A 72089-nucleotide genomic window follows, 5' to 3' on the forward strand; every position below is an offset into this window, starting at 1 on the left:
CAAAGAGGAAGAAGATGGAGGTAACACCTTCTACTTCTAAAACTCCCGATCCTAGAGGAGGAGGTAAGAAAAAATTGGGAGCGGGAGGTAGAGGAGGAATTTTAGAAGAAGAAGCTGAACAAGTAAGAATTGAAAGACAAGAAGAAGGAATAGCTGAAGATGAAGAAGTTGATGATAATCAAGAAGTTCATCAAGAAACACAACCCCAAGGAAAACCCAAGAAAGACAAGAAAGGTAAGAAGGTGGAAGAACCCGAGAAAGAGAAGGACGATGATGATCGACGGATCACTGGTTTACACATTCCTGATGAAGATGACGTAATTACACCTCGATCAGATGGTTTGCCTCATGGTCTTCCGGAAGATGGAGGAAATGTGTTGATTGGTTATGCCGATTCTTGGGCGAAGAAAATTTATGAGACTCCTGATCACAACCGTGCAGTCCGAGTATTGAGACACCAGAGGGAAGCGGAATGGAGTCTTGATGAAGAGGTTCCTGAGGTGATTGCTTACGTACAACGCAGTGCTTTATGGCCTATCATCAATTATGGACATAAGGAATATGATAGTGTGTCGGCCTTTGCATTTACCGAGCGCTTTTGTCCAGAAACTTACACATTTCAATTACCTTTTGGAGAGATGGCAATCACTCCTGATGAGGCTAGTAAGATTACAGGCCTTAAAGCAAGGAGTGTAAGTGTGGATGCTGGTTTTTATGACATGAGTTGGGATGAGCTATACAATTTGTACCTGGAATGCCTTAGTTGGGGTTCACAGAAAACTGAGTTGGAGTTTTGTCGATCAGTTAAAGATGTCGATACCGTTTGCATACCAGGTGGCAGAAATAAGAAGAATAAGAAGATCAAGTTGACTAACTTGAAAAAGGAGTTTGAGAACACAAAGGAAAGAGTCACACAAGGTTTGTTGATAATGGATCCCGTCAAAGTGAAGCAAACCGGAACTGCCTACTTGCTTTATACTCTTGGTAGAGACATCTTTCCCGACACTACCGGAAACAAGGTAAATGCTAATTATCTCCAATTGGTAAAGAATCTTGAAACTTGTAACAAGTTTGCTTGGGGAACGGCTACGCTCGCTTACCTGCTGGACCAACTTGCCACCGCGTCTAGGTTGACAAGTACAAACATCGGAGGGAACTTCACTTTGCTCCAGGTAACTTTTGGGAGTTCAGAGTATGGTTCGGCTTATAACCATAAAATCTTTTAAGCCGAAGTTTTTACTTACTTGGTTCGGCTTATAATACTTGATCCATATAAGCCGAACAGTTCTCTGAGTTTGCAAACTTTATTCTTACTTTGATGTTTCCAAGTAAAACTTGTTTCTATCAATTCAATTCCTTTGATTTTTTAATGTGGTTCTTTGGATGTAGGTGTGGATATATGACCATTTCCAAATTTTGAACTTGGCCAAAGTATTTGAGAAAGATGTCAATTATGTTGATACAGAGCCAACTGCAGCACGGTACGCATACGAGGATTCCAAGAAAAGGAACAAAAAGAAGTTGGTGGCAAGTTTGAGAGAGACGTTAGACCGTCTTGGTGTTGTTGATGTCACTTTTCAACCATATGAGAAGGAAGATGAAGAAGATGAAGTTGTTGAAGATGAGGATATGCCGGTAGGTATGTATCATGGGCCATTGTGGTATCCCGGTGGTTATGTTATATACGATCCTAGGCGAGTACTCCGTCAATTAGGATGCGTCGAAAAGGTTCCTTTGTTTGACGAGAAATTCAGGTTGTTACCAAAGAGTGGTAAGGGAACTAAAATCACCACTTCATCTTGGGAACCAAAGTATGATCCTGATCCCACCGTTGAGTTTTGGAATAATTTAGACAATCACACATTAGATGCGTCCAAGTTAACACCTTTACTTGATGATCCATGTGAAGAGGATCCGGGATATATGGATTGGTATAACCAAATTTCTCATCCCTTCATTATCAATAAGAAAAGGAAAAAGATAGCTGATAAGGGGAAGGCGAAGCCAATCAAGATCACCAACAAGTCTACTTCCGAAGATGTTGTCAAGGCTTTCAAGATTATGGTAAGAATGACTTCACTTTATACTATTTTCGTATATTAGTTATGGTAAAAATGTCTTCAACCTCATGGTTATAAGTTGTTGACAAATGAAAAAAATAGGTTTTCGCGGGTAGGGAGATGTTGAAAAAAATGAAGGCCAAACTTGGTTGCAAAACACCAATGACCGTGGAAGAACAAAAATACCTCATCAACAAGTGGGATGCAATCATCAACAAAGGACAAGGACCCGAGGAAACCGAACAAAGGCCTACCACTAAGACGTCTCGACAAGTTGGTGAAGGTACAAGCCAAGGTGGTGCTACCATCCAACCCGGTAATGATGCGTCGGAAGATGAAGACCAAGGTGGAAGAAGAGGTGGTCGTGCGACTAAGAAGAGGGGTCGTGGTTAAATGCCCTTTTATGTACACTTTTATGGTACACTTTTATGGTACACTTTTTCTTAAGTTTTAAGTACACTTTTATGGTGTTGCAAACACCTTTGCTTTTAGGTGCTGAACTTTGTTTTTAATGGTGCTGGGATTGGGTTATGGACACCTTCAATTTCATGTTTTAATGAATAGCTTAACAGTTATGGGACGAATTTATAGAGTTCGGATTATCCTCTAATGTTAGTTACGCGCCGAATCATTTGTCCTTCGGGTTCGGCTTTTTCTATAATTTGAGTTATAAGCCGAGCCTTAAAAATCACTATTGGTGTAACCCAGTATTGGTGTTCCTCAAGCACGATCAGGTTGATGTTCCTCAATTTCATGTTTTAGTGATCAGGTTGATTTTCCATGGGTCCAAGCATGATCTACAAAGAATATCACAAGGTTAAACACTAGAAAGGGAATATAATAACAAGGTTCGGCGCATTCGATAATCACATTATGTGCCGAACTATAAACATTTACAGGTTTCGTCTTATACGATATCCTCAATATGTGCCGAACCACGAACAATATTTTAACCCAAAAATTAACAAATTCATGTTCTGCTCAGACGATAATCATATATGTGCCGAACCTTGAACATAAGAGGTTTCGGCTGATACGATATTCTCCATATGTGCCGAACCAGTAACAATATTTCAACCCAGAAATTAAAAAATTATGTTCGGCACATACGATTTTGGATATGTAAGCCGAATTAGTAATGATTCTATTCCGGGCTATTCAGGATGTTGTTCGGCTTACTATGAAACTTTCATATAAGCCGAACTAGTGTCTAGCAAAAGGGTTGGAATTGGAAATTATAGGTTCGGCGCATGCAGTAAACAGATTCAGTAAGCCGAACCGTTCATCAATTGGTAGATTCGGCTCATAGATGTGAGCCGAACCTCAACCTGTTTCGCCGAACCATGATTCAAAAAACCTAACTTTTGATAATTGAGAGCTATAGAAGTGAGATTAAGTATAGGATATAAGTGTACCTGTGTATTAGAAGCATTGGGTTCCTCATCAATGTCTTCATCATCAGGATTTGGCTCATAAAAATCATCATCTTGAGTTTGTGTTTGAGTTTGAGCTTGAGTTTGAGTGGGTGTAAAATCATTCTCATAATCTAAGAAATCAGCCATTTCTGGATCATTGTTGTACTTGATATGTATTTTCCTAGGTTTTTTAGATGAATGATGACCCTCCTCATCCTCCATTGAATCAAGAATTAGAATTTTCTCACTTTCTCCTTCTCTTTCTCTCCTTCTTAACCAAACCAAAACTTTGATTTTTTTTCCTCAAATTTTTCATCTAAACAACTCTTATAATTCTGAAAATTATTTTAATCACTAAACAAAATATTTAATCACTAATCAAGATTATTAACACTAATACGTAAAGGGCAGATTTGCCATTAAAAAATTTCGGGTTAAGGGGTTATCTGATTTTGCTATTTCACAACCTTTTTTGTCTTCATTCAGTATGCCTTGGAAGATTTTGGTATGCCCAAAATTATAGTTCAATTTTTTCTCCTCTTCAACTGTGCGTGTGCAAATCCTATGATGTGAACTCTATTCCCTGTTTCATTCTTTTCTCCCCAGGCCTGACAGATTGTCGAGCCCATGTAGGTCATGACACGACTTTCATGCCCAACAACTTCCATCCACTATGCCACTACACATGTGTGTCATTCCGAGTCCATGCCTTTGCATTTCTCCGTCAGCAACAAAGAGAATTAGAATTCTCATTTAGCTCCAGTTTTGGCGTCAATGTCCTTGGTCTCCAATTTATTGACATGAGCTTTAACCGCGTGCATCGATGGAATTCCTTTTGGCGCTTTTTTTTCCTTGAATTTTTCCACCAGCAGCAGCCGCCTCTTACTTCTTAGACCTATTTCATCTCTTCAATTTTTATTCATCACTAAAGCAGTCGTGCTTTTCAGACAGAAATTTGCATCACTAAAGCCGACATACTTTTCAGACAGAGATGAAGAAATAAAAGCAAATAATGAGAAATAGTCCACCTCGCATTTGCACCTTTTTGCCTTTTAAGCGACGTTTCTTCTTCTTTTGTTTCAAATGACTCCAAAGTACCTAAGTACTCAAAAACACAACATATGAAACATAATTTACAAAAAAACTTAGTGAAGAAAACATAAATACTAGATATAAAATTAGGTGTTTTAGACACCTATCAGAACTATCTTAATACTTCATTGAAAGATGTGGATCGCAAAATGATTGAATATTCAAATTAACAGCGAGAATTCTCAATTGTGGCAAGAGGAGTACACTGAAACTCCATATATGATTTTTACTTGGGATTTTCTCTCAACTCGAGTCTAAAGGTTAGTAAACAAATGGTCATTAAGGTTACACATACATATTTGAGTATTTGTTTGCTTATTTTACTTGTTTATTTAATTTATTATCTTATGTGAGCGAACTCGAATGTGCGTTTAAAATGACTATTCTTGCCCAAAGGTCGCACACACGTATATGATCATTAAATATTTTTAATTAATTTTTTATTTGTTATTTTACATTATTTTAAGTGGCCTTATTGAGGTGTCAGTCTAGAGCAGTTTTCCCTCTCACACTATGATCGTACTGGTGAAGTTGTAAATGTTAACTCTGGGATGACTAGCATCACAACAAATGATTTCTTCGTCATTTTGTCCGTCTAAGTGTGAAATCGGAATGGTGTTCCGTTTCACATTGAGATCACACAAACTTAAGAAAGGTTAAGGTAGAAATATGAACCAGAAATTAGAAAAGTTGAAGAAAAAGATAGGTAAGGCGGGAAATTGAACAAAAATTAAAAGGTGAAAGTAGAAGATGGTAATTTCTTTTTAAGTTTTTTTTTATTTTGATAGTCGAAACACAAAAGGCTAGTTGATAGAATTTAGATGAAGATATGGGGAGATCCTAATAGTTAGAAGAGACGAAAGGATAAAGAAGATTAGATTGAAAAGAAAAAGAGGATCGAAGACAAATCTCTTGATACCACTTGACGTAGAATGGAAACGTGAAATTTAGAAAATAGAGTGGAAAAGAGGGATAACTAAACCGAGATTAGCTCATGGATTCTTTGAACAATTTTAGTTGTGATCTTAAATTACATAGATATGTCTCCTTTTATAGGAAAATGATCTAACTTTAAGACTAATTAATCTTTTTTTTTTTGTAAGTTAAAAATGCACTAGAACAACTAACTTAGGGAGTTAGAAACTGTTACATCATTAATAGTAGAGCCTTCTAACGTAAACATGTGGTTCTTATCCCTTGCATTAGATTTATCTACTTCTAAGTTTAACAAAATACAAGTGGGAGGACTCTTGTCCCAATTAACTAAATTAACAAAAGACTTTGCTTCTTTGGCAAGTGTATCAACTACTTGATTTGCAAGTCTACGAATGCAAAAAAAAAAACCAAAAAGTTTTTGCATTTGTTGAAATCACATTTAGTTTCATCCATAAGTGATTGGTTCTGTCATTCTATTTGAGATGGTTTCCCATTCAAATAATCAAACATATTTTTGCAATCTCCTTCCACACCGAAATTGGACCATTCATTGTTCAATGCCTATTTCTCTCCTTGCAACAAACCTAAGGCTTCCGCTTCTTCAGGGGTAGATGCTGAGAGAGGACCTGCTCTTCCTTGTTCGAATTCTCCTGCATCATTCCTTAGAATTAAAGAAAATCCTGCAGGCAATATACTTGAAACCCAAGCAGCATCTATATTGAGTTTTAATTGAGTTTTCCTAGGAGGACAATATTTAGGGGTTTCTATTGTGTTTGTTATAACTTGACCCATAGAGCAATTATCTTTATTCCAAAACTCTAAATATCTCATTATTTCAGCTCCTAGCTGAATATTTGTTTTCTGTTTGTTTTCGAAGACTCTATCACATATTTATTTCCATATAAACCATGCTTTGGTCAGAATTGTTTCTAAAGTTATAGATGGTTCTTTTTTTTCCTATCCATTCCTTACATATATTTAAGAAGGTTATAGAGCTATTAAATTGTAGAGTAACATGAGAAGGTTCGATTGCCCACACAGATTGAGCAAAAGGACAAAAGAGAAGCAGATGTTCTATAGTTTCATTTTCATTACATCCAAAGGAACAACTAGGATGAACATCATGCATAAATTTAGACAACTTCAAGTCGGTAGAAATAGCATTTTGTAGACATTTCCAAGCAAAGATTTTTATTCTTTGAGATACATTGAGTTTCCAAATATGAGCCCAAAAAGAATCAGGTTGTCCTAAGTTATAAAGATTTTCAATTCTTTCATTGAGCTTGTCATACATGGACTTGACTATAAATGTACAAAGTTTGTAAGAAGCCACCTAAGAATATCAGATTTACCCTTGACTAATCTGATATTACAAATTTTCCTAGCTATATGAGCATGAAACATTTCAAATATAATTGTAGTATTCCACTTCAATGTCAATGGATCTAAAATATCATTCACAAGTGTTAAGTTAGAGTTAGTAACTGTTTTATAGCTACTAAGATTATTTGCCAACTGTGGCACCCAGTTATCCTCCCAAATATTTACACTATTTCCATCTCATATTTCCCAAATGTTGTTCTATTCACTAGTTCAATTCCTTTACTGATGCATTTCCAGATCCAAGAGCTAGAAGATGGGATTTTTCCCTTAAAAACCGAAGTGTTTTTGAAATATCTATGTTTTAATTGTGTCACCCACAAAGCCTTAGGTTATGTTAATAACCTCCAAGATAATTTAGTAATCATAGCTAAATTGAATTTATGTGCATTTCTAAAGCCTAGTCCTCCTTTTTTCAGGGGTTTACAAAGGCAGGAGTAAGATTTTGGGTAATATCCTCTATGATTAGTTTCTTTTTCCCACCAAAAATATCTTTGCAGATCATCTATTTTCTTTGGTAGAATAAAACATTTCATTTGGTAACTAGCCATACTGGATAGAGTTGTTTTATTAAGGACCATTTTACTGGATTGAGTTAAAGTTTTTCCTATCCATCCTTGAATTATATGCTCCATATATTCCACTATTCTTTCAAATAATTGTATCTTAGCTCTACTAATAAAAAGAGATGTTCCTAGATAAGTGTCCTTTGGGTCAATTTTGATTTATTTTTAGCAGTTTACTAATCATCCTTTGGTTGAAATTTTTTACTAAAGAAAACCCCAGATTTTTCGAAATTTATTAATTGGCATGAAGCTTTACTAAAAGATTCAATTAAGGCAAGAATATTGTGACACTCCTTAAGATCAGCTCTAATGAAAAGAAGGCAATCATCAGCAAAAAAAAAAGATGAGAGGTAGGACTATTTTTTTGAGTGATTTTCACTCCATGGATAATTTTCTCCTCTTCACTAGTTAGAAGAAGTCTAGAGAAGATTTCCATACAAATTATAAACAGATAGGGAGAAAATGGATCTCCTAGCCTAAGACCTCTAGTTGGTTTGAAAAAATCCCCATGACAACCATTGAGTAAGACAGCAATAGTCGAGGAAGAGATGCATTGGTGAATCAGCATGCAAAAGTTAGAATCAAAACCAAAAGCTTTCATTGCATTGATTAAAAAGTCCCAATCAACTCTATCAAATGCCTTAGACATATCAATTTTAATCCCTATTCCAGCATGCTTCACTTTTTTTTTTTAAAAAAAGAGTGAATTATCTTTTGAGCAATAATTATGTTATCTAATATTTGCCTTTTAGAGAGGAATGCTTCTTGAAAGGAGGAGATGAATGTATTTAGTAATGGTTTAATTATATTAGCAACAATTTTAGCTCTAATTTTATACATAGTGTTGCAAAGCCCTATGGGTCTAAAACCACTAGGATCTTTAGGATGCCTACTTTTAAGAATAAGAAAAAGAAAGGTTTTATTGAATTCGGGATGAAGAAATAAAAAAAATGTTGAATTGCAGAGATAACTTGTTCTCCTACTGTTTCCCAATTCATTTTGAAGAAGCTAGCTGGGAAACCATCGGGGCCTGATGATGTATTGTGTTTAATTTTTTTTAATAACTAACCAAATTTCTTCACCAGAAGGAACAGAGTTGAGAATAACATTGTCTTCCAAAGAAATACAAGGGGAAATGTTCTGAAAGAGCAGGGTTATGTAAAGGAGGAGGAGAAGGAGCTGAAAAAAGATTCAAAAAGAAATCTTTCAGGGTATCCTGAATTTCATTTCTTTTAAATTTTGCTTCATTGTTACTTCTTCTAAGGCATTATATATTGTTCCATTTTATTATTTTCAAAGTCTTGGTGTGAATTAATTTAGTATTTTTTTATTCTAAGAGGACCATATTATCACTAGATTGTTGTTTTGTTATAGCTTCTTGAGAATCATAAAACTTTTCTAATTGTGAAAGTTTTTCCTTAATCGTATATTCTTTCTGAAAAATATGTAAAGAAAGATCTAAATTATCTATTTGGTTTAGAACTCTTTTAATCTGCTTAGAAGGTAAACCAAAAATGTTTTTTTTTTCCAAAAGTTAAGATTGATTTGAAGGGATTTAAGATTCAGAGTTAAGGACTCAGTTGGTGTGTCTCTGATAATATGATTCTAGGACTCCTTTATAGTTTCTACACAAGAGCTTTCCTTTTGCCATGTGTCATAAAACTTAAAAGAGTACTCCATTTTTGAAAACTTAGCATCTAAGTTTAAATCTATGGGGATATGATCTGAGCCAACTGCCACTAGATTAGAGAGCTCAGAATTAGGAAATTGTGAGTTCCATCCTAAATTGGCTACTTCTCTGTCTAGTCTTTCTTGGATATTGTTAGCTCCCTCTTTATGATTATTCCAAGTATAATCATATCCTTCAAAGCCTAAGTCTAATATCCCTGCATTATTTAAAATATTATGATAGTAGCTACAATCAGATTTTTTAAATGGTAGCCCTCCATTCTTATCATCTTGACTAAATATCATATTAAGGTCTCCTAATAGAACACAAGGCATTGAGAATTTATCTACTTGTTCAGAGATCTCTGTTAGAAAATCCCAGGCTACGTTTATATTAGGATAGGGACTATCATAGAAGCATGTCAGTAACCATTTTTTTGATTCAGAGTTGGTTTATACTAAAATGTTAATCATGTTGAGATTTCATTGAACCATTTCAAAATAGAATCCATCCACCCAAGCTAAGTCTAGTCCTCCAACCAGACCTATAGGATTTACAATATGGGTATTTGGATAATCTTTAATAAGTCTCTTAACTAAATGTTTCTTAGACTTTGTTTCAGAAAGGAATAAAATTTCTGGTTTGTCATTGGTAATTAACTGGTTTAGATGATTTTGTGTGAAAGGATTTCCACATCCTTGCACATTCCAAGCAATAATTTTCATTATTGTTACTAGGCCACTAGGTATCAGAATTCCTGTATCAAACAAAGAATTAAAATAGCAAAAGTTACCTAGCACTAAAGCAAAGAGAATAATCAAAAAAAGTGAAATTACCAAGAGCAATTAGATAACTGAAAGTAGCAATATAAAGTAATGGGAAAAAATCGATTTTGAGGGTTACCTGGAATTCAATCATTTCCTCAGATTGGGAGTCCAAAATGAAAGGTACTGGTAAAAAATCATCTTCTTCCTGTTTCTGCTCCTTTAGATAAGAGCCATATTGGTCTAATTGCAGTAATTCATCCGAATCCGAAACCAAAATGCGCAATCCCTCAGAAGAAAAGAGAAATTCTGGGATTGCAATGTTAAATGCAGACTTGGGTTGAGTTACTGGAGATGCAAATGATGAATGTAGTGAATGCACAGCATGATGAATGAGACTAATATGAGTTGAATTAATCGATGCAGGGCTAGAACCTACAAAGACTGGAGAGGGTAAGTTCTCCTAAGCATCTTCAGAAGATGAAGAAGAGAATAATAATCTTCTATTAACTAATCTAGGAACCGGAACAGGATTAGCCGAACTACATGTAATAAAAGATGGCTCCTGAAAAGGGACCGGGATGTCTTCAACTGGTTCCATATTACTAATGACTCGATAAGTTTCCGAGTTACCCGATTCGGATCGAGACCCATGCAGAGGAATGAAATTTCCTGGGACGCTAAAGGGGAATGTACGCTTGCCCAGAATAGAAGAAGACGCAAGCGGCATATCCTCATCAAAAGTCATTGGCCCTAAGGCTACGTAATCTCAGTTATCACCAGGGAGAACAGAAACTTGATCTACTTGCACTGGATGCACTTCTCTAAATAAATCATATAACGTCTCTCTATTACCAGGAATATCCAAGAACTTCTCGACAGATTCCATATTTCCATGAGCATCAGTAATATCTTTGGGATTCCAGATTGGGATAGGGGTATTATTAAGCCAAAAAATATCATCTCCTAGATCTGGTGCATGCACAGAAATTTCATAAATATCCTTCAAAGGTCTGTGCTGAAGAATTGCACATTGGTTGATCTTATGACCAAATCGAGCACAATGGGTATAAAATTTTGATGGAAGATTATGATAACTAAATATCAGTTATCTCGCAGGGTAGTGATCAACCTTAACCAGCAACTTTAAAACTAGGGGTTTTTCAATGTTAACCCACACTAAGACTCTATGTTGACAATCAAAGTTCCCAGTTCCGTTACAAACTTGACTAACCACCCCCACTCTGCAAGCTATTAAACCTAGTCTCTCCCCTATTTTGTGTTCACGTCTACAGTTTGAAATACTAGCCCAAAGAGGTATTTTTTTGACATCTTCAGTATAAATTTGCATGCCACGAGTAGCAGTTGTAGCCTAGAGAACATTACCGTAAGGATACCAAAGCCCATTCAATGCAATCCATTTCAGGTCTTCCGTCGTACGAAAAGTTATGACAAATAAGTTAGGATCAGTTTCTCTTATTTGAAAACAGATATTAAGACCCCAGAAGTGACGAAGAACTCCTCTTATATCTTCTACCGAATAGAACTCTGTCGAGAAAATACTAGCTAAAATACTATTCTCTTTGATCCCATAGTCTCTCATCAATGCAGGAGAAACTTGTAGAACACCTACATTTGTGTAGTTAGCATAACGTTATGCGACAGACAATCCACTAAGATGTCCGTATAAATTATAGTTGTTCATATTAAATGCAAAGAAGATATATATGGATGAACTAAAAGGATATTAAGATCAAAGAGAAAGAAAGGAAGGACATATCCAAAGAAAAGAAAAAACATAGAAGATAGGAGGGTTGATGAGAAATCTAATAATTTAACGACTTATAAATAAAATCCAACTCATCTTTCTCGAGAAATTAACCTTAAAAAAATCGACATGATCTATTTTAGCTTAAATCTCATCCAACAAGAACTCGACAACCAAATTAGATAAGGAGAGAGTCAAATAGAAATTTTGAAATTAATAAATGCATAAACCAGGATAAGTGGTAGATTTTCCAGCAATGTCAGAAGCAAATCCATCAAGAAAACACTCAGCCATAGAGAGTTAATGCATACTGCAAATGCTAGAAATCTATGACCGCTCAAGCAGAGGAAACGGATTAGCTAAAAGGCTAGCTGAAAGAGATATTAAATATAATTAAATGATGGATTAACAATACTAGAAACTAAACCAGATACCAGAAACTAAACAAAAATATTATCAAACCTAGGGACGAATATTCAAAAATTATGGGTGCATGCATCACTTCAATGCTCAGTATCCACTAAACAAAAGAATTCTGCCCAAACGACGAGCACAAGAAGATTAGACGTTTGAATTTCAAAGAGAAAATGTAAAGAAATTGGAAAAACATTAATACTTAGAGAAACCCAAGGGATCAAATAATGGTATAAAAGGTCTCACTCTGGTACCACCACAAAATTTTAAGATAAAAGCATGGCTTGTAATCACTTCAGAATACCAATTGGTGTTCAGATTTCATCCACTAAGGTTATTGGATGCAAGGAGGGCCAATTACATAGAATTCAGTATTATCGATGTGCCATATGCCATCGGGAAACCTTTGTGTACCCTGCTCAAGCAAAAAAGTTAGCTTTATGTAACTGAAGCCCAGAAGAGAAGGCAAGATTGGGATCTCAGGCTATCAAATATCTGTAAACTAGGTTAGCTATCGGAGTTCCGGTAATTGCTAACTACTTTCTGTTGGAGTATCCTCCGGGTATAGACTATGTTTATGTTCATGAAAAATTGGCCATTTATCAACAAGAAAGAGTCGGAGAGATCATAATGGTTGATGAATCCGATGAAGAAGAGTAAAGAATCTTAGATGAACAAAGAAGCCTTAGCAAGAGGAAGGCAGTATCTTTTATCTATTTAGGATTCTACTAAGAAGAAGGAAAAGAAAGAAGTTTGCAGCAGATTTCTATGTCTCGTTATTTCGAAGTTTCTTAATTAGTTTAGGTACTAGTATTTAATCTTGTGGTGTGGTCTTGTTATGTATCTATTTTAAGTTATGATGTTTTAGTAAAATTAAATTAAGTTTATCTTTTTTTAGAAGAAACTGAAATTTTCAAAGTTCCATAGAAACCCCAAGAAGGGAATATAAACAGAGCCCAAAGGAACATTCCAAACAAACAGAGATTGATCAAGAAATCAAGGGTACAATCAGAAAACATGAAAATAAACCTAAGCAAAACTTGGAAGGTAATACCATGACCTACCTATGATAATAACCTTATGACTATTACTCAGCGAATGAATGAAAACCATGTCCTACAATGAATGCATTATGATGTATGATGCACAAAAGTAAAACTTCATAACTCATGTTACAAATTAAGATTGGATTCGGATTTCCTTGCTGATATAAAAGACCAAATGAAATGAGGACTAGATTTGGAAGAAGATTAATGATTTTTACCCCTTTCTTGAATCCCCATCTGGCTCAGGTTTGAATTACAGACATGGGAAACTACTCAGGAAAATAAGAAAGTGAAAGAAAAATGGATGAAGAACAGGATGAAGAAAACTAGCCGTTGAAGGCAGGAGAGAGGGCAAAGCGATTTCGACTAATTTTAAGACTAATAAACCTAACTTGGAAAATAAGTAATTCTAAAAATAAATAATTTCTCAAAATAAATAAATTCTAAAAATAATAAATAATTAAAATAATGATAGTAAAATAAAAATATGATTCATATATCAATAGATGTCCTGCATCACTAAGCCAGTTGAGGGCCTAGTTAATATTGTGGCCTATGTTTATGTCTCTGAGATTTTTCGTGAAGGTACTAGAGGTTGGGATGTGCACTTGACTAATGTTATGTTACAGATTCTGCTATTAGAATATTAGCAATGCAGGTGCTAGAAATAGGAACTGGTTTCCTTGTTTGGTTACTAGATAGGATAGGTCGATTCTCTACTAGAAGTTTTTACAATATTTTTGAGTGGCATGTCTAACTTTATTGTAGGTACTATCGCTATTCCTACACAAGTGTGGAAATTTCTTTGGAGGGGTAAGCTACCACATAAAATTAAGTTGTTTGTATTGTATTAAGGACATAGTTCCAACTAGGAATAATATTTCTAAACACAAAAATGATATCGAAGTGCATTGTAGTCTCAATAATCATCTCATTGGAGGGGTGATGCTTCAAATGTTATGGTCGCCGTCTTAGAAGACTGCATGGACATTTCTTGGAGTATTCTCTCGGAAATACTGAAGATCAAAGATGCTGCTAGTTTTTTTGTTGTCGTTAAATTTCAACATGTTCCTGAAAATGCAAACTACTTGGCTCATTCATTATGCCAGTATGCAATGCATGATAATGTAAATAATTGGTGGTATGCAGAATCTTCACCCCTTTGTATTTCTTCAAACCTCAATCTTTCCAAGGTAGTTTAATAAACGGGATCGTTTTGAGCCATTTCCCCCTTCAAAAAAAGAATAAGAAGTAATCATCTCATTGAGACTTGTGATTATTTCTTTATTGAATGTCCTTATGCTAGATCTGTTTGGTTGTGAGTATCATGTTGGCAACAATTTAGTACAACATGGTTCTTTTAGAAACTGGGTGATAACATGGTTTTCTGCAAGTAATAATTTGGATGTCAATTCAGGAGTTTCTAGGCATATGATATTACTCAATTATTTATGGTGACTACTTGGTTTTCTGCAAGTAACAAAGATGCTTTAAAGTTTTTCATAATATCAATCCCAATAGATTAATGTCTTTAGATAGTATTCACATACTTGATTTTTATAGTATTAATCCTACTACACTGCGGATGCAAGGATGGAAACCTCCATACAATAATTATCTAAAGATTAGTTTTTATGCCTATTTCCTGTTTGAAACTGTACAAGGTGAAACATGACTAATTTTGAAAGACTTTGCAGGTACCTGCATTGGTGCTCAATGAAAATACTCTAATGGAGGAATGACTACAGGATCTTGAAGTGAAATATCTAGAGCATTTAGGTGTGAAAGAAGTTGTTAATCGGGCTATTTCAAAGAAGCTTTGTAAAATCATTTTTGAGTCAGACAGCGAGGTCTTAATGAAATCTATTCATGGACAAACTTTCTATGTTCATTGGATGAATCAGTTTGGGATCCCAGTTATTAGGTTTCTATTAAGAAAAATCAGTCACCAGAAGTATATTTATGTTGAGAGAGAAGTTCATGGAGTAGCAAATAAACTAGCCAAAAGAGCAAGAACTCTTAAGGATGATTTTGAGTTTTTGAATGGTTTACCTCAGGATACTCAAGATCGGGTTAATCAGGATTGTCATGTAAACTCCATCTTGAATTTAAAAAAAAATTCTTTTTGAATCAATTTTTGTTTTGTTTTGAATGACTCACACGTTTTTTTTACATTTTCTTCAGAGACAGAGAAAAATAAAATGAAGAAACGAAATCCTAATCCTAGTCTCCAAGACAATTATCAGAGTGAGTCATACACCTCTTTTCACCCCCCCCCCCTAATTCTTGAGTCAAAACCACCTTGTTTTGGTCAAAACCACTAAATATCTTATAATACCACCTTCCTTCATCTCAATTTTCCTATTCAGATCCACCTTTCTCCCAGACTTTCCCCCTTTCGTCTTATTTATTTCTAATTTTGTTCCTATGCCCGTTATACCTCTATTAATTATGTGTTTTTTGTGAGGTCTCCTATGTTTCCCGTAACTCAGTGAAAAAAAAGTTATGTTCTTCTACTATCTTTTGGTACCATTTTTGCTAAGCTTTTCTATCTTTGCTGCTTTTTGTGTTACCATTTTCTTTTAAGTTTCAACCTTTGAGTTTTGAAAAGAAGATAAGCAAAAGGATTTCTGTGATTTAGAGGTTTTGCTCCCCCTGTATAGGTGGATATGTTTTTTTCTTTAGAGTTTTATCCCTTCTCTTATGTTTCTCTCATGGAGATAGATTAGATCTGTCAGTTGTTAAATCAACTGGAGTGAAATCTTAACACTAAAAAAACCCTTTATTAATCAGGTTCTTGGAATTATTTCACTTAATGATCAAGAAGATCGAGCTATGGCCTCAAGTAATATAAGTAACGGAGATGATACTTTGGTTGATGAAGGTTTAGCATCTCCTCCTGCTTGTGTTTTTGAAGATTCAGATAGGCGTAATAGTTTCCCGGTGACTGATATCATCCTCTCCGGTGACCTTCATCTAACTTCAGTCGACAAAGGCTCTGACCACGTCACTCTGAATACGTATTCCATTGATTTTAAATTTTATGACGAGAAGGAACGAATTACAGTGACGATAGTAAGGCTATTGAGACTGGAATTCCAGGTAACTTCAAGTTTGATGTTTCCGGCGAAAGCAACTACACCGGCATAACAAAAGGAACAGAGGGTTATAACAGCTTACCGGCAGATGAAGTTGGGGATTCAGGTGACCTAATTTTAGGTCAAATCTCTTCTTTTGACTTAAGTCTTACTCATGGACTAAATGTGAACAATGGGCTTGTTGTTAACTTTGTAGCCAGTTGGTGTTACTTATACATGTGGGATTTATTGGGCCTACCCTGTCTTATGAAGAAAAGAAGTAAAAATCCAAGGAAAGTTGTTATACCGATACTGAATCCCCTGATGAGGTTTGGTAACAGCTTAAAAGTATCAGGAGATTTAGTTGTTGGTCAAGCCAAGTTCTGATCTGTCACGGGTCAACGGTACTCCCAAGGCAAAGGCTGGTATGGTAAAAGTCAAAGGTTGGGTAAAATCAAGATTTTGTCTAGCCAAGTCAATCCTTAACCTACTTGCAGAACTTCATGTCGTCAAAATCTTCAAGTACAGTTAGATCCTTAGCAAGTCTCAGGTATTTCATACCCCTTTATGGTCCTCTCTACACAACTGATACTAAGGTTTGTAGACAGATTAAACTTGATCTTTATTTGTTCTCGCCTGACTGGAGGGGTTTATCTCTTTTATTTCTCAAGAAGCGTGTTAGTACCTGTATGATTACCTTGATGGGTGAGATTGCTTTGGAATTCCATTATCCAGGATATACTTTGAGTATTTTCCTTAACACTAGTGTTAATCTGCTTTTGCCTTTAAACTGTTGGAGAAGTAGCTGTCTAGGTAGGAACTCTAAGGATGGTTGTGTTTTTATGGTGATTATAGAGCTTACTATTATTCTACAGTTGGGAAAACAATAGCCTATAGACAGATAAGGCTTGATGTTTACCCATTTTATCGAGAATTGAAGGGATTTAATACCTTGGATCTTAGTAATTACAATACCAGTTGTTTGAATATGCCTCTGAGATATAGATATGGTGTGCACTCTTGTGGGGATGATAAAGTAAATGACCAGCATGATGATGATTATTGTGTCCTGGATCAAATTGTAAGACATGATCTCGCAATTATGTGTACCTTCAGAGCTTTCCACAAGCTAGAAATCATAAAGATTAATACTTCAAGGCAGATCAAACTAGATTTATATTTGTTCTCTAGGGGATTGAATGGTTTATCTTCTTTGTTCTTTTTGAGTGTGAAACTGATTATTTGACATCTTCTGAAGATGAGGTTACTTGTTGGGATCTATTCTCCATGGGTGATTATAGTTTTAGGAACTGTAGTCAGTCTACACCTTTGGGGATTTGGGCTTGAAATTCTCATATTTGGCATGGATATGAGGAGCTTTTTATTACTAGGTATATTTGGTCTTGTTGGATGTGTATATGGATTCTTTTTGCTTCCTGGCGGTATTTGAAGGGTCTTTTAGCTATGTTCTTTCCTTTCAATCAGTCTGGTGTCTTAAACACTTGTGATTGTTTACAAGACTTCAGTTTGCACTTCTATTTGATATACCTCGAAATCAGACTTTAAGCCATTTTACTCCTTCGGCGAGGGCTTGGGAAGTAAGTACATATATCTGTTACGAGTGTAGGATGCATTATGTTGATGATCACAAGGGGATTGCTTGAATGAGGAATGAGTATGGGTTTGATGTTCTCCTTGGTTTCTTTCTTAGCTATTTGTTCTGTGCTAATTTCAATATTGTGGTTCTATCATCAATTTCTCTTGGGGATGATTATGTTGCTGATGTTTATGTTCTTAGCTGCAATTCTTCGGATTTACAACATTATTATTACTATCATTCTTCTGATGATAAGCGTGACACTATTCCTTTAATCCAGAACTCCTCAGAGGGATTGGGAGCGGTATGTTGTGCGTCGTTTCCTCTGTGGTGTGCAAGTTCATGTTACCCTCAAGTAGGCCCGACATTTACCTATCTTATTAGAAGTATCGCGTGGTTTGGTTTTCTCTCCTACGGTTGGTTTGTAGTGCTGAAAACTTGTTTGGTCGTGGATGAAACCCGTTCCTTTGATGATGTTCTCTTTTGTTCAGTAGCATTCTGGAGCAGTAGTATTTATCTTTTTATTTCCCTTTATTGTATTTGATATTTACTTATATTCTTCTTGCCTTTTCGATTACCTATTTGTACCAGTCTTGTTCTCCTGTTTGGCTATCCCCAACAGTTAAGGTAGACTGTTTGCATGTTTGCCTTTTCAAACAGGTATGTGGTGTTGGTGATTCTTTTTTACGCATTGAGGATACTGCCCCCCACTCTATAAGATCTTTGGCAATCAAATACTTTGATGCTGTGAAGAAGAACATACCTATGCAGTTCAACATGTCGAAGCATGATTCAGCCGTCTGGAAGATTAATAGATTCAATCATGCGCAAGACTTCTTGCTGGCGATGCCTATTGACGGGCTTAATCAGACAATTGGTGCTAGGCAGTTTCGTGTTGTTCTTCAGTATAGGCTCGGAATTCCCCTCTTTGAAAATGGAGACTTGTGCTCTATTTGTGGTGCTGGGATGGATATCTTTGGGGATCATGCATTGCATTGCAAGCACGGGGTCGGGATCAAATACAGGCATGACCTAATGCGTGACACCTTTGCGGACATTTTTTATCGTGCGAGTCTTCCTGCCAGAAAGGAAGTAGATTTGGGACTCCTTTCGGATGACGGGTCGGCTTTACTCCCAGCGGATATCCTTGTGTATGGTTGGGATAATGGCCATGATATGTGCTTGGATGTCACGGTGGTTTCCCCCTTCACTGGCGCTTGGGAACGTAATTTTGATCTTGGTCGGGCTATGGATAATGCGGTGGCGAAGAAGAGGGCCAAGTATTTGGAGAAATGCAAGGGTCGGAAGCCGGGGTTTGGAGTTCTTGCCTTCACAACCTTAGGTGGGTTGGGGAGTGATACCGAGGAGTTCCTGAATAGGTTGCGAAACTATATGGCTAGTCATGATGAGAATGTCTTTATCGGGAATTTTCTCTTTCATAGGATAGATGTGGTTCTCAATAAAGGGAATGGAGCACAGCTTGTTGCCAGTCTTCCATCCAATAATTGTAAACTCGTTGTTGTTGATGATGATTAATAAACTTGTTTTCTTTTAAAAAAATATCCTAATCCTAGTTCTTTTTTATTTCATAAACACGTGTTAACTTCCTATGGTTTTAATCTTAAGCTGTCGATTAACATACGTGTGGACGGTAACAAATGATTTTAATCTTTAGCCATTGATTGAGCCGACGCGTCGATTATGGAAGATTTATATCTACATTTCAAGATCAATGGGTAAATTTTTAATTGCGCCAACCATTTTCTCATCTCGTGTGATTAGAAATGACTAAGTAAACGAGTTTTTACTGAAATGGTGGATCCGGACGAAATTCCTAACTGTATGGTATTAAATATATTATAAAAAGAAATCATGACATTTCTAAGCCGACGCGTGATGCTAGACACACCGAAATTTCACATTTTGTTTTATTCTGAAGGGAATCGTACGATCCCAACCTAGCGTTCTTAGTACTGAGATTGGTAAGGGCAGAAGTGATTCCACCACCCCTCTCACACGGTGTAAACTTCGATTTTATTTTTGGGTGTGTTAATTATTTCCGCATTCTTAAAGGCCTTTCCCCCATGTGCTTTTTAAAAATTCCCTAAAAAGCTAGAAAAAGATGTTTAAGTAGTTGAACATCTGCCTCCTAATCTCCTTGAAAGCTAAAAAAAGATGCTCAAGTGGCTTTCAAGATGCTCAAGTGGTTGAACATCTGCTTCCTAATCTTGACAGTTGGAAACTCTTTCATTTGAATGAGTGTGGGACGGAGACGGTTGGACACTCTTTCATCTGAATGAGTGTGCGACCGAGTTTGAGTGTAAAGTGGATGTCTCCATTACCCATAGTGGCACCTAATTTGATCAAATTTGATTAAACTGTCTCCATTACCCGTAATACACCTAATTTGATCAAATCTGATTAAACTACTTCATTCTGAATGAGAACTCTCACTCCAATGCCCCCTGCTCTTAGAAGAGAAGTTTTGATTTCCATCCAGGAAGGTGGAGTAGAGTTTTTGCTCAAGTGGCAAAAACAAACATGTTAGACACGGTAAAAAATAGCCGACTGATTAAAATTTAAAATCAGAGCTTGTTACATAGAAAGAATGTATTTTACAGAACCACTGTCAATTTAATGCATTCGGATCATGGAGGAAAAGAGTTACTATTATCAAACCAACAATATCATTTAGTTTGTCGTCATCATCATCTCAATTTGTCGTCATCATCATCTCCCAGACACTTTGATAGCAAACATGCGCAACTTCTCTACCAAACTTAAATGTCAATGTGTATTAGCCAGCATGAAACAAGGAAACCCTAATTCAATGGCTTCCCATCTAATGAACCCATGAAGCAGGGGGTCCCTTCACTATATATGCCAGGCTATATCTGTCATAGTGCATGCGGCTGTGATTCGGAAGGGAATAGATTAATCAGAAACCGGTGAATCATCTCAAAGCTGGTGAATGTGATGACAGCAGCTGGGGTAGTCCGTAATAGATTGGTCGCACACCCACGATAAAATCCAGGGATACCCTCTTGCTGAAATACCTTCCTAGTGCAGTCAAGCACACCAGAGTATCGCTTCTCAGAATGCTGCCCCTGTTCTTGAAGTCTTGAGCGCACAACCTGTGAATGAAGTACAAAAAAATGAAAAACCGAGTTATACTTCAGCTTAATTTTGGTAAAACAAATAGTTGCACATGATATAAACACGTTGTCATCTAGAATTTACACCTCGTGTGGATATGTCAAAGTTGATGCTGCTACTTTGGAGACTGATGAGGCAACGGCAACATCCCGTGCACAGAGTGTATCAGGGGTAGTGTTATCTGATATCATCGAGTAAATACAGTAAAGATCCCCGAAGTGAGATTTTTTTAAAAAAAGTAGAGAAAAGAGTACCTCGTTTGGCCAGGTATATTTTTATCTTTTCATATGCTGGGAACTGGATGGCAACATGGCTAACACCAGCCAATGCAGGTACAAGACCACTGTTATACGCAAATAAAAGCAATAAACTTAACAGTTAGAATTAGTTTCTCATTCCAGACCAGACAGTTACAAGGATTAATCGATACACCACCTGTATAATCCACGAATCCCTTCCTTGTGAGCTATTATTCTTAAAGCTGACAGTGTACTCGTATATGGCACCACCCCAACTCTCATTCCTTGAGTCTGAAACAGAGACATGAACCTTTACCATAAGAAAATAAGCAATTCAACTATTACGAACATAATTCTTAGAAATATGGCACAGCCAGAACAAGCATTTTCCATAACAAATCTGATATACAAGGAAAAAGATAGATTCGTAAGCAAGATAAAGTACAACAACATCATCATCACTTCTGGCATACTTGGAATCTTGTCTTGACAACCCAAAGAGGATTAGTGGCAATGGTGGTTGCAGCTCCAGCACCAGCAGCAGCTAATATGTTCGATCCTACTGAGAGTTGATGGTACCCAACTACACAAACATGACAAATTCAAGAATTAGTGATTAGAAAGGTAAAGGGTAGTTAGTTTCAACTGATGACGTCTACGAAACACTTCATTTAACTTACCGTCTTCATATAATAAACTTTTAAGCTGGTCATATATCGTGAAGTAAACCTGAAACCAAGAAAGAAAGGATTCAGGTTTCACACAGAATTAATGATGTGTTTGATCCACCACCACCAATCAAATATCTAACAGAGGTCCAGTATTAACTCGTCAAAGATGATAACACTCACTGCCCAATTTGGAAGTAATGCCAAGACAGTTGGAGAAAGTCCACGGTACATCCCACGGATTCCCTCCTTTCGGAATATCTTTTCCAAACTCCCAACAATTAAACTACCTGAATTTCATTCCAACTCTTAATATACTCATATGAATTTGAACTCTCAAACTAAAGATTCAGCCAAAACAAAATAAAAAAAATCTTGTTCAAAATCAAATCAACAATACAAGTCAAAATCAGAGTACCTCTAATACTACCATCACCAACAAGCTTGCAGGGAATACCAATAACTTGAAACCTTGTCTTAATAACATCTAAAGGACAAACAAAAGTGGCAGCAATAACACCTACAATGACAATTGGAGAAATGAAGAAATTAAAGAAATTTATAAACAAATTAAAGAAATGAAATTTACAAAAACTGAAATCAAGAATTTGGAGAATTGATTACCAGCTGAAGCACCGGCAGCAGCATTACATAACATGATTTTAGTACTAGGACCACCATGAGACGATGATTCTTGCCCACCACCAGTCATCTTTCAATTTGAGGGTTTAATGTGAATTCTAGGGTTTCCTCTCTTGAGAGAGATATTTCAGAGAACAACCAGAGTCGCATGGCAATCCAAAAAGGTATCTTTGAGAAATGAAATTCAAATTAATCGAGGACTCAAAATCAACAAAATGAATTCATAAATTAGGGTTTTCGTTAACAGAGACTGATGAAATCTCCATTAACGTTTCTATTTTGAGGAAGTAATTTCACAGTAACGCGATCAGATGAGGAAAATAATCGCCGTTTTTCCCATTTTAATATCAAACAGAAAGTCTGATCGTGAATCGTGACATCACGAATTATTCATCGTTTCTCGAGTTATGAAACTTTTGTTGTTACACGCATTCCGATGCGTAGGATTATTTCTGCCAGAGTTGCGTACGGCTGTGTGTTGCCGTTGGGAGACCATGTCATTTAACTTGTACAACTCGAGGTGTAGGCTATCATCATCAGAGGAGGACTATGACTTTCAAAAGAAAAGGAAAAAAAATATGATGAGATAAGCCTTCCATTAGTATTCCATGCCCCACGAGAAAAAAGTTAGATGAAACAATTGATTCTGCCACTCATTTCACAAAAAAGGTAGAAGATTCTGCCACTGATCGGTCCTTCACCTATCGAATTTGCATTCAACGGGTGTTCAAAAACACACTTTCATGTGTCGAACCTGGAAAATACTGTAACCGGATCCTGTGTTGGGCTGTTAGCATTTACTGATACCAATACCATCCGAGGAGGGATGACTCGGGTGCATATAACAAAGTGACCATCTAGATACCGCTAACCAACAGATCATGGAGTATTGACTCATTTTTTATCTGCCAGCTTTCTTTCTTTCCTGCATGCTCAGATAACAGGTAACTACTACTAATATGCAGATATTCGTTAGTTGGGAAGGATACCATATTTCGTCATCTATAAAACAATCATAGAACAGGTAAATTATGATTTCATATCTGAACAACAGAAATATGCGGATATAAATGTTGTTACAAGGATATAATTATTAGAATACAAATACAGGGAGTAGATCTGAGAGAAGGATGGAGACAAATAAATTTTTATCTAACCTGTGTTGTATTGTATGTTACATATAATAAGATGACATGCCAACCATTAGCCATCCCTAATTTGGGAAACTTCGTGATTAGGTGGTAACGGGGTTGTGCTAGGTTTTGAGTTTAGCGCCCTATCAGCTTTACAGTCCATGCACCACCTAAATACAGACCCAAGAGGGGACCAGCTAACAACATCTGTGTTAGAGGATCAGTTGATGGGGTCAGAATTGCAGCTGCTACCACGGCACCAACCACAACATACCTCCAAATTGACAGCATCTGATCTCCTGACACCAAACCAACTTGCCCAAGAAGGAGTTGTATGACAGGAACCTGCAAAATGGAACACAAGGGTGAATTTTTTAAGAAAGAAAAAACATCTTGAAAACCTGTCGTAAGTTAGACTAAAACATCTGATGTTGTTTTCTAAGACTGCATTTAGGTGGAGCTTCCATTCAAACAGCCAACACAAGGTGAGAAAAGGGAACCTTGAATTCACATCTGTGGGTGTTATAAAAAGAATCCTTCACAGAATATCAATCACAGTATCCTACTAAACATTGTATGCCCCACTTTGTGTATATTCTGTCATCCATATAATCCTGAATATGACTAATTACTGCATCAAAAAATGTAGTATGCTTCTATAAAGAATTATTAATACCTGGAAAGACAATCCTGTACTAAACATGAGCACCAATACAAACTCAAAGTATTGGTCGATGGACCACAGGGATTCCACCACTCCTTCAGCATAGCTAACGAAGAAATTCAAGGCTGCAGGAGTTAGGACAGCGTAGGAGAAGGCGATGCCCGTGTAGAAAAGTATCGAGGAGCCAAACACAATGGGTCCGAGGAACCTTCTCTCGGATCTAGTCAGACCAGGGAGAACAAACGCTATTATCTCATAGAGAATAACAGGGCTTCCAATAAGAAGTCCACAATAGCCAGATACCTATCACACAGTAGAGAAAAATAATCAAGCTTCTCTTAAAACTACAAGTCTGCAATATTAAAAAAATATTTAACTAACACATTCAAGTATAATCAAGGAAGCGAGGACCTTAAACTTTGAGATAGAAGCGAACCCACAATTGAGTACCAACTGAAAGTTGTGGACTTATGCAAAATTGAGAAGTTGAAGATAAAGAGGTTAAGTGCCAAAAACAGAGAATTCCCATAGAAGAAGGAAATAAAATAGATAGATAACAGAAACAATGGTTGACTTTGTATGCATCGTAGGGTTTCAGGAGCCAGACAACACAAATTATAGATAACCAATTGTCTCCTACATTTTGGTTGGGATAAGGAAAGCTAACCACATCAACAAGGCTTCCGTTCTTACTGTTATATTGTTTGAGATCAGTAAAGGAAAGTTAAACACCTAGAAGCAGCAATTCAAATGGAAAAATAGAAAAGAAAAAGGTAACTTAGTACTAATCACTAATCAGATCGAAATCTGACTCGCCTAACCACTTCTGAACCCAAAAATACTGATGGTGAAAAAGAAAAACATTTTCCTTTCCTTTTGATTTGTAAATAATTTGGCAAAAACAGTTTTTAGTATTTTTTTCCCCAAAATTACTACTTACTGGGGTGCTGAAACAAGTAGATAAGGGAATTTGGAACTCATATTATAAGTGCGTAAAGCAAATGAAATAATGATACAGAGAAAGTTCTGGTTTTAACCTTCAAAGTCGTAAAGAAAAACTCTCCAGGAGCAAGTTGCAGAAAGCGAACACCCTGAGTCATTACAGGAGCTTCGAGAATCCTTATCAAATCTTTGGAAAATGCGAAGCATCCTAACATAGCACCCCCAACTGCCAAAACAGAAACAAATAACCTCTGGCGCAACTCCTCTAGATGGTCGAATATGCTCATTTCTTGATCATCGGGTAGTAGATCTTTATCAGGATACAGAAAATTATAAATAGGGCTGCCTTCTTTATCTTGGTTGGCGTTTTGCAATATCCCGCCCTCTGAATTATCTGACAATTCCAACAGAAGATAAAGTCAAATAAATGACATGTCTATTTTTTCACGAACGGATTGATGCAGGGTGCTTCTTTATGAATGTTTTCTATTTAAGAATATTTTACTAGTTTCTATTCTAAGGGGGTGCTTCAGTCCTTAGTTTTGTTTTTCTTTTCCTAGGGGTTTCTTTCTAGTATATTAGTTACTATCATGTCCTTGCAAAGGCAGACTTTTATAATATTTTTCTTAAAACTTATAATATATAGATGAATGCTGGTTTGAACCTAAACTCAATACATCTACTTTCTCAAAGTTCAACTTCATGTTCTATCTGCTTGTATCTGTTTGACTGTGTTGTTCAATTCTTTTAACTTCCAAAAAACCCATCACAGATGCTCAGTTAAACAACTGGTTGATATCACTATCTCTCTTTTGGACCTCAAACTAATAAAGCTCAAAGACTCAAAATTGACTGAACTAACAAGCAAGGTCTTTATTCAGGGGAAATTGAACTATTTCTATAAGAATTCCTTATGACGGCAGATATTCAATGAAGTGAACAGTACAAAAATCAGGACAGCTTATGGTGGGATCAACATACACCCCCCTGATCAAAGAACGACAATCAATAACAACTGCTGAAAGTGAGTACGGTTAAATGTGTGCCATCAAAAGCTACCTCAGATATTACATATTTTCACTTGAAAATGTAAGTTCACTTTGAGAGATAAGCTTAAAAATTCATGCATTCTGCTAGTTGTCCATTCTGTCTGCTAAGTAAGTACTGAGTACTATCAATCATTTATCCAAGTCTTGTCCTCATATAAGAGCAAGTTGTTGCAACAAACTCTTTGACTTCTATAAAATATAATCCACACTCCAACCCTCACACAATAGCTAGCTCAATTCCCTCAAGATGCTGCTGTCACTGCTAGCACAAACACTCAAACTACTATCACTATGTGGGCATTTCGGAAGTCTAGATGCTCCTGCGTCTACAACAAGTTAAAGCAGATTTCTTCAAACTTTCAGCAGTTGATGGGTTTTGATAATTAACCTAACTCCAGTTCACACTAAGCCATAACCAATACAATTCTGCAGTATCCCCACTTGTGCATAAAAACAAGTTCAATTTTCTGCTGAAGCATTTATGTATCCTGCTTCTAATGTAGTAAGTATTGGACAACTTACTAAAAGTATTGGGCAACTCATCTGTGACTCCGGGGATAACAATAAGTACTTCGGAAGCTCAGCAAGCTCCATACTGGTTAGGGATATATGTCAAGCTGAAGTAAGGCTCTCTTACATCTCAACCACATCTTCCAGATGCTTTCATGTATTATTTTAGTGTAATCCTAATCAACCTTTTCATGTTAAGTATCTAATGAAAAATGAAGCACACAATATCTGAACTGAAATTTCGAAAAAAAAAAAAAACATCTTTATGACATTTAAAGTCACAATTGACATTAAAAGAAGTTATTATACTACGAATTTAATCTTTGAGTTCGAATTACCTGTTCTTTCTTCAATAACTGAACCATTGCTGCCGCCCAACGGTTCCAGCTGCTTCTCTTTTAAGTCGTCGACCGCTGAACAACGAAATCGTCGAATAGATTTCTTATTAGACCCAAATCTAATACTGTTGTAACAATTATTGTCTGAACAATGAATCCCCAGTAATCTTCTCTTTGTTCGGTCAATTTGAAGAGAATTTAGTAATTGTGGTTGTTGTCTTCTTGCAACCAGATCGAAACGGCCGCCGGAGCAGCGGGATTGCAAATGAGAGATTACGGCACTAGTGCTTGCCGCCATTTTTCTCTGCTGCTACTGGCCCTTCAACTTAACTCGATCTATCTACTACTGCTTGAAATTTCAGGGAGGGACGGACGGGAGGTGGATGGTTGGATACCAAAATTATCTGGATTAACCTTCCTTGAACTCTCGATTGTTTACCTTAGATATTTTCAAATGCTCTCTGATTTTTGAAAATACCGAAAAGACCTTCTGAGAACACCAACGACCCACGGTACTGTACTGGCTATCTTATGTTGAGACCTATTTTGAGTCATACTAGATTTTTTTGAAGTATACTAGATAATGCCACCCTTATATAATTAGTGTAAATGATTATGATTAGAATTGATTATGAATTTTAAGGATTGATTAAACATTAAATTATTAGTGGTGAATTAGTAGAAAAATCAAATTTATGTGAGAGAGTTGAGATTTTTGAGAGGAAGAAGAAGAAGTGAAGAAAAAAAGTTTGGGTTTTGACTTTTGAGATTTTAGTGATTAGAAGTGACCAAAATGTGTGATTCAAATCAGAGGTAAACTTCTATCGAGGTTTAATTTCCTTTTATAAGTTGAATCTGCCAAAAAATTGAACTTTTAAAACCCAGATCTGCTGACCAGATGAACAGTTCGACTGATAACTTTTGAGCCGAACCTCTGTTTTTTTGAAATTATACCTAGGTTCGGCTGATAACTTGTCAGCCGAACCTAGGTATAATTTCAAAAAAACAGAGGTTCGGCTCAAAAGTTATCAGCCGAACTTCACTCAGAAACTGAATCATCCACTAGGTTCGGCTTGAAAAATTGAGGTTCGGCTGGAAAATTGAGGTTCGGCTGAAAATATTGTAAAGTCGCATTAGCCGAACATAGTGTTTCTCTAAATCATACACTAAGTTCGGCTCAAAATTGATACTGCAAGATCAGCCGAACTGATCTTCTGAAAACCCTAATTTCATCTTTGAAATCATATTCTACCGATCAAACAAAATAAAATCAATCAAAAACAAGATGGGTTTGTTACGCATACATTCTAAAATACATCTCAGAGCAATTGATATTTGGATTTCGCATTCCAACATCGCTCACTTCGATTCGTGTTTCCTTTGTTTGATTAATTTCTTTATTGAATTGGAGTCCTAGATGTTTAAGTTTAAAGTTTATTTTGATTTTTAATTTTAGGTTTTTGAGGATAAGGGAACTATGACAAATTGAAATTATTTAGGGATATATAGGTAATTACACTACCTTTAGACACCCCTTATAAAGTATGCTCTCCAATAAGTGAAGGTTGTTAGAGCACTGCTCGGTCGAACTCGCATGCGTTGCTATCTCAAGCATGTTTGTCAATGTTAGTGATCAATACTATAAGTCTTGATTTCTAGTCTACTATAGTTAAGTCTCGGACTAGGATAGTAACTGTAGTTGAGCTCAAGAACTTCATGGAAATCATCATACAAGACGAAAAGCTACTCAAGGAACTGGTGGAACTTCATCGACTAAAAGGTATGTGGAGACTTGAACTTATCTATCACTCAAAAGTCTATCTACTTTATCTCCTATTTTGAGACAAAATTCGTTTTGCTATATAGACTTTGATTATACACATTTGCTATTTCGAGCCGATTTTATCTCGCTTATCTATTTCTCGAAATATGTGTTGATAAGCTTTCGCTTTGGCCAGGTTCATCTTTACCTAGTGACGAAACTCATGTTATGTTTCAATCACTTTGAAAATTGCTTTGACGAAAAATAGTTTGTGAATAACAACTATATATTAACGTCCTCTAAGAATGTTTCAATGATTGAAATGAGAGTTTAGATTATGTAACCATTTTTGGATATAAGCATTGTGTGGAAACACATATATGTATAAGTCATTTTTTCCTTGAACCGAAGTATGCATACTTTGTTGATCAGGAAAACCGGAACGAGAGCCGTGAACTCAGTCCGCGAACTGGCGGAAGTTCTCATCCCGAGAATATCTGCTGGAGTTTGTGAACTCCTTCCGGGAACTTAAGTCCGCAAACTAAGTCTACGAACTTAAGTTGGTTATATCTAAAGACGTTTTTTGTGAACTTATATTTATATCAACTAAGGAATGCAAAATGCAAACTGTGGCTATAAAGTTCTTGAATCGATTCAAGTGAATCAAATCGATTTTTCTTCGATTGTATCTTGTGTAGTTACATAAGATTTATACAATTGAACAACTCTCCAACTAGTTCATTTGAGTCATTTGAACTAATTATGGTGAAGAAGAATATGGTTGATATGAAAGTTCTCATATGGCTAACCATTTGGTTAATTATTGTTAAACCAACAAAGGTACATGTTTGGGTACGGTTATTGTTAGAGCATTGCTCGGTCGAACTCGCATGCGTTGCTATCTCAAGCATGTTTGTCAATGTTAGTGATCAAAACTATAAGTCTTGATTTATAGCCTACATAGCTAAAGGTCTCGGACTAGGATAGAAAGTGTAGTTGAGCTCAAGAACTCCATGGAAATCATCATATAAGACGAAGGACTACTAAAGAAACTGGTGGATCTTCATGGACTAAAAGGTATGTGGAGACTTGAACTTATCTGTCACTCAAAAGTCTATCTATTCTATCTCCTACTCTTGAGACAAAAGTCATTTTGATATATAGACTTTCATTATGCACATTTCCTATTTCGATCCGATTTATCTCGTCTATCTATTTCTCGAAATATGTGTTGGTAAGCTTTCTATTTAGCCGAATTCATCTTTACCTAGTGACAAAAGTCATGTTATGTTTCAATCACTTTGAAAATTTCTCTGACGAAAAATGGTCAGTGAATAACGGCTATATCCGTCCTCTGAGAATGCTTCAATGATTGAAATGAGAGTTTAGATTACATAACCATTGGTAGGATATAAGCATTGTTGTGGAAACACATATATGTATAAGTACTTATTCCTTGAACCAAAGTTTGCGAACTTTGTTGATCAAGAGAAATGGAAGTGGCGTGAGCCAAGTCCGCGAACTAAGTCCGCGAACTGGCGGAAGTTCTTGACCCGAGAATTTCTGCTGGAGTTTGTGAACTCATTTCATGAGCTTAAGTCCGCGAACCCAGTCCTCGAATTTGAGTAGGTTATATCTAAAACCGGTTTTTCTTGAACTCATGTTTATTTAAACTAAGAAATGTTTTTGCAAACCGTGGCTATAAAGTTCATGAACTGATTCTAGTGAATCAAACCATTTTTGCTTTGATTGTGTCTTGTGTAGTTACATGAGATCTAAGAGCAATTCCTATGGGATGAACAAACTCAGAGTTTGTTCATTTTGCTCCCACTATGGAATGAACAAACCAAGAAAATGGATGTTCAAATGAACAGATCTGTTCATTTGAACATCGAGTCTCAACAACAGACGCGTGTCTATTTTAATGGCGCGCGCTATTCCTAATAAAGCTGGCGTCAACAACAATGACGCCCACATTGGAAGAAGAAACGCCCAGTGTTTTTCTCTCTCCAAAACCCTTTTAAGATATTTGGGGTTTATTTTTAATATTTATTTTTATTAGTTAAATATTTCGTGGGACCCAACTCTTAATAATTTATATAAATAAAATCACTAGTGGAACCCAACTCTTATTAGTTTATATTAATAAAATCACTAGTGGAGCCCAATTTGTTCATTTTGCTTTGTTTCCCATAATGGAGAATTCAGTTTGTTCATCCACGTGGATTAAAAAATGTTTGAGTTTGTTCATTCACATAGGAATTGCTCTAAGCAATTGAACAACTCTCTAACTAGTTCATTTGAGTCATCTGAACTAATTATGGTGAAGAAGAATATGGTTGATATGAAAGTAATCATATGGATAATCATTTGGTTAACTATTGTTGAACCAACAAAGGTTAATGTTTGGGAACGGTTCGTAAACCCAAAATTGGACATTTCATTTGTGTGTAACAAGCTAAGTTTTCGATCTAACGGTTGAGAAATATTAGCTTGAATCTAATCAGGTTTTCATCTAACGGTGAATATTGAATACTTTATTACTAAGCTAACATTGATTTCAAACCCTGATTTGAAAACTATATAAGGGAGAACTCTAGCAACTGGGAAACCTAATCCCCACACCTTACGTGTGATACTAGTTGCATAGCTAGAGTCGACACTTTAACCTTTGGTTTCTTCTTCTAAAACCAGGTTAACGACTTAAAGACTTCATTGGGATTGTGACGCCAGACCGATACTAATGTTCTTGTAGTTGTGTGATCTGATCTTGTTGTTCTTATCGTACGAGTACAATTGAAATAATTGTCTTGATATTTTATATCTCCGATAGGCAAGATAGAAAAATAATCACAAACACTCTGTCTCATCGTTTGTGATTCCACAATATCTTTTTTTGCTGCATCGATTAAGATTGTTGTGAGGTGATCAATATTACTAGGTTGTTCTTCGGGAATATAAGACCAGTTTATTGATTGGTTCCTGTTCACCTTGATTTATCAAAAGACGGAACAAAACTCGTAGGTATATTAGTGGGAGACGAATTTATCTATTACCGTAGACTTTTCTGTGTGATACAGATTTGTTTATTAAAGTCTTCGACTTTGGGTCGTAGCAACTCTTAGTTGTGGGTGAGATCAGCTAAGGGAATCAAGTACTTAGAATCCTGCTGGGATCAGAGGCGTAGAAGCATAACTGTACCTTGGATCAGTGTGAGATTGATTGGGGTTCAACTACAGTCCAGACCAAAGTTACTTTGTAGTTGTCTAGTGTCTGTAGCGGCTTAATACAGTGTGTGTTCAATCTGGACTAGGTCCCGGGGTTTTCTGCATTTGCGGTTTCCTCGTTAACAAAATTCTGATGTCTGTTTTATTTCTATTCCGCATTATATTTTTTTATATAATTGAAATATCACAGGTTGTGCGTTTGAATCAATCAATTGGAAAATCCGACCTTTGGTTGTTGATTCAAATTTATTGATCCTTGAACATTGGTCTCTGGTACTGTTCAAGTGATTTTTCTTGTATTCAATTAGACTCACAGATTTCTATTTTCTTGAGTAAGAATTGAATCAAGAAAGAGAGATATAACTCTTTGATATATTTTATTAAGATTGAGTCTATTTGATTCTCTTAAAAGTATATTGGAGTTAGTCCATACAGATTGCTAACCGAAATATTGGGTGTGGTTATTGTACCCCCATTTTTTCAAAGGTGGACTGGGTTTGAGAAGACTTAAAATAATAAATAAAGCTTTGCTGATGAAACTCTTTTGGAAAATACAAAATGGATCAGAGGAATGGGCAAAGTTTTACAAGGCAAAATTTACAAATAAGAAGGGAGAGTGGATTGGATATTATAGGAAATCATTAGTATGGCCAGGTCTTAATGGGTAATGAATGACTTAAATGAATCAACAAGATGGTTGGTTAGTGATGGTACTTCAATTTCAATTTGGAGGGATAAGTGGGTATTGGATACTTCACTAGAAGAATTATACCCTGGTAATAAATATATTCAACAGTTCCCAGATATGAAAGTTTCTGATATATTGTTAGGAGGTGACTGGGTAATTCCTAGTGAAATACTGGAAATGATTGATATAAAAGATTTGTCATTAGCAGAAGGAGGTGTCGATAAAAAGATATGGAAAAGTACTATCTCAGGTGAATTATCAGTGGCTTCAGCAGTATAATGCATCAGAAAAAAATTCTTTAAACTGCATTGGACAAAAAAGGTATGGAATGCTTCAGTCTACCCCCAGTGTTTCTAGTATAATATGAAATCTAGCTAGAGGAATTTGCTCCACAGATGAGAACATGAAAAAAAAAACTTTAATATAGCATCTAGATGTTCCTTATGTAAACATGATGAGGAATATTTAGAACATATTCTGTGGAAATGTTCCTTTAGTGTGATGGTATGGGATTGGATAAGTAATATTCAATAAACCTATATCATTTGAAGATACGATAAAAATGACAAAAGGTAAGAGTCCAGCAGTTAAAGAAATATGGAGAATTGCCTCTTTCAGCTCAATAAAGGAGATATGGTTCATGAGAAATAGATGTGTATTTGATAATGCTAATGCTAGCATGGAGTATATTGAAGAAAAAAAGGTAATACAATTTACAGAAGCAAGTGAAATTAGATTGAATGCTTACATGTGGAATACAACCTATGACTTGCAGATTCTGAAAAACTTTAATCTCAAAAGTAAAAAAAGTTAAACACATGAGAATCATGGAGATTTCCAACTTCCAAATCAGAATAAACTTCTTATATGTTGTGATGGTGCATCAAAAGGGAACCCATGCATTTCAGGCTATGGATTTATAGGAAGAAACAGTGGTGGAGAGTTTGTTATTGCAGTGACAGGAAGACTTGGTATTTCTACAAACTTCTGTGCAGAAATTATAGCAGTCATAAGTGCAGGTGAATGGGCAGTGAGTAAAGGATTTCATCAACTCAATTTTAGAACAGACTCAATATCAGTGATGAATTGTTTTCAAGCAGGAAGAATCCCATGGTATGCAGTAAGTAGGTGGAGAAAAATATGTTCAAAAATCACTTGCTGGAAAATGATTCATAGCTACAGAGAAGTAAACTTCTCTGCAGACAAGCTGGCAAATAAAGGTGCTACTTTAAGACAAGGAGAAAAAATATTTTTTTGAAGATAAAACTTCCTTCTTGATTGCAATGGAAAATCCTGGCCAAATCTATTATAGGTTCTACTAGATAGTACAGCCTATAAAATAGAAAAGGTTTTTTTCTCTTTTCCTTTTGTTTTGTTGATTTTGATTTAAGTCCGTAGTAAGTTTTTGTATTCATTGGTAAACTTTTGGTTAATAAAATTTCTTATTACTGAGCAAAAGAAATAAAAAGTTGGAGAAGATTTATTCATTGAGTTTTGTTGTTGTTGGAGATATCTTTATTGAAACTGCGTTAGAGAAGATTTACTAGTTAGTATTTGAACTTTTGATTATTTATTTAATGTTTATTTGTTTTTTGTTTTCGTTTTCTGTTTGATTTTTAATTAGTCTTTGGATGTTTGTTTTTGATCGATCTTTGATTTTTTGTTTGATCCGTTGTTTGTTTGATTTGATATAATGAATTGCTTTTTGGTTTTCTATGTTCATGATTTAGTAAGATTTTTAGGTTTCCGGTTTGATTTTTTGTTTTAGGTTTTTGATCTTGTTAGAGCAACCACAGTCACGATCAAATTTGGGTACTAAACCCAAATGTGGTCTTAAAGAGTGCCGCAGTGGTGAGGAGTAAACCCAAATTTGGTCGCCAAATTTAGGGTTTGAGACCAAATATGGTCGTCTGTCCAGACTAAAGAAGATATAGTGGGACGAAAGTATTAGGAGCGTATGAAACCAGGCGTAAGTTTAATCACCGTATGCAATCAGGCGAGCATATAAACACCGTATGAGTCAGGCGCATGTATAAACTCCGCCCCTTCAAACGCATCTAATACATCCGCCCAATATCAGGCGTAGTTTTATTGTTCGTCTGGATGAAACGTAACTTTAAGTTACGTATGAGATGGGCGTTGATTATACGTGCGTCTGGATGAAACGCAACTTTAAGTTACGTATGAGATGGGTAGAAGAATAGTGTGCGCCTGATACCAGTTTTAATTTTCGTTGATTATATGCACCCAGTTAACTTCCTCTTTCACCATGGCTGTGGTTGCTCTAAGCAGTTACGCCCCCCATCCATATCAACATCATAAACTACCCGCTTTGAGGAGGAAGCAAGAAACGAATATGCAGTGCTCAAATCATTTACTTCTCACGGACATTTTTGATTTTTTTCTTTGGCTACCCAGACGCACCTTCTATGTCCGCCTGAGTCATACGCACTTTCTATCTCCGTATGTATCAGACGCACATAACATCTCCGTCCCAGTAGACGCACTTTCCATCGCCGTCCCATGTTAGGCGTGAACTATACTTGCGCCTCAATCAGGCGCACGTAATACCTCCGTTTCGTTCAGACGCATATTATAAAGACGCTCGGTCAAGAAACGTGAGTATAAGTTCCGTCTCGCACCAAGCGTTCGTATAAGTTACGCTTCACCAAATTTTGGTCGTCCCCCATTGCGCTTGAACACCCAGAATACCAAATTTTTTTGGCTTTTAGTCTGGCTTTTGATATTTGGTCCGTCTCATGACTGTGGTTGCTCTTATAGGTTTGATTTTAATATTAATTAGAAGAATGGATATTGAAATCTTTATACGTTAATTGGAATATTTGTTATTTGTAGATGTTTTATTGGTTAGCCTTGTATTTTCTCATCAATATACAACATACTTGGTGGGTATTGATGTTGGATTTTAAGGATTTTTGTAGATGTATATATAGTTGTACCCCGTTGTCATGCCTCATTTATATATGACACGTTTTATGGGCATGGGTGTTGGATTTATTAGATTTTTACAGATATGTACACCATTGTACCATCTCATGAATATATACACCATTGTCCTGTCTCATTGATATATGGCGTGTTTTATGGGTATGGATGTTGGATTTTCTAGGTTTTCGTATATGTGTTGTATAAGTAATATTATACACAAAACTTACACCGACTCCTGACAGGTACACTTGACTGAGTTATGAAAAAACGGTTAAACATACGTGTTGTCCCATGAATAGTCACAAATAGGTATGTAAGTATGAACAATATCTGTGATAGTTGGGAAAATTACAACTAGTGTCGGGTTGCCGTTGCTCCAAAAAGAGAGTATGTTAAGCAGCTTGGAAAGATAGTAGCCATACAAGAGGCAGGAAATGTTTGTATTTGCAGCATGATTGGATTTAAAATTAAAAAAAAATCTAGTGTTAGTTAGCATGCTATGGGGAAACAATCCATGGATAACGAGTCCTATGGGAAGTTTTTGCTGGATAATCGTAGCGATCATTCATTTTTCAAGAGAGGTGGTTGTGTGGTGATGTGAGTATTCAATTGGTTAATGTTTTCTACAGATAAGTGTCAAATAATGCAGTTTTCTTCATTTTTTTTTAATTTACTTTCCCTCTTCTCAGAATTCAAGTCAACTTGTAACTCGAGTTTTTTAATCCCATCTTAACCATATATCACTTTCATATTTTCCATGAATCACCATCAAAACCAAAAACACAAACTAGTCTTCTTCCTTTTTTTCTCGTTTAGAAAACTAACCCAAACACTTCTTATAACGTGTATACTTTCCTTTTTTCTCACATTCGAGTACTGTTGTAGTTTTGAAAGTGGTAGTAAAAGTTCGTTGTTCGGACTTGTAAAGATTTAAAAATAAAAATATATACAAAAAATATTAACAATATGGGCAAGAGTACTGGGACTAATGATTCGGTCAATCTTCATAAAATACGGCTCAATGAATTATTCTCGACAATAATCGCTCAAAACATAAGTTATATGGACTCTTATTTTGCCAAAGTAGATTCTCAAAAAATTGATTGTAAATGTTAAGCATGGAACATCAAATCACCTAAGCTAAGCATGACCCACCTAATCAAATAACACCCAATTTAATCAAATCATATTTCAATTAATTTTTAATGCAAAAGTATTAAAAAGAATTAATTACATTACCCATGTATGAAGCTCGGCCTCCTCCGTCGTCCCAGTGTTGGGGTTTAACTCATCATAGTAAAAATGCTCTCAAAATAATTTATTATGGCTCAAAAATGGTTTACAAATGATGAGAAGAAGAGAAAATGGTGTAAAACTGTAATCTGAGACGCACAAAAAGCGTCACAGAATGAACGATAAAAGACAAGTGCTGCTGCTGTTTAGACTGCACTGCGACCCACGGCTATGCGTCCTAGACACTGTTCATAAACGACTGTCCTTGTGACTCCGTTCTTCGTGTTCTTGGTGTTCTTCATCATCAGCAGCAGCAGCAACAGAGTTTCATCAACTCTTGATTTCTGCTTCTCTGGACCTCCTCTCGACTCCAAACTCTCTACCCCTCTTCCCGATGACCGATACTTGTATTTATAGTGTTTTGGAGCAAGAAATCCGACCGTTGATTGCGTATATTTTCTCTTTAATTCGATTATTCTTTGCTGCCCAAAAATGAGAATACTTACCATTTATAGAATTTCCACACGTTAACTCGCTCCCAAAACGCTCCAAATTAGTTTCTTCATGCCTCAGAAGCTTTCCCGCACCTCCACATCACTCCATGCACAGCAGAAACACACTTGAGCTCGTGTTCAGTGTGTGTTGCTCTGTTTTGATTTTGGTGAATCGAACCGAGAATTCCAGCCTAAATTGATCGATTATGACACCCATACTGTGTTCCTTAAGCTATATCACATCTTCCTACCAAGTTTGAGCTATTGAATCGCACCACAACACCTTCATTTTGTCGATTGAAATTCTGCCAGTTGATGAACCAATTTTCCCGCCAATTTTATTTTTTCAAATCGTGAAGAAGGTGTCCCCTTAGCAAACAGTGGTGTCCCCTTAGTAATTAGGTTACCCCTTATCCAAAAGCGAGAGTCCGAATAACACTTGTCCTCCGGGTGCCAAAATCAACTTTTCGAGCCGAATTTTCCAAAAATGTTTATTTCCTAAAAATACATAAAAACACAATATTAGTACAAAAATAGAGTTCCAACAATACGGACATTGAGGATAAATTAGACACAAAAATGTGTCTATCAAATACCCCCAAACTTATTATTTGCTAGTCCTCGAGCAAAACTAAAAAATAAAACCGAGTTAATCTCGGGTGGGTTTAACAGAGGTGTACCCACAAAAACCATGACTTCTAATTGGTCACAAGTATCCAAAGAGCTATGAATACATACATATTCTCAACCTATCTCCAAGTAAATAGAATGCCAGAGAAATTAAAGGTGTCAGCTCTAAAGCTGACTGAATAAAAGGGGAGACACATCCGCATGACTGCTAGATAAAGAGATATCCGCTATACAGCTAGATAAACATTGTAAGATGCGTCCGCTGCTTTACAGCTGGATAAGATTAGGAGAGAGATAAAGATGAGAGGGACATCTGCTACACAGCTGGACTAATTACGTGTGATGAGTTAAACCAGTGCTAGAAAGATCTTGTGCCAGATTGAAAGCAGACTAACAAAGCAACCAAAATGCATCTTTCTTCGACTCTCTCACAGTGCTCAGTAGAAATAACGTCTTCTTCGGTCTTCAACTGTTGATGATAAACTATCGAACCTCATAGAACCTTGACAATTAACTCTTCACTTCGATTTCTTGCTTGACTTATAAATTTGTTCTTCCCTATGGCCTTATTGAACAAAAAGAACGTAATGATGTTTCTTTTTTTTTCTTTTTTTTTTCATTTTTCATTTTTTTCATTTTTTTTTTTTTTACAAGACAAAAATTTACATGGCCATGAGAGAAGGACTTTAGAACTTGGATCTTCACAACTTGTGATGTCTTGATATCATGAACTTCAACAACTTATATCATTTTCTCTTGTACTTCTTGTAACTAAGTCTTCAACTTTGATTTTTGAATTATTATTTTCTATTGTTGCTTCTAAACCTTAAACGTCTTCAACTTTTTCATAAATTTTGATGTCACTCCGCTTGTTGATGATGATAAGTTTCTACTGAGAGAGAGTCGTAATCCAGTAACTAAGACTACATTGTGAGGTTGCTCTGTCTTTCTGGCATTTCCTTCTGACCTACTTGCCTTTCCATCATGGATGGTTAGGTCCATCACGGTTACCCTCTAAAAGGAACAAGTTCTCTCCTGAATTTCAAGGATCTCAATGTCTTTTTCTCTAATGTCTCAATAGGTTGTTATCTCTAGCATTCCAATTTCTATCTTTTCGGTGAGAAACAGTATGTAAACTTAGCTAACCGGGTACTATGTGATGCTAGAAGTTTCAAAGATGCGACTAAAATGTTTCTCCCATACCCCCAAACTTAAATCTAACATTGTCCTCAATGTTCTAAAGATGAAACTAAAAGCATGAACAAGGAGAAACTGTTACCATTCGAAGCAAAAATAGTTAAGGAAGGATATTACCGTGTTGCATGAGATTGGGTTACCTCCCAAGAAGTGCTAAGTTTAAAGTCTTCAGCCAGACGTAGGAAAGGTTTAGTCAACTCGAACCGTATAACAGTAGCCGGAATAACTGTGGGTCTTTAAAACCAAAAAGAGCTGACAAAAGGAAACTGCAGTGAACCAACGAAATGAACAACACTAGCATGCCCTTACCTAGTTTCCTGATAACTATTTCTAATTGTGGTTCAGGTTCAGGTTCTATGAAAGGGTCTAAATAGAATATTTTCATTAGCTGCGTTTCTTCATAGGTTGGATCCAAATTATTAGGTCCTAGAGTATGGAAAAACTCAAATATGATCTTAGAAGCGCACAATAATAACCTAAATAACTGAGGATCCTCTAAGTCAATAAGATTTGACTTACATAATTGACCAAAATGAGAGTAGTGGTCAATCTTAAGCAAATGTGTCGATTCTAATTTCCTAAAGCATTTAGGTTTAGTCTCACAACTTAATATTCGACACATTTGGAATATAAATGTTCCCACAGTTGGAAGAAAACTATTTGGTGGGAAAACAAAGTCAATCTGGGGATCATAGCCTGGGCAAACGACATCAACCAGAGGATGGGTTTCTAACGACTGAACTCCTTCATGGACATCATTAGGCTCGGGAAAACGAGTATGAAGGTAATCTTGTAAAATGGTCGAGGCACAGATATCAAGTCCTAAGTGTGGGGACTTTATGAGAGTTAAAGGTAAGGCACTAGGGAAGTGATAATCACCCCCAAACTTAGAGTTTTCAGTGTCTCTAGAGAGACCTCTAATTATTTCTTGAATTTCCGTATCTTCAGAGTCCTTAAAATATTCAAGAGATTCTTCTAAGTTATTATCAGGTAGTGCATCTTTACTCATCTCTACGGGTCTATCTTCTTCTTCCAAGACTATTGTTTCTAAGTCGCTAGACTCTAAAACAGTATTTTCGAAATGAACCCGTTCCTCTAAGCCACTATCGGCTTCGTAATCAAAAGGAAAAACTACATCGTCTAAAACGGTGGTATCCGTAATCAAATCCTCGTCCTTTTGAATAGGTGAATAATCATAAAAATTATTTGGATTTGAACTAGAAATAATATAATCACTATACAGCTCAATTAGATTACTAGACTCCTGATCACTATGCCTACATATTTCAGATTCTTCATTACTGCTATCCTCATCATCATAGTACGAAGATGATTGAACCTTATCTAAATAAGTAATGTATTTTATTCTAACCTCGTCCTCTAAATTAGGCAAATATTCACTATTTACATCAAGGGTAAAATTGGAAACACTATTTTGGAAATTTAGATCTTTTAGAGAAGTTCTATTCTGGGTCTCTAACAAAAGCTTTTGGGCCGACTCACATGAATTTCTGACGTAATCTAGGAAATCAGGTAAAGAAAGTTCACTCATTGCATTATTTTCGTCCATAACTAAGTTATTCATTTCGGCGAACTTACGTGCTGTCTCAGCTAACTTACGTGTCGAGTCAAGTAAAGAGGAATTAGCAGAATTTTTCTCGTATAACTGATGGTTGTGAGGATAGTGATTGGGCTCACCATGATATGAACCATAACCTTGAAAAGTTTGGCGTTCCCAACCACTATTCCCACCATGGTAATAAAACTGATGATGTCCATATTCAAATTCAGGTCGATATTCATTGTATTGGCTTCTATCATACCAGCTCGACATTCTTAATTGTAAGGGAATTCTACACAATCACAAACAAGGCTGACTCGTCCAAATCAAACCTATAAAATCTAGCAAACGATAAGCATGATGGCTCCACTTAGATTGTTTCTAGACTTGCTTCTATCTCTCGAAGGGGAATTCGTTATAATTTAAGCAAACCCCTCTGGAATCAATCCGAGTCAAAGTAAGTTGAATTGAGGAGAGGGAAGCTCAGTGGAGCTTTGATACCCAAGGCCTCACCGCTATCACAAGTCGGCGCAATCACGCATTCAACTCACAGAAACCATTATGAACTTCAAGGTGTGCTTAAGAAAGTAACCAATATCCTTCGAAAAAATTTCCTAATAAGCGCGTTACCCTATCGGTCTCGTTCTAGTCAAGTTTTAAGCTTGGGTTCGCATTAGGTTTCGTTTTCCTAAGGCGGGCAAGAAGGGAGCGGTGATGAAATCCGAACCCTTATCTTGTATTGGCCAGGCCTTGCCCTTTACTAGGAATTTAAAAACAGTCCAAATTCGTCCTCAATCAATGAATCACCTTAAGGAATACAGTAAACCCGCTGACAGGAGATTCGCGAGTGTTTCGATGGACTTACCTCCCGTACCATACGGGGGATGAACCGTTGAAGTCGACTCGGGCCACGACTCCTATGTCATGTACGAACCCGAGGGGCCGAGACGATATAGTAATCGTCGTCCTTCCCTGCACACAGTTTATATAAATTTTTTTTTGTTTAATAATACCCTTTCGTAGGGTTAAAAAAAGAAATAAAGTCCAATTGTTTAAATTCCAAAGTCCAAAATAAATAAAAAAATTATAGTTTTCCTCACACACTCTAAAAAAAAATTAAAAATTAAAAATTAAATCCTAAAATTGTCCTTTTTTCTTCTCTTTTCGCTTTTCGCTTTAAGCTTTTTCCTCTCCAAGTACTTAGTGCTCCATTTCGAACCTGTAAATCAAAGATAAAAGACAAAGTAAAAAGGAACAAATAAAAAAAAAATAAACCTAAAAAAAAATAAAAATAAATCTATATACAAGTCCGCGTCGGCGGCGCCATTTTGTTGTAGTTTTGAAAGTGGTAGTAAAAGTTCGTTGCTCGGACTTGTAAAGATTTAAAAATAAAAATATATACAAAAAATATTAACAATATGGGAAAGAGTACTGGGACTAATGATTCGGCCAATCTTCATAAAATAGGGCTCAATGAATTATTCTCGACAATAATCGCTCAAAACATAAGTTATATGGACTCTTATTTTGCCAAAGTAGATTCTCAAAAAATTGATTGTAAATGTTAAGCATGGAACATCAAATCACCTAAGCTAAGCATGACCCATCTAATCAAATAACACCCAATTTAATCAAATCATATTTCAATTAATTTTTAATGCAAAAGTATTAAAAAGAATTAATTACATTACCCATGTATGAAGCTCGGCCTCCTCCGTCGTCCCAGTGTTGGGGTTTAACTCATCATAGTAAAAATGCTCTCAAAATAATTTATTATGGCTCAAAAATGGTTTACAAATGATGAGAAGAAGAGAAAATGGTGTAAAACTGTAATCTGAGACGCACAAAAAGCGTCACAGAATGAACGATAAAAGACAAGTGCTGCTGCTGTTTAGACTGCACTGCGACCCACGGCTATGCGTCCTAGACACTGTTCATAAACGACTGTCCTTGTGACTCCGTTCTTCGTGTTCTTGGTGTTCTTCATCAGCAGCAGCAGCAACAACAGAGTTTCATCAACTCTTGATTTCTGCTTCTCTGGACCTCCTCTCGACTCCAAACTCTCTACCCCTCTTCCCGATGACCGATACTTGTATTTATAGTGTTTTGGAGCAAGAAATCCGACCATTGATTGCGTATATTTTCTCTTTAATTCGATTATTCTTTGCTGCCCAAAAATGAGAATACTTACCATTTATAGAATTTCCACGCGTTAACTCGCTCCCAAAACGCTCCAAATTAGTTTCTTCATGCCTCAGAAGCTTTCCCGCACCTCCACATCACTCCATGCACAGCAGAAACACACTTGAGCTCGTGTTCAGTGTGTGTTGCTCTGTTTTGATTTTGGTGAATCGAACCGAGAATTCCAGCCTAAATTGATCGATTATGACACCCATACTGTGTTCCTTAAGCTATATCACATCTTCCTACCAAGTTTGAGCCATTGAATCGCACCACAACACCTTCATTTTGTCGATTGAAATTCTGCCAGTTGATGAACCAATTTTCCCGCCAATTTTATTTTTTCAAATCGTGAAGAAGGTGTCCCCTTAGCAAACAGTGGTGTCCCCTTAGTAATTAGGTTACCCCTTATCCAAAAGCGAGAGTCCGAATAACACTTGTCCTCCGGGTGCCAAAATCAACTTTTCGAGCCGAATTTTCCAAAAATGTTTATTTCCTAAAAATACATAAAAACACAATATTAGTACAAAAATAGAGTTCCAACAATACGGACATTGAGGATAAATTAGACACAAAAATGTGTCTATCAAATACCCCCAAACTTATTATTTGCTAGTCCTCGAGCAAAACTAAAAAATAAAACCGAGTTAATCTCGGGTGGGTTTAACAGAGGTGTACCCACAAAAACCATGACTTCTAATTGGTCACAAGTATCCAAAGAGCTATGAAGACATACATATTCTCAACCTATCTCCAAGTAACTATAATGCCAGAGAAATTAAAGGTGCCAGCTCTAAAGCTGACTGAAGAAAAGGGGAGACACATCCGCACGACTGCTAGATAAAGAGATATCCGCTATACAGCTAGATAAACATTGTAAGATGCGTCCGCTGCTTTACAGCTGGATAAGATTAGGAGAGAGATAAAGATGAGAGGGACATCTGCTACACAGCTGGACTAATTACGTGTGATGAGTTAAACCAGTGCTAGAAAGATCTTGTGCCAGATTGAAAGCAGACTTGTAACGATTCAAGTCCGGGAATATTGTTTCCGTACCTAGTATGCAAATGGTTTTACATGAGAATGTTCGGGAACCTTGTTTATGTACCTAGTATGCGAACGATTTTACTTGAGTTGGGTCCGGGACGGCTGTTTGTGAACCAGGTTTGTGAACGACTTGACAGGCCAAGGTCCGGAGCTGATGTTCGCGTACCTGGTTGGCGAACACAGTGGTTAAGTTCTAGAATCTGTCATGTATGATTCTCATACTCATGAACTAATAGATTTATGATATAAAGAATGCAATCTTTGCAAATCGTGGCTTAATGTTCATGAATTGATTCTTGTATAAGTACTTTGTACGATTACGAATCAAAACGATTTCGATTCAATTTGTTCATATATATTTCTATGAGATAGTGAACAATTGAACAACTCTATTTGAATCCCAATTAGATTCATTTGATTATCTTTCATGAATGATTGATCTTCATATTTGATCTATAAGTGTTAGATGAATACGGCTAAGATAAAAGTTTTCATATGGCTAACTTCGGTTAACTATTATTGAGCCAACTCAATATACGCGTTTAGGTACGGTAACCCATATCTAAATGAAGGTATATTCATTTATGTGTAACAAGCTAAGACCATATAACGGTGGATATTGATTGCTTTATTTTTAAGCAGACTTAGCTTGAATCTTAAATCAGGTTTTCATCTAACGGTGAATATTGAATGCTTTGTTACTAAGCTATCTTAGATTTGATTGAAAACAACCCTAATTTAAAATAATATATAAGGGAGAACTCTAGCAATGGAAAAACCTAATCCCCATACTTGTGTGTGTTCCTAGTTGTGTACTAGAGTCGATTCTTTTAACCTAGGTTTTTCCTAAAACCATTATAGGTTAACGACTTGAAGACTTCATTGGGATTCGTGAAGCAAGATCCTTTTTTTTCCTGTAGTTGCGTATTCTGATCTTACTTGTTCTATCGTATTGAGTTTTATGTTCTCTAAGATTTAATCGAAATTTATCTCCAATTGGTAAGATATAAAAAGTAATCACAACAGTTTTTCGTCTCAAACTCTTGTGATTCCCCAATAACTTTTTCTGTTATTCAGTTGGGTTATTGTGAGGTGATTGCAATTTCTAGGCCGCTCTTCGGGAGTATAAGACCGTATTATCAATTGGTTCATGTACACCTTGATTTTATCAAAAGACAGAACAAAAACCGAATAAATAATAGACATACATGTGGGAGACAGATTTGTTTACAAGTCTTCGACTTTGGGTCGTAGCAACTCTTAGTTGTGGGTGAGATCATCTAAGGAAATCAAATGCGCAGAATCCGGCGTGGTTCTAGAGGTATAACACGACTGTACCTTAATCGGTGTGAGACTTGGTTAAGGATCAACTACATTCCAGTCCAAAGTTAACTTGTAGTACTCTAGAGTCTATAGCGGCATAACACAGTGTGGTGTTCAAATATGGACTAGGTCCCGGGGTTTTTCTGCATTTGGAGAACACGCCGTGTCCGCTGGATATATGAGCATGACGCGAGTAAGATAAATTTTCGAACTCCTCTCGGAAATTTTTATTATACTGTAATGTCATTTGGTTAATGCCGGTGCAAAGTATCAACGTGCTATGACGGCAATCTTCCACGACATGATGCATAATAAAGTTGAAGACTACGTGGATGATATAGTAGTCAAATCAAAAGTTCGGGCGGCCCACACATGAGTTTTATGATAAGTGTTCGAAAGGTGACTGCTGAGGAAATCAAAGTGTACCCATCCAAGACCCAAGCTATCCTCAAGATGCTGCCTCCACGAACTGTGAAAGAACTCCAAAGCTTCATGGGCAAGGTGAACTACAGTTTTATACCTGGTTTAGCCCAGCTTGTTGCTCCACTCACCCCCTTGCTGACGAAAAGGAGCAAGTTTCTTCTGGACCGCACTACAACAGGAAGCGTTTCGAAAGATTCAACGAATATTGTCATCTCCAAATCATCATAAAGGGTTCGCCTATTATGTCAGCCCGGACGAGAGCGAGCCCGGTACATCTTCAGATATACTGGAGCCGACACCTCAAGGGATCACCCTCAAGAAGATAGGGCATCATCATGTCGAGAAAGAATCCGCAGCTTGGGCGAATCACTCTGTCATACTTAAGAGGAATGCTTCAGCGAAACAGCGAACATCCAAATGATTATGTCAAGAGGTCCCGAATCCAGGCACTGGAGGGTCACGATCCCAATGTGACTGGACAAAAAGTGGTGTAATTGTGCATCAATAAGATGGTACATGTCTGTCGTGCTTTGTCGAAGAACCTGCGCTTTCAGACATCCTCTGAACTCCGTGAAGCTACTAAACGCGCACTTACGACAGCACCTGCCCTTCTAGAAATAACAAGCAATGAAGATCCTCATGATGTTCGTGGAAGCATACATCTCACTAACAGGCAATACAACCTTCAGCCTTCTGTAAGCAGTTTCGTTGAAGCATCAAGAGGAAAACCACCGAGATACAACATCTTGCGCGTCCAAAATCGCCAAATCCAACTCCAGTACCACATGCACGACTGCCACAATGATGAAACAACGTCCAAGATATTCCATATCTGTATCGACGGCGGAAACATCAATGAGAGACGCTTTCGGAATTTCGTCCCCTGTAGAAGAAGTAGTTGCGCTACCAAAGGAGTGTGACTGGGGACTGCTTAGCACTGCCCATCTCAAAGATGGTGAATTTAGAGAGGTGCAAGCACGCTATCATTATGATTCCAAGATGTCCAAAGACGAGAATATACTTAAGAGAGCATACGTATTGTCAAAGACCAGTGATGTTCCTGGACGTCTATGAAACGCAATGCAGATGTAAAGACGGCCTCATGAACCCAACATAACAACATATATCAAGTCGAAGGCTCAGTAGATACTCGTGGGCAGGGGAATGTCTCCCTATTTTTCATTCCATGAGGCAACATCAAGGAAGCTATCGGTTCCATCATTAGCTTTTCCCTCTAATAACGAGACAAGCTCTACCACTATATGAAGACTGCCAATCCTGAGCTTCACCATAGAAATAACCACTAGGTACAGAGGTAATCCGAACTTCTGCATATTTTATTTTCCCATGGAGAAGTAATAGAGTCACGGAGGCGAGATGGCGATATCTTTATTATGGTAAACCAAGAAGCATGTAATTCGCAAGGGGAAGTCAAACTGAAGAAGAAGCCGCATCAACACTCTCTCAGGAAGAAGGCGCTTCAGCTCTCTCAAGAAGAAGGTGCTTCAGCTCTCTCCATAAGAATGTGTTTCGACTCTCTCCAGAAGAAAGCGCTTCAACTCTCTCCAGAAGAAGGCATTTCAGCTCTCTCGTCATAAGAAGATGCTTCAACACTCTCTCTAGGAGCCTCCTCCAGAAGCTGCTTCAACGCTCTCTCCAGGAGCCGCCTCCAAAAGCTGCTTCAACGCTCTCTTCAGGAGACGCCTCCAGAAGATGCTTAAACGCTCTCTCCAGGAGCCTCCTCCAGAAGATGCTTGAACGCTCTCTCCAGGAGCCGCCTCCAAAAGCTGCTTCAACGCTCTCTCCGGGACCCGCTTCGATGTTCGCTCCGGAAGCTGCTTCAACGCTCTCTTAAGGAGACGCCTACAGAAGATGCTTCAACGCTCTCTCTGGGACCTGCTTCGACGTTCGCTCCGGAAGATGCTTCAACGCTCTCTTCAGGAGCCGCCTCCAAAAGCTGCTTCAACGCTCTCTCCGGGACCCGCTTCGACGTTCGCTCCGGAAGCTGCTTCAACGCTCTCTTCAGGAGCCGCCTCCAGAAGCTGCTTCAACGCTCTCTCCGGGACCCGCTTCGACTTTCGCTCCAAAAGCTGCTTCAACGCTCTCTTCAGGAGCCGCCACCAGAAGCTGCTTCAACGCTCTCTCCGGGACTCGCTTCGATGTTCGCTCCAGAAGCTGCTTCAACGCTCTCTTCAGGAGCCGCCTCCTGAAGCTGCTTCAAAACGCTTTCTGGAAGCTACTTCAACGTTCTCTTTGGGAGCTGCTTCAACATCTTTTTCAGAAATTGCTTCAGCATCCTTTTAAGGATATTACTCATGATAGGGATCGTCCTCATCGGAGTCGAGGATTACGACATTGTCATGAATAGTTTGAGAATCCAACCAACCATATGCCTAATCTACATGGGGACAACCGACATCATGCTAGGGGAACGCTCGCCTGGACGCCTCTTGAACATGACATGCTCCAAGGACAGGATGACCCGTCTCTCTTGGTAACATCTAACTTTGTCTCATAAGTTTTATCTTTATTTATCACCATCTAATGAGTACCCCGCAATAGTGCAACTATTACGTGCTAGGAAGGGGACTTAATGTTGATGGCGGATTTTAGTTCAGGGATAAAATTGTAAAACCAAAAATAATATGCTGACATCCTGCAAAGGATAAAGCCATTTGATAAGCAATGAGCGCAGAAAACCTCTCGCTTTATTTACTTAAAGCAATTCAATAAATACATAAAATTCACCCAGAATGGTGCATGTAGCAACAATCCCAAATATTTTGTGAATTGTTTAGCATTATTAATCAATGCATGATTAACCTAGTATTTCGTATGTTGTTCCTCGTCGAACTCTCATGTTTGGCATGACATGACGACTGAGTGTTCACTCTCAGCAGAGTAGCATGAATCTCCAAGTGTCAAATTCGAGACATGCATGGAATACCCGTACAGGCTACATCTCTCTCTAACAAAGATAATCTCACATCGACGTGCTTATATTATCCCGATTGAGCATGCTTAATTTCCTTAAAGGAAATCCAGATTATCCAAATCAGTCTCAAAAACAATCGCGGCCACACAAGTTGGTCACGCAATTTAACAAGCCTAGACAAACCCTGGAAAGAGTAGGCGAGCATCGTGATGACCACCGGCGGTCCCACTTATGCCCTAGCCGGTCGAACATCACACGAACTCCTCCCAGCACGTCAAACGTCAGCCCTAAAATAGGGTGGTTGCACTGCTTTGGAAGAAGCTCGACGAGCTTAGACTGTTCAAAGCAGTCTTAAAGTCATCACGACCGTCTAACTTCACCATCCTGGTTGGACGTCTTAGATCATCCCGCGAATGGTCATTGAAACGCCAACGCCCACATTGGCGGGCCCACTCTGTACCCACTTGATCGGTTTTCTCACGACCTAGCCCTAGAGAAATGAACGCTTTCTCGAAGTGAGGATGGCGTGATGCTTAAAGGGTCGTGGAAACTCCACTAGCATCTTAAACCGATCACAACCATCCAACTTCGCATGCATGTTTGGATGGCTTAGATCGCGCTTAGGACCATCGGGCAGGTACACACATGATCACTGTTGGCCCAATATGGGCCCCACAAGGTCGACCTCCCCAAAGAAGGAGCATAGCCTGCCAAACCGTTTGGCCGAAGTCATGCGTGCGTGACTGCTTCAAAACCCTAATTAGGGTTTGCGGCATTGCATAACTGCCGCAGTTTGATCACGACCATCCATCTTCGCCAGCTTGGATGGAGGGTGTAGATATAGATTAAGGAGGTCCAGAGAGTATCAACGTGATAACCATGGGCCCACCTATACGTGTGACCGATCGGCCTAGGCCAACCATGGCCGAGGGCCTCGAAACGCACGCCAAATAGTGGCATGACGTGCAACTTTCAAATCCTTTGCGGCAATGGATTTCTGCCGCAAACCGATCTCAACCACTCGCCTTTGCCGGTCAAATTGAGTGGCCTAGATCTCACCTTCGTGAGACGAGACAATATGGACATGTACACCGGCAGGCCGTCTACATGCAGGCCTGGTCAGTCCCACCAAAAATGACGTCCATGCTTGAATTCGATCGAGGAAAAGAGTGATGCTTGCGCACCTCTTAAAAACCCTAAAATTCCATCAACGGTCGCAAATGAGAGTCGCAAACCTCTCGTCCGTCCAAATTCGCTAGCTTTGTCGGACAGCCTAGGTTAAAAGCTAGACAACCAGTGAGGCACCTCGATGATCACCGTCCGCCACTCTTTCACAGGAAGTGATCGGCTAGAGCATGTCTCACCCATGCAGCCTCTAAACGATCACTTGAAGATGGTTGGACGTGATGCTATTTTAAGACGCTTGCTCCACGACTTATTCGGACAAGCTTTAAAACATCGATGCCTCATACATGTTGATTGTTTACAATGCATTACATGCATCGAACATACACGATATTTCATAAACATCGATTTCTTAAATAACTTAGTTATTTAACTTAGCATCGTATTCTACTCTCTGTGGGTCCCACGATCCACTCATTCGAGACATCAAGTATGTCACAAACTGGGGGATACTTACTGGGGTATTGGTCTGGCAGTTTACAGCGTGCAATGCGCCATCACAAGAACGTGTCAGGAGGCATGGACGGTTAACGATGATGGGAAAATGGAAAAAAGACGTGATCGTGCAATCACCTACACGACCCCACTACTCCATTACTCAACTTCCTCCACTTCCTATGAGATGAGGGTTTTGCGCTCAATGACTTGTATAAATAGGTCCTTCGCCTATTTCCAAAACATAAGACACACATACAGAAAAAACCAAGTGTTGTCACAGTATCCAGAAAACACCCAAAACTGATAGCTTACATTGTGCAAGCCAGTTCAACATTCTGATACAAGTCATAAATAGCCAACACCTTCACAATCTCAATACCTTATTCGCTTCCCTCCCTAAGATCAACCCCATCTCCTTCACTTTGTGACCGAAGCAAGTCTGGAACGGCCATTTCTTGGATTAGGCCAGAATTGTATAGATTGATATCTCGAATCAAAAGTACTCTCATGCAGTGCATTTGTTTAGGGTTTAGATTCGTTTCTCATCCACACACACCCAAATTTACCAAAACCAGTAGAAACAGTTTTCACCCATAAACATTTAAATCAAGTTTTCACCTAACAATGAATGTTGAATGCTTTGTTACTAAAAAATCTTAGCTTTGATTGAGAGCAACCCTGATTTGAAAGACTATATAAGGGAGAACTCTAGCAGTGGAAAAACCTAATCCCCACACTTCTGTGTGTTCCTAGTTGTGTATTAGGGTCGATTCTCTTTTAACCTAGGTTTTTCCTAAAACCATTATAGGTTAACGACTTGAAGACTTCATTGGGATTATTTAAGCCAGATTCAACTATTTTCTCTGTAGTTGCGTATTTTGTTCTTACTTGTTCTATCTTATTGAGTTGTATCTTCTCTAATATTTACTCGATATTTATATCTGATAGGTAAGATATAATAATCACAACAGTTCTCTGTCTCAGACTCTTGTGATTCCGCAATAAATTTTTCTGTTAATCAGTTGGGTTATTGGGAGGTGATTGAAATTTCTAGGCTGCTCTTCGGGAGTAGAATACTGGATTATCAATTGGTTCATGTTCACCTTGATTTTATCAAAAGACAGAAAAAAAAAACCGAATAAAGAATAGATACATCTGTGGGAGACAGATTTGTTTATAAGTCTTCGACTTTGAGTCGTAGCAACTCTTAGTTGTGGGTGAGATCAGCTAAGAGAATCAAATGCACATAATCCGGCGTGTTTCTAGAGGCATAAGGAACGCGACTGTACCTTAATCGGTGTGAGACTTGGTTAGGAATCAACTACATTCCAGTCCGAAGTTAACTTGTAGTAGGCTAGAGTCTGTAGAGGCTTAATACAGTATGGTGTTCAAATCTGGACTAGGTCCCGGGTTTTTCTGCATTTGCGGTTTCCTCGTTAACAAAATTTCTGGTGTCTGTGTGATTTCTTTTCCACATTATATTTTTATATAATTGAAATATCACAGTTTGTGCGTAGTTCAATCAGTTGATAAATCCGACCTTGTTTGTTGGATAGAACTTGGTTGACACTTGGGCATTGGTCTTTAATACGTCCAAGTTATTTCTCATATCAATCAGGTTCTTCGATTTCTATCTGTTTGATTTGCTGATTGTATTGAGAAAGAGATATAAACTCTTTGATTCAATTCTTGATTGAGTCTCGCTTTTAAGTTGCTTCTCTCTGAATCATATTGAAGTTTAGTCCATACAGATTGCAAACGAATTATTGGGTGTGGTTGTTATACCCCCGTTTTTTCATTAACTACCCAAATCTGTTAGATCAAATCAACATAATTATTTCCTAGGAATTTGTATGTCCTTCTGATCAACATAATTAAGGCATTTCCAAATAGATTTCTATCAATTACGGTAATGTGATTATATTGTGACATTTTATTAAATTATTATTAGTTTAATATCTTATATTTGAGCCATTGGCTCACACAGTATTAAATTAATTTTTTTTTCATGAAGAAGTTCCCACCGCAATAACTTTTTATTGGTTTCTCATGCATAACCTTTGCATTGCACCACTGCAAAGTCTTGGTGCACCCTATCAAAAAAAATAAATAATAATAATACAATTGTGACATATTATCGAAGAGACTACATCTATCTTTGTTCCACAAGGCAGGGAGAGGCTCTTTAGAGACTCGACTGAAAGGAGTCTAGAAAACTGATAATGAATGACACATCCCTTCAATGCGTTTAAGAGTAAGGGCAACTCCTATGGTATTGAGGTAAAAGACATCCATAACTTAAAGAGCATCCACATGTATGTGGACCCTCAGCGATTAGTGGAGCCAAAACCTAGCATGAGAAAAAAAATTAAAAGGTTAGTCGATCCTATTTGTAATAGTTACGATATTTCAACAACAAAAAAACTCCAATAGTCAAAAAAGTTAAATCAACAACGTATATAACAGTCGCTAAGTCGATCACAAACTGTCGTTGATTATATTAAACTGCGGATACATTAGGAACAAAAATATTAGCCCCTAATTACATTGATTGAACAAACACAAAATCCGACCCAGTGATTTATTGGACTGATGAAAAAAACATTTTGAGGGTAAAATACCCGATCGCCATGTGTAAGCATCGGAGGAGGCGGTTGCAAGATAAAAAGATGAATGAGATACATGATGATATGTTTACAGTGATACGAAAATTGTAGAGATTTGGTTTTAAGACTTAATAATAAAAAATACTAAAATTAGAAAAAATATACAAAAGATGGTAACAAGGTTGACAAATATTGGGACTTAGGATTCCATCAATTTTCATATTCATGTGGTTCTAATATTAATTCTAAACAATTTTAAGTTATTCAATAAGAAATTTGACTCTAATTCTTTGCCTAAGGTATATTTTTTAATTATTTTTTTTTGAGCAGAAGGAAATTTCATTGAAATAAAAAGAGTATTACAGACCAACCAGAGACCATAACACTCTCAACAGACTCAGAAAAACTGAAAACAGGAAGACTGACTGAAACTAGACAGACTCTGGAGCAGAATTATTGCCTTCTTTACTGAGTATTTCACTGATGATGTCAGGAGGTGATTCCCCCCACCAAGACTGCAATCTTATACTCCTTATCGCATGTTTTGCAAGCAAGTCTGCTGCATGGATGCGACCCCTTCTTTCACAAGACACTACACACTGACTCAATCCACTAAAGATTTGTTGACACTCTAAAATTAGACTATGATCTTCCCATGGAACACCAACTAAATTACCATTACAACCATTTATGACATAAACATTATCACCTTCAACTATGACTCTTTGAACATTATGATCTTTAATCCACTGTAGAGCTTTAAAGAGAATCATAGCTTCAGCTTGCATCATGTCCCTGGCTACTGTTGAGAAGTCCATTGACCCCATGAATCCTCCTGTAAAATTGCGAATTATTAGATCAAATCCATCTTTAAAAAATTCAGAAATCATAGAGGCATCAATATTAATTTTAATCCAATCTCTAGGTGGTCTTTGCCGATTTTCTTTTTTCCTGACAGTTATTTTTCTTATGCTATCCAAGTTGTAATGTTATCCTTGATGTAAGACCTAATTTTCTGGATTACTTCTCTAGGTTGATAGATTTTTTTTTGAAAGACTCTATCACATCTGATTTTCCACAAGTGCCACAGAGTGCAAGCAACTGTGTTAGCTAGATCAGGATTGGTAGCTTCTAAAGAGTTTCTGTTAGAGAACCAGGAATTTATCCATTGCTGAAGTGACTTGCTGCTATTCTTTGAGTGGTGAAGAGCTGAGGACATTCCAAACCAAATCACATCAGCAAATTCACAGTTTAGTAGAAGATGAGAGCTTTTTTCTTCTTCTTTGTTACACATAGGACAGGAACCGTTGACATCTCTTATGTAGGTGCCTAATTTCTTGTTAACTGGCAAGACATCAAGGCTGCACTTCCATAAGAATTGTTGTAATTTATATGGAATATTCATATGCCACAGCTTCATCCAATTTTGATCTGTCATGTTATGTGTTGTTGGTAGTTGATTTTTGTTGATGCTCAGCTCCTTATAAACAGATTTAGTAGTGAAGTTGCCACATCTATTAAGAGACCATTTTAGCTTGTATCGACCCTCTTTTGGTATTCTAATAGATCTTATCTTTTGAACCAGATTTTGATTGAAAATTTGATTAAGAAGGTTCACATTCCAGTTCTTTGAATCTTCATCCATGAGATCAGCCACATTTAGTTCTTCACTTACTTGTATCTGAGTATCTTGAGAATTAAGAACATCAGGTGTCTTATCTTGTTTACTTATCCAATTGTGTTTGAACACTTTAGTTGATCTGCCATCACCAATTTCCCATATGTAATGCTGCTTAACAATTTTGAGACCATGTTGAATGATGTTCCAAACCCAAGAGATGTAGCTTTTTGAGATATCATCACCAAAGGATCTTTGTTTGGGAAGTATAAATCCTTAAGCAATTATACCCATTTTTCTTTTGGATTACTTACCATCCTCCAAGCTAACTTAGTAAGCATTGCTAAGTTGTACTTCTTTAAATCTTTGAACCTCAGACCTCCACACCTCTTTGGTTTACTCATAGAAATCCAAGACGTTTGGCACAAGTACTTCTTCTTCTTCTTCTTATTCACGATGTTTATGCTTAGAGTTAGTTCTTTTAATATGCCATGCTTAAGATTCACAATTAATATTTTAAGCATAATAATTAATTAAGAAAAATTATAAATCAATTTAATGTAAAAATCATATAAATAATTAATTAGATTTACCACAAGGATGAAATTTGGCTCCCTCCATCGTCCCAATGATGGGGTTTAGCTCATAATATTGAAACACTCTCAAATTATTTATTCATGGCTCAAACGGTGTTTATAAAGAAGAAAATAAGATAAATAATGAAAACATAGAATCTGCAACGTTTATAAGCGTTGCAGAACTCATTGTTAAAATGAACGTAAAAAAAAAAATTGTCGCAAAAGCTATTAGACTTTCACTGGAACAACAGTCTTAACATCGAGAATAGGCGACGGTTAAAGAACGACAATGTTCAATTGTTCGTTCTTCATGTTCTTCTTCTTCTATGCAACAACCGAAAAATATGTTGTGAAACTCTTGTTTATTCTTCCCCAATCACTCGATAATCCTATATTCAACTCCAAACACCCTTTTAAATAGATCTAAGGTTCTCCAAGTCTCGCAATAAATTCCAAATATCTTCTTTCCATTTATTTTTTTTGCAGCAACACGGGAATAATTTGTTGTTTTTCCTCCTTTCAGCTTGCAATATACACCTTACAAACAAATCCAATATGGAGTAGAACTCGTCCAAGGAGGAAATCTACGTGTGATTTCAACAAACAAACTTAACAGAGTGCCGAATATATTTCAAACTCTGTTTTCTTTTTATCTTCATCCCTTTTTTATCGAATCCAGCCACTACCTTCCCTGTTTCAATCGAACATGCCCAAACCAGTCCAAATCCTCATAAAAATCAATGTGAATCTCGTCCAAATATTCCACAGAAAAGTATTATGTAACTGCATTTCCAAACAATATTTTTCAGCCAATTTTTAAAAGAAGAAGGTGGAGTCCCCCTATTCGGTACGGGGTCCCTTTAGCAATTTCCCTGGGGGTACCTATAGTAATTTTGGGTGCCTTTTAGTCATTTTTGGAGTGCTTTTACAACTTTTTTTTGGAGACTTTAGCAATTTTCTCCAGGTTTGCAAAAGATTATTTTTTGAGCCAATTTTTCCATAAGAGTTTATTTCTTCAAAACACCTACAAATACACAAAATAACAAAATAAGCACAAAAATATGTACTAACAAAATAGACAAATGATCAACTCAAGCACAATTATATGTCTATTAATACACCGGAGAAGGGCCCAAAAGGTGATTACACCAGAACCAATATATCTATCGCTTAGCCTCATGAAGGACACGTGTAAAGTCAGTCAAATCATCTGATGGTCAAGTTCAAAAAGATAACAATGCATTAAATGAGAAAGCAGAAGAAATGCGATATAACTATAGAGGAATGTAGATCGTGTCACAGACTCGGATGAAGGGAGATCAAAGAAGCTACCCGACGAAGGGACGACACGATATATCTCGAAGAGGAGCGACAGAGAGCTCGTCCGAGCATGAGAAGGCGTATTGCATAAACAACACCGAGAAACGCCGCTCACAAAGTTTATTTTCCTATAAATACTAGTCAATAGGATAGAGATAGGTTCTTTTAGATACTTATTTACTAAGGATTAAAGTTTGAGCTTTGAGCTCGAGTAAGGAGAAATACTTGTAATCTTGAGAAAAGGGTAAGACCTTAAGAAATATTAATAAATATGATATCTTACCACCGTGAATATAGGTCTTCATGGCCGAACAATGTTGCATAGCATATAATTTACATCTATGTTTGTTCACATCTTTGTTTTATTACACTTTATTAGTCATTAAATTTATATGGGTGGGGTATGCAGAAAATATGCAACTACAAAAATATTGTTGTATCCGTTCAGCCTATGACCGGATGGACTATCTAGAATGACCCCCTCAAATTTGAAGGATAGCATGTGGACCTCACAAAGATGTGGATGATAAATTCATCAATGACAACATTTTTTCGTACATAAAATGTGGACGATTTTTTGTTCTATAGAAGTTTTCCTAACGCGGACTTGGCAAGGGTATTATTCAGACACATTATCACTTATGTGCACAAAGAAAGGATTCATCAACTAGCAAATTTTCCACAAAAATAGTCCTGCTGGACTTTCCTTGTCAAGGTTTTAATGAAAAAATGTTTGCATATTTAATGTTGCTTTAAATTTTACATGCATGCTTATGTATTTTAAGTTTCGAGTCTTTAAGTTTTCATGGTATGTTCGTAATGACTTATACCTTATGGTCATCAAAGGGAGTGTTATAAACTTAAATAGTATTTTAAAACTCTTGTAGGACTATACAAACTAATAAGAATTCTTTCTTCTCCTTGTCTCTATTTCATATCCCTTTCTTTATCCATAACAAATCAAATAATATTACCGACGCCGTATTATTATTATTCTAGTGTTATTTACTGAGTGAGCTTAACTAGTTTTGTATTGTTCAAACCTTTTTTTAAGCAAAAAAAAGGAAAAAAAAACTCTTTTCGTTCTAACGATAAGCTTTATTCTACTTTGCAAATGATTAATGCGCTGAAATACGATGTTTATTCTTGAGCATTAGTGTTCGAGGATTTTCAACATGTTTGTTTGCATCTGATTCGATGTATGAACCTGAGTCAACCCCTGACTCGACGCGAGTAAGATGTCAGGCCGTCTGTTTTTTTTTTTTAGAGTTAGATCTAAACTTACTGTTATCTAACTCAGACCTAATCCCCGACTGGGACCTGTTTGAATCAGGAAACAAAATATCCCTGGCTTATGGGACCAAGTCACAAACTCTCAAAAAACAAACAAATAGAATCGGATCCAGATGAGTCCAAATCCAGAAAGAAAGAAAGAAAAAGGGTAAGTCGGACAAGTCAGTTCCATCAAAAAAACAATACTTATTTATATTTTGTATAAACAACTGATGGATTTTCTTTCAAACCTCCTTAAGTTTGCTGGCTAGTTTGGAAAAAAATGATGCCGCAATGTGAGATCACTTTTGAAACTATCATATTACACACCGTTGGATTTAATAAATATGAAGTCATCAGACTGCGGTTAATTTTAGGTTTAACCATAGTTACTATTTTCTATTTTGAGCAGGTAAACAATTGAGGAGATTTCCAACAAAAATTAACGAGGGTATTAAACACTTTGTATATCTTATCAACTTTAAGTTCATATCTCTCTTTAGATACCTCTGATATCGGCTTGCCGGCAAAACCAGGATTGATTAATCTAAAATAAATATTAATGAGAATTCCTATTTGTTAAAGGACGTTGTGAAGAAGAGTTATGAATGAACTAAATTAACAACGATATAACTGCTTTACATTTTGAATACTTGGTCTGTCAAGGCTTGACGGGAGATAATGAAAAAGCGGGGGTTTAACAACACCACCCAATATTTCGCTTAGCAATCTGTATGGACTAACTCCGAAATACTGTGCTAGAGAATCAACTAGACAGTTAGATTCAATCTAGATAAAAAGTATCTCAAGGAGTTAATATCTCAATCTCTCGATTTAATCTTACTCAAGCAAACTGCGAGTCTCGATTAAAGAGAAATGACTTGGACGGTACCAAAGACCAATGTCTAAGGATCAATCAATATCAATCAACAACCAAAGGTCGGATTTCCAGTTGATGATCACAAACGCACAACCTGTATTATTTCAATTATATAACAAATATAATGCAGAAAAAAAATAACACAGACATCAGAAAAAATTTTAACGAGGAAACCGCAAAAACAAAAAACCCCCGGGACCTACACCAGATTGAATACACATTGTATTAAGCCGCTACAGACACTAGCCTACTCCAAGCTAACTTCAGACTGGACTATAGTTGAACCCCAATCAGTCTCCCACTAATTCAAGGTACAGTTGTACTCCTACGCCTCTGATCCCATCAGGATACTGCGCACTTGATTCCCTTAGCTAATCTCACCCACAACCAAGAGTTGCTGCAACCCAAAATCGCAGACTTCATAATAAACAAATCTGCCTCACACAAAAAAGTCTATCAAAGGATAAATTTGTCTCCCACAGAAAAACCCTAGGCTTTTGTTCCGTATTAAGATATGAAATCAAGGTGAACAGAAAAAAATTGATAATCCGGTCTTATATTCCCGAAGAACAACCTAGATTAATCAATCACCTCTCAACGATCTTTCTTGACTACACAAGAAGATGTCGAGGAATCACAAATAGTGAGACGAAGATGTTTGTGACTTCTTTATCTTGCCTATCGGAGAACTCTCAATATCTCAAGCCAATCAATAGATTGTACTCGTACGATAGAAGATGCAAGATCAGATCACACAACTACGATAAAAGTAGTATCGGTATGGTTTCACAATCCCAATGAAGTCTTTATGTCATTAACCTAGTTTTAGAAAAGAAAACCAAAGGTTAGAGGAGAATCGACTCTAGCAAACTCACTAGTATCACACAGACGTGTGGGGATTCGTTTTGCACAATGCTAGATGTCTCCTATATATAGTCTTCAAATCAGGGTTTTGCCATAGTTACAAAGCAATCAATATTCAACGTTAGATGAAAACCTGATTTAGATTCAAGCTGATATTTCTCAACCGTTAGATCGAAAACTTAGCTTGTCACACACACTTGAGATATACGTTTACTGGGTTTGTGAAAACCGTGCACAAACGTGTACTTGTATGTTGGTTCAACATAGTAACCCAAAAGGTCAACCATATGAGCATTCCATATTAACCTTGTTCTTCTTCACCATAACTAGTTCAATTGACTCAAATGAACTAGTTAGAGAGTTGTTCAACTGCTATGAGATCTTATGTAACTACACAAGACACAATTGAAACAAAGATGATTTGATTCGATTGAATCGGCTCATGATTTTTATAGCCACCGTTTGCATACTGCATTCCTTAGTAATTTAAGTTTCATGTTCAGAGCACATCTTTAGATCATAACTCACTCAAGTACGCAAGCAAGTTCGCGGACTTAAGGCAACCGGCAGAGTTTTCCAAACTCAGCAGAAAATCTCGGCAAGGAGACTTCCACCAGTTCGCGGAATAGGTTCGCGGACTAAAAATCTCCCCCTTTGTCAATTTTAGTGAAAAACTATTAATACATTTGGAATACAAAAAAGATAAACTTTAGTGGCTCCTATTCCATAGTCTAATCTACAACGTTCCCTGAAATCTTCGTCCTTTCAAGTACTCCAATGATCCCAAAGGTTGTAAGTTTAGCATCACCGTTGTTGAAGATCCGGAGCTATAACAATGAGAGAAATTGAGATTTTCGATCATCATTATACAGTGACATAGTATTATTATGTAACATCAAAGTCCAATTGCATCACGACTTTAACAATAATACTATGGTGATATGTATCACTCCCCCTTAGTCAATACTCCATCTCACATGGAAACCACTCCCCCTTACACAATGATCCAAAAACCATATGTATATGTAGTAGAACTACACATTAATTCTCCCTCTTTTTGTTAATAAAATTGGCAAAGGTACAAGAACGGGATCCTAATGAAATTTCCGAGAAGAGACGTTTCATAGACTAAAAGAAAAAAAAATACATACCAACTTAATTTAGATGCAATCATAAAGCCGAAGCTAAATGCATTTATCAAGGAGTTTTAAGATACAAGATAACCCCTTTAAAATTCCACAGCCGCACACCCCCTAAGATATTACCATTAAGCACAAGTTCAAAAGAACTCTCCCCCATTTGATGTCATTCCCGAGAGAACAACAAGAGCGACCTTAATTTCGAAAGAAAAGAAGGATTTTTTATTTGGACACCAAAAACCATAGGAATCAAATTAATCACGAGGGAACCCATGGTTAATTTAATTGGAATACGCAACTAAATCAAACCACAGAAGTGATCATTTATTGATTGTGCTCAACATAAGTAAACTTACTGAGTTACGACTAAGGTAATCATACGGAGATGACTAACTTAATCGTTCACATACTCAACATAAGGAAAACCTCACGGAATATACGACTGCATCAACCAATAGAACATGATTAGTATAGCTATTCATATACTCAACACAAGAATTTGTGGAATATATGAAAACTCAACTAGACTAATTACAAGAGAACCCATAATTAATCTAATTGGAAAACAAACAACCAAACTAATCACGAAAGTAATCAATTTAATTGTCAAAAGATTTTCTCAACAAAAGAAGACTTTCGGAGCAAATAACTAAATAACCAACCAAGATGATTAATTTAGTTCATAATGCTCAACATATAGCATCTTATGGAACAACCAACAAAGCCAATAATAAATCGACTTAGTTGTATCGTGCTCAACATAAGACACACAATGGAGCCTTCACGGTAATACATAACAAAATGGATCAATGAAGATCAATACCGTGGATAACATACAAGGATCTATTCTATTTTCCATCATAGCGAGATAATAGACTTTATCCTTGTCACACAAAATATTTTATCCTATTTTCCATCAAATAAATGATTGCATAGGCATAACTTTCGTAATTGTCAAAAGTCTATTCGTCCTTTCATCAATACGAATACCAATTTATGAACGACTTTACTTTTGACAACATATGGGACCTTCAAGTTCACGGACGCAAACAATACATATCCCATAATCACATTGCAATATCACAAAATCATAAAGATAAATATTGCAATAACATCATCCTCCAAATATTTTTAGAATTTAATACCAATAAACCTAGAAAATAACATAAGAAGATGAAAACAAAAATAGCTAGTGTAGTCACAATCATCGCTATTGAAAACGCTAGTTATTCTTCCAACTAATCCAAAAAGAAGACATACTAGGTAACAAACTAGAACCAAGATCAGACGAAAAACTAAATCCTATCTACAACCAGGGATTGAACAAGAATGATTTCCTCAGTTTCCTTCCTTAGTTCACCTTTTATGTAGTCAAGATTCTGTGTTGCGATACCAAGTTGTTCGCGTACAACCTTAAAATCTCCAAGAAGATTTCCTACCAGTTGTGAAGAAATCTGAACTGGCAGTTTGTCTTCGTTTTCATGATCAAGAGCATGAAAGCATGAGATATCAATAGGACAAAGCTCAACATCATCAACCTAGTTGCTTCCCTCCATTGTGCACCAAAAATACTTTTAAAAAATCTTTTTGCACCTCTGGAACACATTATATATATAAGGAATTCTATCAAACCCTAGGAAACATGACGTTCGTGAGGGTTGGTGCGTGTATTAGAGAATTATGCCTATGATATACCAAGCCCAAAAAGTAAAAGAAATAGATGTTGAGGAACAAACAGAATAATGTAACATCGAATGCAGTATAATCCTGACAGCTTTCTCAAGATGAAAATCCTGAGAATCATGAGCATCCCTTTTTAACAAGACAAAATTTAAAAAGAGATGCAACATGAACATGTCAGGGTGTAATAAGATGATCATCTTGCTCATCATTATTCACTTCTTCTTTTTCCTTTTCATAGGTATTTAATAAACTACCTGGTTTAGTTGAAGAAGCATTATCAAGAGAAGATTTAGAAGTACCTGGGTTAACAACAATCCATGTTTACTTGATATTCCGTCTCAGTATGTTTATGTGGATCTTCATATCAGAGACTCGATTGTTGACATGTAAGAAGTCTGAATTGGAAGTCTTGGAATCACAGTTTTTTTTGAGAAAATTAGAGGAACTTAACTCGTTTTTCTTTTTCTTGTTCCTTTTTATCCTTCCAGACTGATCTATAGTACCTGTCACACTTTTTCTGTTTTCCCTCCCACCATTGTAGGCATCCTTTGGTTTGAATACATAATTAGGAAAAGCCCTATCACAGTATGTCCCTTGAGGCCGAACAGGGTTGATTCCAATCTGTGATATAGGTTTAACAACTTCTTTAGACATCCAAGTAAGAATGTTGTGAAGTTTTCCATTCCTTATCCGAAGATGACACCTTTGCTCAGAGTGTCCTTTGTTTCCGCAATAATAGCAGTTGAAGGACACACTTTCAGTAGTTCTCTTTTGAGCAGATTTAGAAGAAGTAGAATCCTTGTTTTTGCAAGCTGACACAGGTTCTTCACATGGAGAAATATTAACAGCCTTAACAAACTTAGTCTTACCACTGTTAGGAGCGTCTATTCCTTTATATCCCAGACCACGTTTATCATGATGTTCTTTACAGGCTCCCAGCATAGAAGAACGTTTTGTAGAGCTAGAACCGAACCTATTTAGATTCTCTTCCAGTGATTTTACCTTATTAAGAGCAGCAGTGAGTTTGGTTTCCAAGGATTTCTCTTTGATAAGAAGACTGCGTTCTTTGTCATTGAAACACTTTTGTTGAGATTCACATCTTGCTTCAGTTTCGGCAAGCCTCTCTTTTAATATACAGAGGTTACGAAGAAGATTATCACATTCAGATTTTTTGAGCGAACCTCTTCTTCATGATCTTTAACGGTAGATTGTAACAGTTTGTATCCACCATCATAACCTTTGAAGAGTTTTCTCAACTTTCTGTTTTCTTGACATAGAGGGCCCATATACTTTCTAAAGGAAGCAGTTGTCCTTGTTTCTTTCAATTCACGATTAAACAACTTGATGTATTGAGAAACTTCCTCATCAAGACTCTGTCCTTCTTCAGAATCACTATCGTCCGAGAGATCATCCAATTTTTCATCAAGAGATTTTCTCCAGTTGAATGTAGATTTGGCTGAAGGAGACGAGAAGGAGTTTTCCTCAGTGGTTTTAGATCTTTGAAACTTATCTGAGCAGTCCTGTACTGATGTTGCGTTGTCAGAGATAATACTCTTGTCCATAGAGTCAGATCGCTACAAACACAGACTGATGAGGTCTTAATGTGTTTGCCTGCTCTGATACCAATTAAAAAAGCGGGGGTCTAACTACACCACCCAATATTTCGCTTAGCAATCTATATGGACTAACTCCGAAATACTTTTCTAGAGAATCAACTAGACAATCAGACTCAATCTAGATAAAAAGTATCTAAGGAGTTAATATCTCAATCTCTCGATTTAATCTTACTCAAGAAAACTGCGAGTCTCTATTAAAGAGAGATGACTTGGACAGTACCAAATACCAATGTCCAAGAATCAATCAATATCAATCAACAATCAAAGGTCGGATTTCCAATTGATGATCACGAACACACAACCTATATTATTTCAATTATATAACAAATATAATGCGGAAAAGAAATAACACAGACACCAGAAATTTTGTTAACGAGGAAACCGCAAAAGCAGAAAAACCCCGGAACCTAGTCCAGATTGAATACACACTATATTAAGCCGCTACAGACACTAGCCTTCTCCAAGCTAACTTCGGAATGGACTATAGTTGAACCCCAATCAGTCTCCCACTAATTCAAGGTACAGTTGTACTCCTACGCCTCTGATCCCAGCAGGATACTGCGCACTTGATTCCCTTAGCTGATATCACCCACAACCAAGAGTTGCTGCAACCCAAAGCGCAGACTTGATAATAAACAAATATGTCTCACACAGAAAAGTCTATCAAAGGATAAATCTGTCTCCCACCGAAAAACCCTAGGTTTTTGTTCCGTCTTAAGATATGAAATCAATGTGAACATGAACCAATTGATAATACGGTCGTATATTCCCGAAGAACAGCCTAGATTAATCAATCACCTCTCAATAATTTTTCCTTACTACGGAAGAAGATGTCGAGGAATCACAAACAATGATACGAAGATGTTTGTGACTTCTTTATCTTGCCTATCGGAGAACTCTCACGATCTCAAGCCAATCAATAGATTGTACTCGTACGATAGAAGATGCAAGATCATATCACACAACTACGATAAAAGTAGTATCGGTATGGCTTCACAATCCCAATGAAGTCTTCAAGTCGTTAACCTGGTTTTGGAGAAGAAAACCAAATGTTAGAGGAGAATCGACTCTAGCGAACGCCTAGTATCACACAGACGTGTGGGGATTAGTTTTGCCCAATGCTAGATGTCTCCTATATATAGTCTTCAAATCAGGGTTTTGCCTTAGTTACAAAGCAATCAATATTCACCGTTAGATGAAAACCTGCTTTAGATTCAAGCTAATATTTCTCAACCGTTAGATCGAAAACTTAGCTTGTCACACACACTTGAGATACACGTTTACTGGGTTTGTGAAAACCGTGCCCAAACATGTACTTGTATGTTGGTTCAACATAGTAACCCAAAAGGTCAACCATATGAGCATTTCATATTAACCTTGTTCTTCTTCACCATAACTAGTTCAATTGACTCAAATGAACTAGTTAGAGAGTTGTTCAATTGCTAGAGATCTTATGTAACTACACAAGACACAACTGAAACAAAGATGATTCGATTCGATTGAATCGGCTCATGAACTTTATACCATGGTTTGCATACGCATTCCTAGTAATTTAAGTTTCATGTTCAGAGCACATCTTTAGATCATAACCCACTCAAGTACGCAAGCAAGTTCGCGGACTTAAGGCAACCGGCAGAGTTTTCCAAACTCAGCAGAAAATCTCGGCAAGGAGACTTCCTCCAGTCACGGACTAAACACGCAAACGAGTTTTTGGAAATCCCAGCAGAAATTCTCGGCAAGAGAACTTCCGTCAATTCGCGGACTGAGTTCGCAAACAGAGTTCGCGGACTTGGCAAAGCCAATTCCTCCGGTTTCTCTTAATCAACAAAGTTCGCAAACTTCGGATTAAGGAATAGGACTTATGCACATATGTGTTTCCACACAATGCTTATATCCATCATTGGTTATATTGACCTGAACTCTCATTCCAACCATTGAAACATTCTTAGAGGACGTTATATAGTTGTTACACTATTTCTCGTCAAAGCGATTTTCAAAATGATTGAAACAATATGACTTTCGTCATTAGGTGAAGATAAACTCGATCAAAGCGAAACGCTTTACCAACACATGATTTTGAGATATACACGGCTCGAAATATCAAATGTGTATGATCCAGTCTATATAGCATACGACTTTTGTCTCATAAGAAGTAGGAGATAGAAGAGATAGACTTTTGAGTGATAGATAAGTTCAAGTCTCCACATACCTTTTTTTTTGAAGTTCCACGGTTCCTTGAGTAGATCTTCTTCGTTGTACGATGAATCTCCATGAAATCCTTGAGCTCAACTACACTTTTCTATCCTAGTCCGAGACTTAACTATGTAGACTAGAAATCAAGACTCATAGTTTTGATCACTAACATTGACAAACATGCTTGAGATAGCAACGCATGCGAGGTCGACCGAGCTATGCTCTAACATATAACAAATTATGTTTAATGTGTTAAGAGTATATCATGATGTTTTAGTTTCAAGCTAGCAACACTAAATTTGTGTTGTGTAATAGTCAGTTTTGTATTGTCTTAACTTTTGATGGAGCATATTTAATGGCAGATCATATCATCACAATCACAATATTCCAACTGGTAGAGCTAAAACAAATTCTAATAGTAATTGACAAGAGAAAGATTCAACATATCGATTCAAATAACACTTCGAAGTACAATACATTTGATTTCGAGTCTTTCACCATGGAACAAATGTTGATGGTCTCTTAGTACCAGTCAGAGAGATCCGCCATGACTTATGTAACTTCAAACAGATAGCAGGAACTTTTCGTCACACTGCCTGCCATATCATCTAAAGGATGTTGTTTTCTTTTGATGGTATTCAAATTCGTATAACCTTTCAATTTCTTTCATCTTGTTTCATATCCTGGTTTACTCGTCCTTACTAATATTCCTAATTTATAGCATAGGAAGTGCGAACTAATATGCAAAACTTAGTAGTCTAAAACATCTTCGTAGGGAAGCTCTATCTCATCAATGATTATTACAGGGACACAACGACTTATGATTGGATTCAATAGGCGATAATTAGATGACGCCTATTTGTATTTTTCTGCATATCAAGTCCCAAAAGCTGCCATCAAAGCTTAATAAGTTAAGCCCATAATTTGATGACGTCATATCTACCGAATCAAACAGTGTGAGAGATGCTAGTTCAAAAAGTGATCATGCACTGTGGAATTAATTTTTCTTCTTAACCAGTTTCTAGTCTAGTTTGGCTTTTTTGTCCAATTATTTTTTCTTCGCTTTTTTCGTTATTGTGCATTTTACCCAACTAGATATATCTTTTTTACCTTCATTTTTTATTAATGCGCTTTTCTTTGCGATCAAGCAAGACTTATTATTATTTTTTTAAAATTATAATTATAATTTTTATTATTAGATAAAGAGTATTACATTAACTAGTTGGAAGCCTAACAAGTTAAGCTCCAACAACTATTACATTAAGCGAACAACTTGTCGTACTAGCCTACCAGCGAGTCTCATGGGTACTAGCCTACCAGCGAGCTTCCATGTTAATTCCTGCAGTATTACGCCATTGGGAGCTCGAACCTGGGACCTCCTTGAACGCATGAAATTTTGGAAAACGGGAATGACCAGCTGAGCTAGGTCCCGTTTTAATTATAATTATTGTTATTTAAAAATTATAATGGTACCCTAGATTTACCTGGCCAAATTGGGGTATACCCATATTAATTGAGATATACCTAATGATACAAAACCTAGGTCATTTAGAAGTAAAATAGGTCACCCCTTAACCATGTCTTTTCAAAATAGCTAATATACCCTTGTTTAATTAACACTAAAAAAATATGATTAGCTTAATTAATTGAGTACATTAGAATTTTGAAATTATGAATTCAGTAGATTAAAAATTTTGTCTTATGAGTTCGATCAACCCTTTCAGTTCTGAAAATGTGAAAAGTAGGCAAGGTCGACGATTGAATACGATGCCGACTAACTTTGGCCGACAAGGTCTACGGATGAAAAAAGTGTTGATTTTCTTTGGCCGGCAAGGTCTATGAATGAAGAAGATGTCGATTCTATTATTTTTGACACACATGAGACTGTTGTAAATGCTTCACTAGTCGTCATCTTGTTGATGGTGAATTTTCGACAAAGGTCAAAATCGTAAAATCATGATACTGAATGTTTTTGACCCGGTTTCAGGAACGCATGTGACGATTCATATTTTACGATCCGTGAACCGTTTCACGATCTCTGATCGAGTTCCTCTCAGAGCCATGATGAATATGATTCTTGAAAGGCCTCCCACTAGCTAAGCGTTCGATGTTGCGCATTTCATCACGACCTCTATGTAGAAATAACATGATTGGGCGGTCCTCCTACATAATTGTTTGTTGAGAAGGCTTAACGCCTTCAGGACGTCAGCGATACTCGTTGTTCCCTGACTACATAGAGAGACCCACCACTACATAGAAGAACGATTGGGCGGTCCTCCTACATAATTGTTTGTTGAGAAGGCTTAACGCCTTCAGGACGTCGGAGACACTCACTGTTCCCTGACTATGTAGAGAGACTGTGTATAGATTCAGGCGGCTCTCCTACATAATTGTTTGTTGAGGAGGCTAAACTCCTTCAGGACGTTAATAACGTTGCATGTTGTTCCCTGACTATGCACCTTTCAGAACGAGTACGATGCTTCAACTATCTCATATCTCGATTCTACAATAGATTAATTCTACCGTGACATTCTCCACTGAATTCCTAGAAAATAATCTATTATATCTCATTACTCCGTTCCCTGAATTTCCCGACTGGTTTCATGGACTATTAATATATGCACAATTCATGATTATTACTCTGTTTCATGAATAATTCTCCACTGAATTTCATGAATTAGTAATAATTACTCAACAATCGGGCATCTGGACTATCACCGAGTAAGCCCCAATGAAATGGTGCAAGTCTACTCAACAATGATGCACGAACGAGCATTCGAAAATATGGACAAATGGGGAATCATACATAAAACAGGAGAGAGAGAATAATAATAAAAAAATAGAAAAGAGACGCCTAGGGACCGGGCCCGCCGGTCGGCCGGCCTTGCCGCCGTGGCCGGTCCCCCACGCCTCTTCCCTTATTTTTCTTATTTTATTTATTTTCATGAACTCATGAAAACTCCTTCATTCAAGCAACTTTTCTTGTTTGAGCAAAACTCACGGTTTCTCCATATTTTCACGCTTTCATGAAAAATAATAAAATAAGGAAAGGTGTTGTGGGACCGGCCACGGCTAGGGCATAGTCGTGGTTGTGGGATCGGTCCCTAGCCGTGGCCGGTCCCACACCTTGCAATCCCTTGTTTTTATAATTATTATTTCCCTAATTTCATGAAACTCCTCGGTTTGAACAAAAAATCATGGTTTCTTCATATTTTCTCAAACCATGAAAAAGCCAAAAAGTCAAATGATCACATGACCGACTAGGCTACTCACGAAAAATACTAAAATATTATTATTATTTTAATATTCTGAAAATATTGATCGAATGAGCAAAGTTCTATTTGCTCATTCGAGTAAAATCAAGAATTTCAGTCAAAGATCAAACCCTTCTGAAAATCCAAGATATTGCTCGAACGCACATCAGAAAATACCGAAACTCTCAGGATTGAGACACGGACATAATGGTGACATGGGCATGCTTCCTTGACCGAGCAAGGCTGGCCCTAAGGATTGCAAGGAGCCGGTCCCACACATTCTTATAATTTTGACCTAATTTGCTCAATTGCTCATATTGGGTCCACACTCTTCCCAACCAACTTAGAATTTGCTTAATAGACCATCAGCTGGTCCTACACCATCAAGGGTCGGTTCTATATACCCCCTTGGTCGGTATCTCACTTCTCCATAATTAGGTTTCATCACCTAATGCTCAAACGAACATTATTCTAATAAATGGTCAACACCAGCATTTGATCATTCTTTCACCAACCGGTCAACTGAGGGCCCAGGTGCATACTCACTTGAGCACTTTGGCACCACATGGACGTCCATCATCCCATTTGGCCGGTCCCTCCCTTATCCATGACCTATTTTCAGCAATTCATCAATTGCCGAACAATGGATCAAAAAATTAGGGTTTCGAACAAACGTTCCACAAATCATCATTCTGAGCAAGTTTAAACACTAAGAAATTTATGTTGATCCAACATCTGGATTAATCATATAATATTTGGTACTTCACCAATACTTTAATTAATATTTTATTGGGTCACGTCACCAATAAATAATTCGTCGAATTGAGCAATATTTGCTCAGTTGCTCGAATATTGATCCAACTATCAATATTCAGTAATTTATCGATATTCAGTAATTCGTCGAATTGAGAAATACTTGCTCAGTTGCTCGAATATTGATCCAACTATCAATATTCAGTAATTCGTCGAATCAAGCAATCTCGAATTTACAATATTTTCTCAGACGAACAATATCAACATAAGAACTGTATGTGTGTCCAATTCATGAATCACTAAGCATTCGTCACTCATGCTCACTCCAACAAAACTTAGACTCACTGTCTAAAAGTCAACAACTAACCTAATACACGTCTTCCTTGTAGACTCCACGTTCATGAGACATCAATCACGTCACATGGGGGATATCAATTAGGGTTTTGATCTGGCGGCATACGGCACGTGTGTTCATCCACGATGAGAAATGTGAGTAAGTCGTGCGAACGGTTGAAGGAGTTAGCAAAGTGGTGGGTGCATGATCAATTAAGTCTCCGCACGACATGAAACTGATTTTACCACGATCTCCCACTTTCCCACTCTTTCACTCCAGAAACCGTCACACTTAATGGGATCAATGTGTTCACTATTCTGACAATATAAATAAGTCTCTGAATCCATGATTGAATAAGACACAGAAAATCCACAAGATACTGAACAGATAATAAATCGTCTAACCAAGAATCACTGTGTGAGCAGCACTCTCTCAATCATTCGAACTTATTCATTATTTGCAGAAACCTACAACACATCCACAACCCTTGATCATCATTGATCCCACACAATTCTCAGCTTCCCTCCTACAGATCAACCCATCTCCCTCTTTGTGACCGAATTGACTCTAGATAGGCCATTGACTTGGTTTAGGCCGGTGATACAGGTGTATCCGTACTCCTTTAGGGAACTTAGTTAACCTCAAGCTAAGTTGAGGGAAGAATCCTATTCTAGGCAGGAATCCTTGTTTAGGCAGAGTTCCTAGTTAGGGAAGAGTTTTGTTTAGGCAATACTCTTAGTTTAGGAAATAGATTCCTAATAGAAGTCCTTGGTCGGCTGAGTACGATGAAGGTTATAAATATATGGATTTAGATGATAGCTAAAACACACAGATTCTAGGCACATAAAACCTAGCAAACAGTTTAAGGTTGAACCACTATTTAGAGATATTTTGAGCGTAACAAAGAGATAATTGTAATCGTTTTCTTGTTCATAATCTAGAGAGGATATATTTCTTCGAATTAATACTTGTGTTCTGTTTTCTAAGTTTCTCGTCTATTGTTATTCTGAATTCCGCCTTTATAGTAATAGCTACCAAGGTACAGAGATCATACATACCAAGTTGGCATCACGAGCGAGGTTAGTTTCTAGGGTAAATCCCTGTGGTTTATGGTTTTCACTAGATCTCTCTACATAAAGCTTGGTGAGGTACTCGAGAAGCTAGAAGACGTTAAGAAAACAAGGGGATCAAGGATGACAAAGTCAGATGATGATCCTAAGCAGAGCGAACCACAAACTATGGAAGAAAAGGTGGCTACGCTGCAAACAGACATGAAGCCTATTCCAACCACTCTTGCAGAATTGACTGAATGTATTCGTTTTCATACACCCAAGCCGAAGGCGAAGAAAAAGATTATACCTTCACCTGTAGCTTCAGAAGAAGAAGAAGAAGAAGAAGAAGAGTGATTTTCTTCAAAGTCCTACATCAACTAAAATTCATTCTAAGAGTATGAAAATTGATTTTCGTGTTGATATTCCACTTTATGATGGAAGTGTCGATGTAGAAAAATTGGATGACTGGATTGAACGTCTAGAGACGTATTTTTATTTCTTTGAATATGGTTCAAAGGAAAAAATTTCT

The 72089-nt window shown here is 37.0% G+C and overlaps 2 protein-coding genes and 1 pseudogene across 2 annotated transcripts; 1 reads left to right on the plus strand and 2 right to left on the minus strand.

The window, feature by feature from the left end:
• Window positions 1-20328: 20328 nt before the first annotated feature.
• Window positions 20329-22852, minus strand: LOC113357420 (nicotinamide adenine dinucleotide transporter 1, chloroplastic-like). The gene is made up of 9 exons (XM_026600801.1): window positions 22472-22852; window positions 22266-22367; window positions 22031-22137; window positions 21860-21908; window positions 21653-21762; window positions 21376-21470; window positions 21195-21283; window positions 21027-21121; window positions 20329-20918 (listed from the first exon to the last, which is right to left on the minus strand). The coding sequence occupies exons 1-9, from the start codon at window positions 22557-22559 to the stop codon at window positions 20682-20684; spliced, it is 972 nt and encodes a 323-aa protein (XP_026456586.1). The 5' UTR covers window positions 22560-22852; the 3' UTR covers window positions 20329-20681.
• A 653-nt stretch (window positions 22853-23505) lies between these two features.
• Window positions 23506-27566, minus strand: LOC113357421 (sec-independent protein translocase protein TATC, chloroplastic-like). Its single transcript, XM_026600802.1, has 4 exons — window positions 27126-27566; window positions 25324-25622; window positions 24299-24589; window positions 23506-23967 (listed from the first exon to the last, which is right to left on the minus strand). The coding sequence occupies exons 1-4, from the start codon at window positions 27421-27423 to the stop codon at window positions 23758-23760; spliced, it is 1098 nt and encodes a 365-aa protein (XP_026456587.1). The 5' UTR covers window positions 27424-27566; the 3' UTR covers window positions 23506-23757.
• Window positions 27567-52318: 24752 nt separating this feature from the next.
• LOC113362286 lies at window positions 52319-52495 on the plus strand (annotated as a pseudogene).
• The last annotated feature ends 19594 nt before the right edge of the window (window positions 52496-72089 follow it).

Source organism: Papaver somniferum, chromosome 3 (assembly GCF_003573695.1).
Source record: "Papaver somniferum cultivar HN1 chromosome 3, ASM357369v1, whole genome shotgun sequence".
In the NCBI taxonomy this organism is placed as follows: Eukaryota; Viridiplantae; Streptophyta; class Magnoliopsida; order Ranunculales; family Papaveraceae; genus Papaver; species Papaver somniferum.

Excerpts from the sequence above, each read along its gene's own strand:
- LOC113357420 (XM_026600801.1), bottom strand. The coding sequence starts at position 22,559 with ATGACTGGTGGTGGGCAAGAATCATCGTCTCATGGTGGTCCTAGTACT. Across the intron at positions 21,471-21,652 it reads TTGTCAAGACAAGATTCCAA|ACTCAAGGAATGAGAGTTGG; the intron begins GTATGCCAGAAG and ends TCTCTGTTTCAG. Across the intron at positions 21,284-21,375 it reads GGGATTCGTGGATTATACAG|TGGTCTTGTACCTGCATTGG; the intron begins GTGGTGTATCGA and ends TGCGTATAACAG.
- LOC113357421 (XM_026600802.1), bottom strand. The coding sequence starts at position 27,423 with ATGGCGGCAAGCACTAGTGCCGTAATCTCTCATTTGCAATCCCGCTGC. Across the intron at positions 24,590-25,323 it reads TTTTCTTTACGACTTTGAAG|GTATCTGGCTATTGTGGACT; the intron begins GTTAAAACCAGA and ends ACTGTGTGATAG. Across the intron at positions 23,968-24,298 it reads GTACAGGATTGTCTTTCCAG|GTTCCTGTCATACAACTCCT; the intron begins GTATTAATAATT and ends TCCATTTTGCAG.